General features: G+C 38.6%; 2 protein-coding genes across 2 annotated transcripts; both read left to right on the top strand.

Annotated features, from left to right (window-relative positions):
* The first annotated feature begins 32,946 nt into the window (after window positions 1–32,946).
* On the top strand, window positions 32,947–33,831 carry LOC145790394 (uncharacterized). The gene has a single exon (XM_082868124.1). It carries the CDS (start codon window positions 32,947–32,949, stop codon window positions 33,829–33,831), a length of 885 nt encoding a protein of 294 aa, XP_082724250.1.
* Window positions 33,832–41,427: 7,596 nt separating this feature from the next.
* Window positions 41,428–67,642, top strand: LOC114267344 (SEC7-like guanine nucleotide exchange family protein). The gene is made up of 11 exons (XM_028208386.2): window positions 41,428–42,881; window positions 51,353–51,670; window positions 57,045–57,378; window positions 57,625–58,047; window positions 58,233–58,522; window positions 59,320–59,593; window positions 60,034–60,536; window positions 60,707–61,028; window positions 64,130–64,490; window positions 65,007–65,689; window positions 66,780–67,642. Exons 1-11 carry the CDS (start codon window positions 41,824–41,826, stop codon window positions 67,392–67,394), a joined length of 5,181 nt encoding a protein of 1,726 aa, XP_028064187.2. The 5' UTR covers window positions 41,428–41,823; the 3' UTR covers window positions 67,395–67,642.
* The last annotated feature ends 4,447 nt before the right edge of the window (window positions 67,643–72,089 follow it).

The following is a 72,089-nucleotide window of genomic DNA, read 5'->3' as shown; positions in this document are numbered from 1 at the left end:
TGTGATGTAAATTGAAATACACTAGACAGTGCGATATACGTTGAAATGCACTAGACAGTGCGATGTAAATTGAAATGCACTAGACAGTGCGATATAAGTTGAAATGCACTAGACAGTGCGATGTACGTTGAAATGCACTAGACAGTGCGATGTACGTTGAAATGCACTAGACAATGTGATTGAGTTAAAATGCACTAAACAGTGCGATTGAGTTGAAATGCACTAGACAATGCGAAATTGGGTTAAAATGCACTAGACAGTACGACACAAGTTAAAATGCACTAGATAGTGCAATATGAGTGAAATGCACTAGACAGTGCGATTGAGTTGAAATGCACTAGACAGTGTGAATGAGTTTGAAATGCACTAGACAGTGTGATGCACTAGACAGTGTGAATTGGGTTGAAATGCACTAGTCAGTGCGATGCACTAGACAGTGAAAATTGGGTTGAAATGCACTAGACGGTGTGATTAAGTTTGAAATTGTGCAGTATGCACGCAGTGATTTGTGCGATGATGCATAGAATGATTGATTGTGCAATAGATGCATGAAGTGAGATTATTGCACGATAGATGCACAGAATGATCAAATAAACAAGATTTACAAATCAATACAGTGACAACGCATGTTCCATGCAAGATAGACAACCGATTGTAGTCACCCCATTTTTGACCTACCTTAAGACTCAGACGTCATCGATTGAGCAGTCGATGATCTCACATGTTTGTGCTCGTTTCGAGTTTTCGGAGTTTTCGGCTGAGTACCTTGCCTCCGGGCCTCTGAACTCTTTATGTTTTGGCTCAGTTTATGGACCAAGCCTTGTTGACCTTCCCTGGAGGGAGGGAGAGGTCTGTAGACCACTTTTCCCTCTTATAGGCTAGTTTTCGATTTCCGGAGTCTTCGGCCGCGCGCCTTGTCTCGGGACCGCTTAACGTTCTCCTCTTGGCCTAGTTTTCGGACCATGCCTTGTTGCCTTGGTCTAGAGGGACACAGAGGTCTTGTAGACCACTTTCCCTCCCGTAGACCACCTTTGGTGCCCGTAGACTAGTTTTCGAGGCTTCCGGCTGCGCGTCTTGACCCCCGGACTCTTGTCTTGCATCCTTTTTGATATGTTTTTGACACAAACCTTGTTTTCCTTGCTTGGAGGGTGGAATAGGGGTTGTAGACCAATTTCTCTCCCTGAAACTACTTTTGTTCCCCGCCAGCTAGTTTTCTGGTCGGCCAACTGGTCTTGGTGGTCTTTGGACCACCAAAAGTGGTCGACAGCCATGCCACCACCTTGCTTTCTTAGTGCAGACCACTTCTCCTTCCCTGCCAACCACTTTTTATTCTTGCAGACCAGTTGTGCTGGTTGGCCAACTAGTGCAAGTAGCTGGCCGACCACTTCAACTGGTCAGCAGCTTTCCTGCAGTTTCCTGCAGATATTTTCTTGCCAGCTGTGACAGCTGGTGAGCACAGAAACCATCCTCCATACACGTGTATGGAGGATTGCATCTAGCTTCAAGCTTGTTCAACAAGCTTGAGGCTTGGTCTTCTATAAAAGGGAGGCCCTCTCTCCCTCCTCCAGGTTCAGAAAAAAGTTGCTTGAGCTATACATATCATCTATCTCTGCATTTCTTCATTTCGCTTCATATTTGTGCTCAAAAATGCCTATTCTTCACACTTTTGCGCACAAACACATAGTGAAACACCATACTCTTGTTGCTGAGGCACTTTGAAGTTGGTCTTGGTGTTTTTGGACTGGTTTTTATCCAAAAAAGCTGCTAGAGTTGTTGCTCTAAAGTTGTTCTACAAGGGTGAGCTTCTAACCTCTTAAACCCTTGTTTTTTATCAAGCTTTTGGCCCTATTTGCATGTTGTTTTAGGCCTAACTTTCTACTGCAAAAGTTCTAATTTTTAGTGCTTAATATGTTTGTTTAAGGCTTCTTTGGTGTTGGGGGTGATCTACCCCCTGTGCATGCCTTGTTTGGCTTTATTTTGCACCATCACTTTAGGCGCTTGAGATCACTTTCTCTTGGCCTTTTAACCATTGAAATCCAGTGGATTTTCAGTGGTAAAACTTGTGTTTTGAGGTCTTAAATAGGAGAGGGTCATCCCCTCTCCTTGTGTCTTGTATGCTTGCCTTGTATGCCTCTTGTTTGAGCATGTTTGTTAAGCTCGTGTTGGCTTGTTCTCAGCATATTTTTGGCCTTATTTCAGTATGGCATACCACTGTTTTGGCTTGGTTCGGCCATCCTTTGCACGCTTTATGCACTTGTAGTGTAATTCTTACAAACTAGCCGTGTATGTCTTATGAAGTAGCATGTCTTTCTAGCATGTTTTGGCTTCATCTCAGCTTATTTTTGGTGTTTTTTTAACATGCCATAACTCTGTTTTGGGTTGGTTTGATAGCCCCTTGCATGCTCCTTGCGCTTGTAGTGCATTTCCATTCACTAGCCTAATGTGTATCAAGCTTTAGACCATCATTCTAGGATATTTTGGCTTAACTCCAAGAATCTTTTGGCCATGTTTTACCATGCTTAAGGTCTGATTTGTGTTTTTTTGGTCATGCATGCATTGCTTTGTATAGCCATGGTTTAATCTAGCTCACTAGTTTTGAGTTTCCAAGCCACTAGCATGCATTGCTTGGACTATTTTCATGATTGGCATCATTTCATATGTCATTTCAGTGCATGTAGTGTAGTTATACACTCACATCTGTCACTGTTTCAATGCATTGGAGAGTTTGTGCTTTATGCCTTAAACATGAGCCATTGTGTATGCCTTCTTGCCTAAGCTTGCGAGCTATCATTTCAGTGTGTTTTTTGGGTTATTTTTCCATGATATAACTCTGATTTTTGTTGGTGAAGCCATCTCATGCTTGGATTTGGTAAGTGTAGTGTAATCCTCCCTTTTGGCCTTGCATATTCCACATCTCATGCCCTTCATGTTAGCTTGTTTTGGCAATACGCTATGCATGTTTTTGTGTCATTTTGGCATGCTCTAGGACTATTTTTGGTTGTATTGGCTATATGCTTTATGTATTGCATAGCTATAGTGTAAGTGCCTATGCTAGTTTCAAGCTTTGAGCCTCCTAGCATGCTTCATTAGTGACATGTACAGGATTGGGCATCATTTACCATGACATTTCAGAGCATATAGACTTGCTATGTTCCCACATTTCTCACCCCTTGAGTGCCTTCAAGGGTTATGCATTGTTGCCTTGTCTGTGGTCTAGCTCGTATGCACGCATGCCTAGACCTTTGAACTTCCATTTCAGCATGTTGTGGTCTTTGTTTTGACCTATTTGAGCTCTGCTTGTGGCTGATTCATCCATTTGCGTCATGCATTGCATGCCTCTTGTGTAGTCTCATTCACTAGCTTTCATGTTTAAGGGCTCTTGCATGCCATACTTGTGTTGTTTGAGTGGTTTGGCACCATTTCATACCTGATTTTAGTGCTTATAGTGTTGTCACACTTTCACATTTGTCACTCCTTAAGCACTTTTGAGAGTTATGCTTTTATGCTTAGATTGGTGGACTAGAGCATGTGCATGCTTTGTTTTGCATTTCATGCCATCATTTCAGCATTTTGGCCACTGTTTTGGGCATGACTGAGGTCTGTCCATATTCGGTTTAAGTCCATTGAGTATTGTGTTGCATGGCCTTGTGAGGTGCCCTTTACTAGCTTTGATGCCTTGGCTTCTAAGATTGTCATACATGCATTGTTTGCATGATAAAATTTTGTGCATGCCCTTCTAGCATTGGTTGCATTGTTTTGTTATTTGCATGCTTATGTTGCATAGCATTGTGTTTGCATGCTATTAGCATTGCTAGGTTGAGCATTAGTTGCATTACATTGTGTTTACATGCTTGTTGCATTGCCTCATGTTTGCATGCTTGTTTCATTGCATTGTTGTTTGCTTGCATACATTGCATTGTATTTCCATGTGTATACATTGCATTGTGTTTGGATAGGGTGTTAGTCCAAACACGAAAAACGAGGGACGTTTCATACTTGAAGTAATGAAACGTGCCTCATTTCTCGGTCGCCGACCCTCTTGATCATGCATGATAGAGGTTAAGGCTTTATGTGTTATTTACATTGAATTGTGCAATCTTGACATCTCGGCCATCGTGCATTGCGTTGCTCGGTTAGTGGCCCGAGAGTCAAGAACTACACTCCTTTGAGATCATGAAATGATAGAGAGAGTGGTTGTGCACACATATCTTGCAAATACATTGCCATGCCCCTTCTTGTTCTCTATTGCAGCAAATCGGAGTTTGGCAGCAAAAACTGGTTGGCAGACCAGTAAAAGTGGCTGGCCGACCACTTTTTCTGGTCTGCAGCAAAAGCAAATGGTCGGCAAGTGGTTGGCAACACCAACAAGTGGTTGGCCATGCTCCTGGAGGTCTCCATGGTGGAGCAAGAGATGTTTGGAGCTTTGTACAGTGTTCTAAGAACAATTGAACACAGACGCAAGTTGGGGCATCGCGATGGATTTCCAAACGAGGCGACTAAGCATGCATGCGCTTCTCGCCCTGAGGACTTCTTCTTACTTCTTTGCTTAGTTGCTTAGCTTAGATTAGCTATTTAGTTCGGTACTTAATTACTTAATGCGCTTAACTATTCAATTTGTGCTGTAATAACTAGTTAGTTAACTTGTTATTTAATTAGCTTCGTTTTGTAATAATTAGTTAACTAGGATTAGTTAATTAGCTTCGTTTTGTAATAATTAGTTTAATTAGCTTAGATTAGCTAGTTAGCTTATTATTCTGACCGCCCGTCGAGAGGGCACAACTGTTGTAATAAGTGTGCGTGTGTGTGATGCATGTCTTCCAACCCCCATTTCTTTCTTCCTTTTACTTATCAGCTTTCGATGGTTAGTTTAGGGCATGTTTCAATTAGCATACTTATGCTTCACATGCATGCATCATTCATCTGTTTTGCATGCACCGGGCTCGGCACATCATACAAACCGTATTGTACTTTAATACACTTTCTTGAATACATGTTTCAAAGCATGTTATCAAGTGTTGCATTCACATGACATCTTTGAATAGCTGAGCCTATCTTAGTTGCATTTTGCATGTGTTGCTTTAGGCATCTTAACATAGTTAGCAGCATGGATGGTTTTCTAACTAGTTTTCTTTCTTTGGCTCGGAGTACACTGTAAGTGTTTATGCTTTAGCATCCTTGCATGTGTGTAAGTGACTGCCATGATAGCATGCTTGCCATGAGGCTATTTGCTTAACTGATATAACTGTATGAATGCCTGTGGATGAAGGCTTCATTGCTTGAATTGGAACAATTCATCAAAATGTGAGTTTTAAGCCCACTTGAGAGTGGCAAATCATGTTTTCTAAGCCCACTTGAGGGTGGCAAAATCCGCATCTTAGCCTACATACGAGTAGCACTTTCAAACCATTTTCAAATAAACAAACATGAGATGTTTTTGTTCCAACTTGAGTGATTTAGTCTATACTTATATGTTGTGCGCATCACGTAGTAAATTAGATTAATAATCGGAATAAGAACGCATGTGTTTTCAAAAACAACATATCATGTTAGTAGAGGCCGATCCTTTGATCGGGTGAGCGGGGGTGCTCATTTCAGGACCTTCTCCTCTCGTACCCAAGTCCCCGAGCCGAGGCAACTTTGGTGATGATGGACACGTGGCCTTAGGCACGGGTCAGAGTTTCCTAAATTTCCCCAAAACAAAATATTTAGGTGGCGACTCTGAAATCTGGCAAAGCAGTCCATGTTTGGTGCTTTTTAATTAAAATTGATTTTCCAAAACGATTTGTCGGATTTGGACTCTTTGGTGATTTATCAGTCTTACATTGCACTTTGTGAGATTAGATTCAGAGTCGTGACAGGAGTCCAAACTGTAGTAGCTAGAACTACAATTCGCGCCCTCGCGCGCGGAGCGGAGTTCGGGCGGTCTACACCGATGCATGATGTTAATTGAAAGCATGTTCTATGCAAGAGACATGAGTATATTCTATGCAAAATTGAAAGCATGTTTTATGCAAGAGACAAGAGCATATTCTATGCAAAATTGAAAGCATGTTCTATGCAATAGACAAGAATGATGCAGGACACGCGTGCAATATAAGTGTATATGAAAGTGCACATTCTATGCAATAAAAGAGAATCAAATATGTACTTTTGGTGTCTCTGATTTACCTCTCGGAAGATTTTGCAACATGCTCAAAAAGGATACTCCTTATTCATATTGGCAAGGGGTAACATCTGCCTGCGCACACTACTGTTGTTGTTTTGATCATCATTCTGACTTTGAAGCAGGCTTGAACTCAGGGTCAAGGTACACTCATATTCCAAAGAAATGGCGAGGCCTGAGAAAGTGCACTTGGAATGCAGTCTCGGAATTTGCTGAAGTTGAAACACACTAACATGCACCAAATTTTTTCTCTTTTCTTTTGCTTTGCAGTCTAGAACCCATGTAGCTTCAGATAGGTCTTGGTTTGGTTGCTCTCACTTTTGATCGAGTTTGAACCCTGCGGTTTATAAAAGAAAGAATCCTGTTTCGTACACCATGTTGAGAATGGCATAGCACTTTGAGCACAAAACAATTTATTTTTGAAATTGAAATTGAGAATGAGTTCTTGACCGGGTACTGAGCCTACGACTGACCACAATCAAAACGACTCAACAAAGGAAAAGCAAAGTAAAAACAACCTAACACAACTATTTACACTCAAAACGACTCAAAACAAGAGCAACGAATACAACACTTAGACGTTTGCTTTCCATCGGCGGAAACTCCCTCAGTTCACGGAGAGCCCACTACTTCTCCAGGTATTGTTTCCCATCCTTTCTTATTTGTGGTTCTCACATCATTTTGGCACTTAATCTTTTTTTTTCTCTGAAAAGCTCTTTCCTCACTTTTTCTCTCAGCACACATCTCTCTATTCTTTAATCTCTCTTATTTTTTTTATCACTTCCATGGGTGGTTGATGGATAAGCAGGAAGTTATGGGCTCTTGCCCCTCGTATTCTACTAGATTCTCCTTCTTTCACTCACAACTAGTGAGCTTTCCTATAGAGGGGTTGTGATGCGACTGGATATGCAGCAAATCTGCAACTGACATTGGTTGGCGATGCCCTTAGCTTAACTTGACCAAGATAAGTTACGGCATGTGTCACGCCCCGAAAATAAACCCACATAGCTATAACATCAACCCACTCCCAAAATGAGATATTAACTAGTTTCATTTACATAATTCTGAATGTTTACTAAAGTATTCCCACATGCCAATATATATGTACTTACAAACTAGTACATGAATCTAGAGCAAGTAAAGGAAATCATTGAATCACAACAAATAAGGCCCTCAAGGGCTTACAAGTTCCAAGGCAATAGCCCGGTTACACATAATGGTCTCTCGGACCCAAACACATTAGCCCTTGGCTTACAACAAATATCACAAAAGAAATAAAAGTCAAACTACTCTTCTTCAACAACTCCACGCCCTTAGCTTGGCGGGGTCACCACATCTTTACCTGCACCAATTCCCATAAGGATGAGCATAAAGCCCAGTAAAGATTCCTCACAAAGTAAATACAATTATGCCAATACCATCAACGTTAAAATGCATATGTAATGCCATGCAAGTGCCAATAGTGAAGGAAATCTTATTTCAATGCACCATTTCAAAATCATCATGTTTTCAATAATATTTAATGCACTATTTTAAATCCACCATGTTCTCAATAATATTATGCAATCTCATCAATTTCAAACTTTCAACATTTAAATCAACAGGGGCGGCAAATACGACACTGGTAATCCTTAGGCTGGTGTTTGCAAGTAGTCTCTACGAGCACTACCAAATTGTCATTTTTACCGGTGCTAAAAGGAAGGCTCGACACTTATCCGCGACTTTCGGGTCTTTCACCCTGGACACTCAGGCCAATTTATCAAATTCATCTACACCCCCTATCCGGACTTACCAACGTATTTACCCCATATACATTTCCATTAGTTCTCATCACAATAACATCTTTCTCAAGTAAACATGATGAGAATGCAGCAATGGTAATAATTCACTTCATGCACATTGATGATATTAAATCAAATGGAAATGAGATGCAATAATTAATATCTCATAACATTTCTCTATTTTCAAAATGTCTTAACAACAATAATAAACAAGTACCTTTCTCACTGTCACAAATACATTTCTCATTTCACAAAATAATCATGTGTCTTCAACACATCACCACAATTCCTCAACACTAACTCATCATGACAAAGCCTTTCAATATGCCCAACATGTCATCTTTCATTTCATTTCCCATCACATTAAAATTAAACATTTTTACATCATCTACGGCACTCTACAACGTGCCACCTTACAACTCTACACAAATATATTTATCAATGGACTTTAAAGGTGGACCTCCATTTTTACACATACATAAAGAAGTTGTTATTTGCAACTACATCACAAAATCAATGCTTATTCACCTTTCAATCACAAGAAAAGAAAAAAAAAACTTCAATAGGCCTTTCTACATTTTAAGAAAATCCCCAATTTCTAAGGTTTTGTCAAAAACTCAACATTTCTTCACTTCATGGTGAGAACCCAATCAAATCATGTTTTCCATAAATTTTGTAAAAGAACATCTTTATGGATAGGAAAGTGATGAAGATCAAACCCATTTCCTTCAAACTTCTTCAACATTTGGAGTAAAACCCAAAATCAACACAACTAGTTCTAGAAGACTTTTAAATCATCATTAATCTTACACAACATGTATATATAACTCAATAAATCCCTACCTCAAGGTGTTGATGATGGAGGGAAGATGGAACCCTAGCTTTTGATGGAAGAATCCTTCAACCTCTACCACACCATGAGAGATCCTAGCTCTAGATCTTCAAGATTTAGAGGAAGATGTTGATGACCTTGACTCAAGATTTGCACAATCAAAGTGTTTTGGTGTTTTGGAGAAGTTTTCTAGAGAAAATGGGGAGAGAAATAGGGTTTAGAGTGAGAGAGGAGTGTGTATAATGGATGAAATATTCGGACCAAAATGTTATATAAAAACAGAGCTCGAATTGCCCGTTTGGCCGCTCGTGCGGCCACCTTGACTGCTCATGCGGCCCACTTCTCCGCTCGAGCACCTAGACAGTATGCAAAATTCTGGGTCCAAGCCTCCACCGCTCGAGCGGCCTAGCCCCGCACGTGCGGCCTAGGGCCTCGCACGTGCGGCCCAAGCCCAGCCACCCAAAATTTTGTTTCGCTCCCGGCACTTCAGACTCACCCGCACACCCTCCGGAACAATTGAAATACAACACCGAAAAAAAATAAACACCAAGAAACCAATTCCGTACATTTCAATCCAACGAAAATAAAAAGAGGACGAAGCGAGAAAGAGAAGAAAAGGAAAAAGAAGGCCGGTCATCACAACCCACCGGCCAGGTATACAATTGATTGGTCTCACACATTGCGTTTTCTACGTCCCCATTCCGGGTCAGACACCAATTTGGGTGTGATCAAACCTGTCTAGATGACGGGGTCGAATATCCAGCTCCATTTTTAGTTGGCTTGATACCTCGTTGCTTGGAGGATGAAAGAGCTTTCAGTCCTTGCAGCTAACTTCAATTGTGCCCTTTCTGGAAAGTACGTTGATAATGGGAAAAAGATAGAAAACCTGACTCGACTATGCCCCTAGTTCATCATTTTGACTATTTTTTGTTTTTGGCTTTCTACTAAAACAATTTTGACCAACATGAGAGTTAGATTAACATGCTTATTCGACTTTCTGGTTTGAAATCATGCAAGTCAGGTTGTGAGCACTGAAAATTTTCCTTTTTTGGGTCCAAAAAATGGTCTAGTTTTGAAAAAATGAAATATTTTTCGAGAAAATTAATCAATTTCATTAAGAATCCTCAAAATTTGTTTTTGCAAATGGCCACTACCTGACCAACGTAGAATTAACTCTTTACATGCACAACCTTAGATCTAAACTTGAATTGTCTTGTAGCTAAATCTTCCAATGGAATAGGACAACCCATTTTAAATGAAGATGAGCCAATTGGACATGGATAGGATAGCCGAGTTAAACAAGGATCAGCCAATCAACATGGATGAGACCAGTAAGCTGAAAATGGTTGGGGCCAAACTTCAAGATGAAGCTGCCTACGTATCCCAAAGACTGGAATCAGGCCTGGCGTAGTTCTGGGGTAAAGGTACACTCGGGTATTAACACTCTCCTTTTACGCTCTAACTTTTGCCAAAGTCGCCCTTCCGGGTTTTCAACCTGGCAAGCTATTTTTCCTTTTCATTTTTCTTTCTTCTTCTTTTCTTTTCTCTTTTGTTCTTTGTTTCCATTTTTTCATTTTTGTTCTTTTTTCTTTTTTTTTGTTTTGCTCTAACTTTTGCCTAGGTCGCCTTTCCAGGTTTTTGGGCCCAACGACCCTTTTAAGGATAGAAAAGTTTAACTTGTCCATGTTGATCAGTCGTAAGATCTCTAAGCCATCTGAATCTAGGAGAATGGTTGCTGTTCGTTGATGATGTAGGAGATCATCCAATCAAGTCTGAATTTACCCCTAGTGTCATGGATAGGAACTTGATTGTCCTTCAACAAAAATTTTCTTCTCTCAGATTTTGGGATTTGGCTTTCTTGTCGATCTCTATTAGCTTGGGAAATGGCCCAATTTTGACTCTTCGAGCATCTAACCTTTTTGCCCCTAGTTCAAGGGCTACTTCTAATCTAGCTATGCAAGTTTCCTTTGATCACATTTGACCTTCTTGCCTCTAGTTCAAGGGTTACGTCTAATCCGACCATGCAAGTCTCATATTTTGGTTTATCATTGAACATTCTGAATCAAGGTTCAAGGTTTGAAAGCAAAGGGGTAGAGTCTTGAGGCCGAGAGTGATCCTATGTTGTACAATCTCAAGATCAATTCCAGGCATATCTTCGTGGGACCATGCAAAAATATTTTTGAAATCTTTTAATAAAGCGACTAGTCGCTCGCGCTCTTTTGAAGACAATGCAGAACCAATTTGGATCAAGCTAGGATCCTTCTCAGTACTCACATTAACAGACATGATCTCATTCATTAAGGGCTTAGCACGCCTCTCTTCTTCTCAATCGATCAATTTTTTGCAAATCCCAAGGAATTCCTTCCTCTTTGTTTTCAAAGTTTTGAAAAAATTTAGGTCAATGCAATGACTTAAAGGCACAGAAAAAGTAGGTAAAAAATACTGCTGTTTCATTCAGATCTTTTAGCTCAACTGGTTCAATGGCAAAAATAGACGCAAAAAGAAAGAGTGTAAAAGACAAACACAAAACAAGAAAGTGATGTCCGAGTTAACACCCCCGAAATCACCAACCTCTGACACAACAAGACTGACTCAATACAACAAAGATTGACTCAATACAAAAGAATGACTCAATACCCAAGACTGAAAGTAAAATAAACAACATTTGTAAATTGCTCAAAACAGTGCGTGCCATTCGCGCATATCTGGAGTAAAATGAGCGCCATCAGCAGGTGGTTCCTCCCCGATCACATAGTCACATTATTTCTCCAAGTTCATCGATCCAGTGCAGATAGACTTTGTAGGACCTGGTGGAGTGATGACCTTATTGTCAATCAGATCTTGAACTTCATGGCGAAGACGAAAACAACCGTCAGTGTCATGGATGGTTTGTTTTTGGAAGGCACAGTACTTGGCAGCATTATACCTAGACAGAAGGGGATCAAGGAGAGGCCGAGGGTCAAGGGGTTTGAGATGGCCTTGTCCTACGAGGATTTGGAGAGCTTTGGACAAGGTTATGTAAAGGGGATTGAAAGTGCAGTTACCAATCCTGACAGGATTAACAGAGGGGTTGGCAGGTGTTGACTAGGTTTGATGACCTCTTATGGGTGTAAGATTGGAGCTGAAAGGGATGTTTCTGGTACGATAGGCCTTTTCATGGTTTATTCCTGGATTCAAAATGCCCCTAACCTTAGTGACAAAAGTGTCATCCACAGTTTTTGCAACAACTACAAACTTGCTGCTTGTTTAACTCTTTGCCTTTCAAAGCCTCAATAGCCCACTGAAGATGTTTATAGGGATCAATGCCTACCTCGGCCTTGTTCTTGCCCCTTGCCTCCACTTTGCCAAAGGATTGGATCGCTATATCGGAGCAAAGCCCAGTTGTTGTTGACATGCCATCACCCAGACTTGAGATAGCTTCAGGTTGGCCATTTTCAATTGCAGCTTGCCCCAAGATTAGGGAGCCTTTTGGCGTGAAATTTCGGCCATGTGATGTGGTTGATGATGGAGCCAAAATCTCAAAGGCTAAATCTTCCATTGTTCTCTAAAGATTATCAATCATGCTCATTAGCTTAGAAGTAGTGGGTTTATAAGTTTGAGATGATTGAGGTTTAAGTGCATCCATCACACACAAGTTCATGCTTTCGGGAATGAACACCTTAGGCTTGGGTAAATGGATCCGGGTGATGTATATGCTGGGGTTAAAGGTAGGAAGTAATGTATAGATGAGGTTAAGGTAGGAAGGAGATACTTGGGGTTAAGGTTAAGGTGGGAAGGGGTTGGTAGTAACATTAGGGTCTTGGGGTGGAGCTATCATTTGATTGTCAATGAGATTCTGAACCTTATAACGAATGCGGTAGCAACAATCGATGTCATGGTTGCGCTGCTGATGATACACGCAATATTTGGTGGGGTTCTGTCTGGCAGGGAGTGGGTCAGGAAGAGGTTAGGGATTAAGGGCTTTGAGATACCCTTTTTCCAACAAGACTTTTAGTGCGTTGGTTAGGCTTATATAGATAGGGGTGAAAGTTCTACCTTGAGCTCGGGTTGGGCCGACTGTTTGTGGGTTTCTATTGGCAAAAGGGTCGGCAGTTTTTGGATTAGTGATAATGATATTTATTTCTGAGCATTTCGGAGCTGTGCTACCAATGGAACTACAAACAACATTTCTCCTCATAGATTCATTACCCTCCACAATGATCCCTTGCCTGATGGCATCCTCGATTTGAACCCCAATTTCATAGAGGTCCTTAAAGTTGAATAACGGGAGGACTATAATTTTCTATAATAACCTTTCATGCAAATTTCTAACAATGATACGGACATGCTCTTTCTCTGGAGACCTGTTTGCCATCATAGCCGCCTTTGCCCTCCATCGAATAAAAAACTCTAAAAAGCCCTCATTCAGTTCCTGACGCGTTGCCTCAAGATCACGAGTTGTGACCTCGATCTGCGTGTTGTAGGAATATTGGGCAACGAAGGATTCGGCCAACTCCTGCCAGCTCTGTTTCACTAAGTCCTCCAATTTAGAATACTATATGACAGTTATTCCAGACATGGTTCGACTAAATAGTGACAACTTCTGTATTCAGGTCAAACATATTGGTCATAGGATATTAGAAAACAGACGCAAATGCACCATTAGATCTCCAGAACCATCGAAGCAGTCAATATGTGGCATCTTGAACCGCTCCGGTAAGGTAACTACCGATTCAGTGTGCCCATCCTTTATGTCTGGAATAGAGTTGACCCCCTGTGCCTTTTTGAATAGCTTTTCCAACTTGTTGACTTTGAGCGCAATTGGATCAACCTTGAATTCGAACGGTGCCTCGGTTTAATACACCGAGGCTTTGGAAGTTTGTGCTGGGATGGGTTCTGCTTAGATTAGGAAAATCGAAACACCCTCGGTTTGTGGATCTTGAGCAATGGTAGCATTAGTATGGTACTGAGCACAGGGATAGCTGCGGTGGGTACATGTGATGCAAAGGTCGTTGCTCACTGCGGTTGCTGTCGCTGTAGGCTAGTTATAACCTCGGCCTGACGGGCCGTAACCTCAGCCTGACAAGTCACGTCATGCTGGAGGGAGTCAACTGCGTACTGCAAATGGAGTAATAATCCCTCCAAATTTATCGGAGGTTGAGTCATGATAGGGGTAGATACCCGAAATGAGCTGAACGAAGGTAATTGAACTAGTGAATGTCGGAACAGTGGAACTAGTGAACCATGTATGGCCCTTCTTCATCTTGCCACTAGTGAAGTTGCCCTTGAACTAAATCTCCAACATGACAAAGTTTATCAACACAAGTCCAGAGTACCCGGGAGATATCGAAGCCTTCTAAAGTTATGGTTCCAAGACTACCTAGCAAAAGAGAAAACATACAACACCTTAGCCCAATTTCACTATAATAGATATGATCACAGCTGAATGAATGTACTCCCCACTACATTCTACCCCAAAATGGATACCAACTTTGCAATTGATATGCACATTTCTATACAGTTTCACTGTAAAGCACATACCGATTAAAGAGAGCCAAAGCACCCCTATGAGGGGGTAGGGTTACCCTATCCTAATTTCGTCAGGAATTAGGGTTCACTATTCAAACAAAGTGGTTTCACGTAATCCTGCATTCGGGTGAGCATCCTATCCTAATTTGGAACAGTCTCTACGGCTCTCGATATGGGACTAAGCCAAATGGTCAAAAAGGGTACCGCAGCAAAACTACCTAATATACCTCTCACACCTAACACTGAAAAGTGAAAGGAAGATCAAACGATACAGTGGTAGTCCAGATCCAAGGGTTGTGTTCCCATCGTGGTAGAGCCCGTGATCGGTCAGCCTTTTGGTAATCTTTTCAAGCAAGCCTTTAGCAAATTGTCCTGGAATAGCAGATGGCAAACACAGTGACTTAAGCACACCAATGCAAATACAATGCAAAGAAACATACAAGTGTAAATAAAATTTCATATCATGAATTTCGAGTCAAGATCTCTAATTTCCCCAGCAGAGTTGCCAGAAACTGTAGCTTGACTTTTTCGCTCCCCCTTTCGGAAGTTTGAAAATAAGCCTTACAGTTCGGACTCCCGCAGTTCTGAATCTAATCTCACAAGTGCAATATGAAATTGATAAACACCAAATAGTCCAAATCCGACAAATCTTTTTGAAAAATTGATTTTGAATCAAAAATGTCAAAATTAGACTGTTTTGCCAGATACAGAGTCGCCACCTAAATATTTTTGAGAAATTTAAGAAACTCGTGACTCGTGCCAAAGGCTACGTATCCGTCATCACCAAGATTGTCTTGGCTCGGGAACTTAGATACGAGAAAGAAAGCTCATAAATTGAGCACCCCCGCTCGCCCGATCAAAGATCAGCCTCCACTAATCATGATATGATTTTTATCAACATTATATGCTCTTGTACCGATTTATTAGGCTAGCATTTACTATGTGATGTGCGCACACAAGGTATAGACTAGCTTGCCCGAATTGGAACAATTCAATTTCATGTTTGTTGTTCAAAAAGGGTTTCATTTTGCCACTTAAGAAAGTGGGCTTAAAGTTTGTGAATTTGCCACTTGACAAAGTGAGCTTAAACGTACATTCATTGAATCATTCCAATTCAAGCAACAAGCCTTCATCCACAGGCACTCGAACAGTTTAACAAGTAAACACTTAGCCTCATGGCAAGTATGCTAGTCATAGCAGTCACTCACACTCATGCAATCCAAGCTAAGATGAAACAAAAGAGTTAGAAAAATATGCATGATACCTAACTATGTCAAATGACTAATATAACGCATGCAATAATGCAACTAAAATAGGCTCGGCTACTTTACATGTTATTTGCAACAATTTCATAGCATGCGTTTAAACATGTATTCAACGAAGTAATAAACGACAATGTAGTTAAAATGATGAACCAAGCCTCAATGTATGCAAGATAAATGAATGAATGCAAACATGCGATAGGCTAATTAAAACATGATGCCCCTAATCTAACATCAAAATCGGATAAATAAAAAGGAGAAAGACGTGAGGTTAGAAGACATACATATTATTACAATATCGCGCAGGAGGATCCGAATGAATAAACTAGCTAAGCTAAACTACTTAACTAATTATTATAACACAAATGAATAATTAACTACCCTAAGCTAATTAATTAAGCAAAATAATTAAATAATTTAACTAGGCTAAGCTAATTAAATATTTACGACACAAACTAATTTAATTAATCGATCTAAACTAATTAAGTACAAAACAAACTAATTAGCTACAACTAATTAATTACAACATGGATTAATTAACTAAGTACAACACTTTGCCAATTAGCTACAACTAATTAAGTACAACAAATAAATGACTAATTGCTAATTAAACTAATTAACTAGTCCCGGAAAGCGAGGAAAGCCCATGCATGCTCGGTTTCCACCCGAAGAACGTCCACTGTTTGCTCCTGAAAGCCTCTATTAATTGCACTGGTTTTTCCTCTTCCAAATCAACTTTGCTCTACTTCATAAACATTCTGCTCAAAATTCACTGGTGGCCGGCAAGCCAGAAGTGATGGCCGGCCTGCCACTAGTAGGGGGTTACCGTCCAACACTGATGGCCTATTGGCTAGAAATAGTGGTCGGCCAGCCGGCCACTGATGATGCACTATTCCTTGCTGCAACAAAGAGCAAACAGGGCAAAAATAAGGTATTCTCACAGATTATTTGTACTGTGTATCCCTCCTTATCATCAAAACATCTCAAAGAAGTGATACACTTAGTTCTCAAACCATCAATTCAAACAATTTCATTGCATGATGGTTCAGGAACCAAGATGTACAAGTTTAATAAATGCACAAATAAGACCAAAAACTATCACCCTATCATGCATGATCAAGGGCAACGGAGACCTTAGAAAAATTGGTACATTCATCACTTTGAGTATGAAATACCCCAATTTTCCTTGTGTTCAATTAATGTCCGATTGAACACACCAAAACACAACCAAATTCTTATCTTTGCACAATTTAGTTTCAACTTTTAGTTACTCATTTTAATTACTAACCATACTTTAACCAATTAAGTCTATTGGTGAGAAGTCCTCTAAAGAGAAGGAAGTGTCAAACAAGGGGTAGTTTAAGGCAAGAGAGAGGTGTCATGCCATTGATAATGAACCCCCAAAAGAGGGTTAAATCATTAAGCATGAACTTCAATCTCAAGCTTAAACTATCATGAGGTTGAAACAAACCTCAAAGCAAATAAATAAATACAAAAAAAAAAAACCAAGAAATGAGGAAGGTTGCAGAGATTAATGAGTGCTGAAATTAAGTGAGAAAAGCACTAAAATATGCAATCAACTCAAACAAGTGGTGTCTAAGGACCTAATACACCAAGCTTGTAAGGACACTTACACTAGAAGCATGCAAAACAATACTCAAATGCAACAATCACCCAAAAACAGAGGCAAAACAGCCTAAAATACAGTCTAAAACATGCTGGAATTAAGCTACAAAAGGCTAAAAAAATTAGTTAACACATAGAGCTAACTAGGGTAGCAAACAAGGTACAAGGAAGGGAGGCTAACCCCTCTAATTTGGACCTCAAACACATGATTTTAGCCACTGAAAAAGTTTTGAAATTCAGTGATAAAAGGCCCAAAAAGAGATGGTTTGAAAGTGGGAAATACAAGTGGAAAGGCCTTGTAAACAAGGAATAAAGAAGGGTAAACCACCCCCTAACCTTAAATGGCCTAAAACCACAAATTTCAGCCCATAAAAACTGAGGTTTAGACAATCCAAAAAAAGCCCAAAAACAGTACAAAAATGTGTTGGACTGAAGACAAAAGTAACTAAAATAACAAACTAAAATATTGAGCAATTAAGCTAGGAAACAAGCACAAGGAGGAGAGACTAACCCCCTCAATTTTTGAGACTTCAAAACATGATTTTTAACCACTAGAAAACTCTGAGAACCAGTGATAAAAAGCTCAAAAAAATTTGATGAAGAGATGGGAAACACAAGTGGAAAGGCTTAGAGAATAAGGTTCAAAGAAGGGTGATTAACCCCTCTACCTTTAATAGTCTTAAATCACAAGCTTCAGCTCATAAAAACAGTCGAAAAACACTTCAAAATCAGTCAGAAAAGATAGAAAAGAAGTAGTGCAAAGATGTTCAAAATTATACCTCTTGAAGAGGAATAACACTTTTGTTCACAAACCACAAGTCTTTCACTCTCAAAAGGCTGAAATTCGAACTCAAGAATCTCAACAAGGAGAGCTCCAATATTGGTTTAGAAAGTGTAGAGAGAGGGTATATAGCTTGCAAGATAGAGATAAAGAGAGAATTCCAAGTTTTGGAACTTTTAGAAATTTTTGTAACTTTAAACCATGAAGGAAGACTTGGTATATATAGAAAAACAGCCCCTCAAGTCAAAAATATCAAGCTTGGAACAGCTAGAGCCTTTAGGGGATAGCTGGCACAAAATATCTAAGTTTTTCACTAGTGGCCGACAGGCCAGAAGTACCGGCCTACCGTCCACCAATAATGGCCCGACTTTAAACGGGTATATCTCCTTCATCCAGGCTCCGTTTCAGGTCATTCTTAAGTCTAAATTGAAGCCCTGGAAGTCTAGTTTCCAATGGTAATAGCCTCACATCTAAATTCTAAGTGTGCAAAGAGATATTCCTATTTTAGTGAAGGTTTCTTATTTCTAGCTTAAACGGATGGATGCCTAACTTCAAATAGCCATATCTCTCTCATCGAGACTCGGCTTTAAGAGATTCTTGAATGTAAAATGAAGCCCCAGAAGTCCAATTTCCAATGGTGGTGGCCTTACAACTAAATTCTAAGTGTACAAAGAGATAAGCCTGATTTAGTGAAGGCTACTCAGTTCTCTGTTAACGGTTTCAAGCCCAACTTCTTCCCCAACTAGTTTTCTTCCTTCTCCTCCAATTTTCTTCAACTCCAAACCTATAAATAAGAGGTATAAAAAAAAATTTCAAATAGTTCACCTCTCTTTCATTTATTTCCACTTTGTCCATGCTCGGTTTACTGAAAAGTGTAATTTTTAACGAAAATGCGAGCCTCGGAACATCGTAGAAACATTTTCAAAAATATTTTGAAAGAGAGGGTTTTAAGGTCTAAAATAGTTTTGGTCCAAAATAGAATGTAAGGTTGGGATTTAGAAGCTCTTCTTACTGAAGAAATTGAACGTTTGTACAGCATAACTCTCATTATCGAGCGATCAACCTAAGACGCCTAAATCTTAAGGGCGGTCAAAAATGGGGTGTCTACAGTACCCATTATAGTTGATCTCAAAAATCATTTTTTATACCTCACTACACAAAATAAGAAAAGTTCACAATACTACATTAAAAAACTTAAAGTCATTGGGACCACATATCACAAATCATAATCCTTGGACCACACTATTTAATTAATATTTGATTATTAATTCCATTCCTCAATATTTAATCTAAATCCCCTTGGGGCAACAACAATGTCACGCCCCAAATTTTAATCGCTCGAAAACATTACCAAAGCCATTAAATTAGGTCCATTTTTTTTTATTTATATATGTACAAATATCTATTACACTCAAGTAATAGAAATACAATAACACATGTTCCTTCTTCTCTTAATGAATACAACAATAACATTGATACATGTCAATCTCCTACTGAGAAGTTATAAATAAATGAATACAAATATCAATATGCAACAATTACTTTCTTCACACCCATAACGAGATTACACAAACAGACTTTCGACTTCTTAACTCTTCAACTATGAATCCAAATTTTCTTCCTATAAAAAATAGAACAACAATGGGGTAAGCACAAATGCCCAGTAGGAATCTCATAGTTCCAAATCAATAACTAGCACACAGATAAAAATGATCATGCATGCAGGGTGATACCATATAGTAGAGTGATGTTTTATAATTTCAAATATCATAAGTAAAGTACCTTTTTCTCAAAAACTTTTAAAATGCTTTTAAGAAAAATCTTCAGCCATTAACAATTATCCCTTAACCTTAGGAAACCATAGATCCTTACGAAATAACATATTTAAGAAACTACATCACTTAAAAATTATTAACCAATTCCCAAAATATTTCTCATTTAATTTCCATTTTTAATATTTCTCTTTTTCTGTCATTCTTCCTTTCTACTCATTATATTTATTTAGAACTCCATAACTTCAAGTTCAAGTTTCCTTTTCTTTTTTTTTCTTTTTTTTTTTTTTGATTCACTAACAATTCTCTTATACTCAATTTACACCGTTATTTACACTCTCAAATTTCATTTCAAGGTAACACAAGATTAACAAACCCCTTTCAATTTAGTCTCTTATTTAATTACAGAACAATACTCATAATTTACCTTTATTGTCACAACTAATTCATTAAGTTCACCATCACCAATCCATAATACAATTACCACCTCAATTTCCATTCTTTCAATTAATTTCATATCAAATACCGGATCCAATCATGAGTCATCTCCATGAGTCACACGCTTTACCGGTCACCAGCCGGAAGGAATGCAGAACCTCACGCTTTACCGGTCACAAGTCGGAAAGAACGCGGAACATCACGCTTTACCGGTCACAAGCCGGAAGGAACGCGGAACCTCAACATACCACACGCTTTACCGGGCGCTACTCCGGAAGGAAGGCGGAACCTATCTCAAGCGCCATGCTTTGCCAGCTCAAAATACAGCAGGAAACGGACCCCAAGATAACATCACAATCCATCATTACAATTAGTGGACAACGCCCATACATCTTCCATTATTTCCATAACACATTAGTTCAATACACATCCACCATATATTAAAATTCCATTTACATAACAAGTACAAATATGTTCCATGATCTTCTTCATTATCCATTAAATCATTTATTATTTTGTCACACAAAAATATAACAACACATCCATAGAGGCAAAGATTCATCTTTAAAGTGTTCACAATTCTTGGGTCCAAACTATTTCTTTACTTTTCCATGTTATTACAAAGTCCTCAAAATTCAATTTTTACAACAACTTGATTATCAATTACTACCCAATGTTATAAATTAAATCTCCAACATTTAATTTCATTGATATAACTCCTTCATATAACACCGTCATATTTCACAATCTCTCATTTATCATTATTCCCACTTATCTTAACCCAACATAACTCAACACCCCCAACACAACTTAACTCAACACAATTCAACATGATTCAAAGACAATTCATCATAGTTCAACACCATTCAATTCAACATTATCCAATACAACATAATTCAACAAAAGTCAACATCACTTAGTTCAACAACAGTATTTGCAATTCAACATAATTCAAGATAAATTCTTGAATCCCATTTCAACATTCCATAACCAAGTTTGTGTCATCCATGTCATTAATAAATCATTTCCCCAATTTTCCTTTCACATTATAGCATGATTTTCAATGTCCATAATAAGAGTTCAATCACTAATTTTTAACATAATTTGAAAACATCCCCAAAATCCAATTAAACTTGTACATATATAATTCAACCTATCCATTTCATGATGCTACTTTCAATTTGGGTAAAATCATTATTTATAATCTTGAATCAACCTAGGGTTTCAAGAAAATCAAGAATTTCAATAAAATTTCAAACTTCTCAAGCCATTACTTTTTATTCCAATTTTTTCATTAATTTCATACCTAAGGTTCATATTCCATCATCTTAACCCAACAATTGCGCCCCCAACATTTCAAACCCTAAACCCCCAAATCTCATGTTGAACACTATATGCTCAAAAATATAGATTTTGTATTTATCTAGTCAAAATACCACAAATCCATCCATTAATGCAAGTGTTTAAAGGGAACTAGGACCCTTACCTCAAGAATCAAGCAAAAGAATGAAGCTCCAAGAACAATCCTTCGCCAATCCGAAATCCAATCGGTTGAAAAGTGAGTTCTTCAAGCCTTCTTCACTTTTTGGTGGAAGATCTTGATCAATCCAAAGGGAAATGGGAGGCATTTGAGGTCAAAGACCTAGGGTTTTCGAACCTAGGTGAGAGGGATGAAGAGAGGAGATGAAAAGTGTGAAGAATGATCTAGAAAAGTCCCTTTAAACTTGCTGAATTCGCGCGCTCCGCTCGAGCGTCGCTTTTCTCGCTCGAGCGTACCTTTTCTCGCTCGAGCGTACTTACTTTCAATACAGATTCCAAAATTTCGAACAGGTATAACTCTCTCATCTGGACTTCGTTTTAGGTCGTTCTTGTGTCCAAATCGAAGCCTCAGAAATATGCTTTTCAATGGTTCTAGTCTCACATCCAAATTCAAAATGTGGAAAAATAAAAGGGCAAAAGAGTGACGATTGTTCGTAGAAAAAATTATCCGAATTAAATTCTTTGGTCCAATCCTACTTTACCATCATGTTACCACCTCAATCAATACCCCAAAATAAAATAAGGAGATTCCAAATACACTAATAAAAATGTCAAGGGCAATCATACTTTCCACGCTCGAGCGTCGCTTCCCACGCTCGAGCGCACGCAAGCCAACAAAGCTGTCCGTTCGAGCGACCACTCCCATGCTCGAACGGGAATTCACAACTCATAGAATCTCGGGCCGTCTGCAAAAATGCTAGAAGCCTCACAAGTCTGCTCGAGCGAAGGGAAAAATTTTAGATCCTTACAAACAAAATATACCCTACCTTCACCAAACTTCTAAAAAATTAAACCAAAACAAGTACGGCATGCATGAAAATTTACAAAATATCTGTATTAAAAGATAACATCATAAAAAAATATGAATACAGCTCTAAACCCCACTCCACTTTAACCAAAATCTCAAGAAAATGTACCAATAAAATGCATGAATACAAACACTAAAAAATCCAAAGTTAACATCATAAAAAAATACCTGTTGTTTATGAAGTTCTATACCCCACTTCACCTTACTTTAACCAACATTCCAAAAAATTAAAGTAATAAAAGGCATGAATACAGAAAACTAAAATATACAAAAACAAATATGTGAATAAAAAATATCCAAAGTTAACATCATAACAAATATTACCCATTATTCATGAAGCTCTATACCCCACTCCACCCCTGTGAGGCCCCTGACTTTTTTTGTAAACCTTACTAGGTCCCTAAATTTTGAATTATTATAATAAAGCCCTTAGTTCGTCGATTAATCGCAAATTAAGCCCTAGGACTGAAAACGCATCACGGGCGAATCCATACAAACCCTAATCGATCCTGGAAGCTTAGAAATCACTTCTAACACTCTAATATTAACTACTTAACTCTCAAATTTTAGATTAATCGCTCTAAACCTTAACTTTCAATTTTTACAGTCATCGTTCTGTTATTTACCTTTAAATTCAAAGCAAGATAATACAAACTGAATTATTTTACACTTGGAATAGATACTTTAATTGAACCCAAGCCCGCACATTTTTATTAAATCACAAATTGACCCCAAACAAGTACTATTATATATTTATATACACTTTTACCCAAAAATCTCTTTTAATAATATATTTTACAATTTCCAAGATTTGTACAAAATATATATATATATATATAACATGTCCATCAATTCACCATCACATGGCTAGCCATCATACCCCCCCTAGACTATAATCATTGTACTTTAAAATCTCTTGAAATCTTGGAGCAATAATGACTTTGGTACCTATAAAGATTTGCTATATATATGTGTGTACTTCTAACTAGAAGATATTTACATTAGTCCTAGACCTAACTAGATCATAATTAAATACATCATTAAGGTTCTAATCCTCCTCATTTCATTACATTTAATGTGAAGCCCCGGAAAAATGTATTTTCTTTATAAAAAAAAATAATAAAAAAAAAAAAACCCTTGCATTTGAATTATTTCCTTAAAGCCCCTCAGTTTCTTAAACTATTTCGAATCTTGCCAGATAGCATTTTTAATTTTTATCGGAACAGGAATTACACTAGCTGGATTAGGTTCCCTAACCTAATTTAATTTAATTCTACATAAGTAAGGTTCCAATACATGAGTTTAATTCCAAGCACTCACTTCTTTATTTAAATTCTAAATTTACTTCAAATTAGTACTTGTACCTTGTACCTTGATATACCATCAATCTTGCAATATATATATATATATATATATACATAGGTATATATACACCTTGAGGGATGTGCCTAGGACCAAAATTAATTAAAATAACAACCCATCACACTTCCCCAAGACTATGATTAAGATATTCTAGGAAATCCAAACCTAGTGACCTAGACCTAGGCTGCAAATCTCAAAACTAGTTACCTTTCAACTAAAGATCAACTAATTGATGCCAAAACCTATGATTTAGCACCTTAGTTACTCCTATCCCATTTGACACCAACCAAAATCCTAGCTTTCCCATCCATTTTCAACTAAAGGGCTTTTATGTCCTTTTACACCAAAATTGCCTATATATATATACCACACCCCCTAGCTTACAAACTCACACAACACACTCACTCACACACACATTTTGGTTAGAGAGAGAGAGAAGAGCAAGGAAGAGGAGTCTAGAGGAGGAGAGGGAAGAAGAAGAGATTTTCTTGTGCAAAGCTAGAAGGTAAGCCACCAACACAACCTTCTCTTCATTTTCTTTTCTAATGCATGTCCTTTTAAAGATTTTAAGTGATGTTTCAGATCTGTTATTATCATGTTCTTATGTTAAAAAATACCAAGATTTGAGTATTGTTTCCATTTCTCTTGTATTTTCCTCACTTTGGTACAAACCATCTTCTTTTTGTACAAATCTCTCAACTTTTCAAGGGTACTCTTTCAAACAAAATTTCTGAGTTAAACATGTGATAGTTAGCATATTTTCTTCACAAAAGAAATGAAACTTTCCCATGGTGGAACTCCTTTTTTTTAAATTTCCTTGTTTTGGGCATTCCACCTTAAAACCTGTTTTTTTCAGTCAACTTTCAAACATTTCAGAAAAATGTACAAAAATATTCTGAACCTCTATTTTATGTCAAAACCTTCCTTAAGGAGTTAGCTTTCAGCTAAAATTGGTTTCATCGAAAAACATTGAGTGGTTTGCAAGAAAATCAAGTTTTCATAACAGTCGACAGATCTGGGCAGATTCTGGAACAGTGCTGGACTATTTTCTAAATAACTTAAAATCGGGAAAAGCAATCCCATTTCCGAAAAATGTTCTAGGAACTAGATCAAATTCTCTACGAACCATAGGAAAACCGAGTCCGGTGGATGAACCTAAGTAGTCTTTCCATATTAACCTTCATGTGACGTTAAATCTGGAAATTTGTTATGTTTGGATGTTTTATACCCTTGTATTCGTGAAAATGTTTAATGGCTTATTATCATGTCTTGGCATAATGTTGTATGGGTATGTTATGTTATTTATCTTCTTATCTTGAGGAGGCATGCTTATGTGAATTTTATTTTATCGTTTAGTTGAACTAACCTTGACTTAAAACACCTAATTCAACGGGAAACTTAATTGGGTGGGTATTGGGTTTTCGAACACTTGAGTAATGAAAAGATGAGAAAATGTGATATATGGACTGTTGGGATGCGTTCCCTATTCGAAAGTTAAAGTCTTGCGCAAGTGGTTTTCGAAACCCTTGAACGGAGCGGTTGTATTCGGACCCTAGGTATTTGGTGTGAGGAGAGATTTGGGCAAGGCCCTATTTTACCATCTCTTTTGAGGCCCTGCGGTTGGCGCTACGCGGTATATAACCGTTGGTAGGCATCCGAGGTTAGTTTTACAACAAAGCAGCAAAAGAGGAGGCATACCGAATAATCCGCGTCCGATTCTTGTGGTTGGGAGGACGAAATCTCTTTGGGGGATTTCTAGTTGCTAACACCTAACCTAACCCTTTATTTATTTATTGAAGTATCATGCTTTACTATTTGACGTTATAATTGTGATTGTGTATTGGACTGGGAAAAAGGGGTGGGGTGTGTGTATGTGTTTACTGCGCATTCAAAGCTCACGGCGTATCATGCCAAGTGACGAAGCGGAATTTATAGCTGGAGACGACGAGCCCGAAACCTTCGAAGACTTTTGGCTATCTTAGGAAAGCTAGAAATTTCCTTTTGTTATTTTGAAAGAACGCATGTGAAGTTTTAAAGCTTCTTTTGGGATGTAATGTAATAGAACAAGCTTTTGAAATTAAAGATATTCGTGGTTATTATGCACTTATACTTTAATATTTATATGTATGAACCTTATCGTTGCTTATGAGACCTTGTGTCAATACCTTTTAAGATCTATCAAAAGGGTAGTGCGCTGCCTAAGAAAGTTGGACTTAGAAGGGAGGCTAATCTGACTCCTCCGGCGATTTGGGATCTTACTGGTTATTGACCATAGGACTCATTACTGACTCTCCCTTGACTGCAACCAATGGTGTAGAACCGGGGCGTCACAACCCCACCCCACCCCACCCCACCCCACCCCACCCTACTTTAACCACGATCTCCAAAAATTAAAACAATACGGGGGCATACCATGCATAAAACATTACAAATTTTGTAAATCGAAGTCAATACACACTAAGTTATGAATAAAAATTAGGAAAAATCAACATCTAACAATCAAAATAAATTAGGGTAAACAATACATACCTAAACTAGTGATGGCATTCGTAGTATGATGGTTTGATCGATGATGAAACCTTACTTCAATCCAATCAACCACAGTGAGAGAGAAGACAGAGATACAAATACTGTATTAGTCAAATGAAAGGAAACGACTTGAGGATGTAAAATATCTAGGGACATTTATGACTTTTTACAACTTCTGTTACGTACGTTCGCCGCAATTTGCACTTTGGTATGAAGTATAAGGGGTTTAAGTATTACAAATGAAACTATATGGGGGTTCTGTGTTTTTTAGGCAAACCACAGGAGGTTAAAGTATAATTTACCTATCATTGACATACAAGGTTGATAGACTAAATATGGAAATACACAATATTTTCTTATTTTTATTTTTATTTTGTTTTATAACTTAGGCTTGACCATTCTCATGGTCGTGATAAGAAAAAGATCTCCTCATGTCTCATCTGGTGTTGTGGATGGAAAAATTAAACGGCCTGAATATGAGATTAGTATGTTTTTGCTCTACAAAGTTGCAACATCTAATGTTGGGCTGTTGAAACGAGGTTTGTGACATTGGATGAAAGATTCAAAATGATGAGGGAAATTGAATAAGAACCGTTTAACAAGGATCAACCATTTTTGGAGTCGATGTATATGTTCGTGGTATTTTCCATTTTTATTATGCTGAATTTGACAACATGCCTTCAATTCAGAGTTTGAGGCTGCCTATACTCAAATTATGAACTCAAGTGGTCTTCAATCCTAATTGCAAGGTGTGAATTTTGCAACCAAATACATAATTAGGTATGTTTGTATGACATGAGATGATTTTGCTACAAGTGCCTTCCAGAATCTTGGGCAATTTGTGGCGGATTTGGGATGCCTGCTATACTGGGAGCACAACAAATACTGTTATGTTGCCTTATGAGCTCATTTTAGGACCCATTTTGATAATCTGAACAGTTCATGTTTTAGAATGATATTGTAATTTAAAATATTAAAATGAATACAAATTTGAGTGAATGAAAAGGTTAACGATATCCGATTAACTTGATTTTTTCCAGATATGTTTTACTTGATGTACTCTAAAATGTGAACGGTTTGAATTATCAAAATGGGTCCTAAAATGAACTCATAAGGCAATACAGCACAATAGACACTCCAAATCCATTTGTGACACTTTAATATCATATTAATTGCTAATAAGATCCAAGTTGAGTTACATGTGATGTTTGGTTCGGTTGGGCTCATGGCAATATCTATGTATTTAATAGATTTGTGGTTTGACAAATATTTGGTATTTTGTTCAAAGTGGAAACACTCATCTAGTAGACTAATACGTGTTTGATTTGACTAAAATACTAGAGATTTAGGAACCATAAATACAAGGTGCTGCTGGGAACAATCCTTGATATGTTCATTCGGTTTTTTTACAGAAATTACTCTGTTTTGGTTTTTAGTTTTTAAAAATAATTTTTTGAATTTTGAATTTATATTTTTAATAATTTTTAAAAATATTTAAACCAATTTTTTTAAAAAAAATTAGATTTACTTCATCTTAATATACTTAAAAAGTAAAAAAAATGCACAAAAATCTTTTAAAAAATTCATTGAATACAATAAAATATGAAAATATATTAATTTTTCATGTTTCTTTTTGTATTTTTTGTATTTGGTGAATTTTTAAAAAAAATTTCACAAATATTATACCTTTTAAAGTGTATTTAGATTAGCTGTATCTAATTTTTTTTTACATAAAATATTAAAAAAATTACTCAAAAAAATAAAAAAACTCAATTTTATAAAAAATTGACTCAATTTTTTATTTTTTTTTTTTTTTTTTTGATTCATAAGAAAGTTAAGAACAGAATTCAGGGATACAAACAAAAACAAAAACAGGGAGGGCAAAAAAAGCTAGGCTCCCATCAAATTTGCAGACAGTCTGCTACAAGAATACGTGACACTTACGTGTAATTGGGCTTCAAGAGAAGAATGAAAAGCTAGTTAAAGAATTTACCCGGAAAGGAGACGAGAGCACTCAAAATAGCAAAATAATGAGAAAAAATAAATAATTCGACGGCCCAGGCATAATCAGTTTGTTTGATTTTAGTTTTTAGAAAATATTTTCTAAAAAGTTTTACTTTTTTATTTTCATATTTTTATATTTTTAATGAATTTTTAAAATATTTTAAGCAATTTTTTTAATTTTTAGACAATCCTAGCATAAATACATTTAAAAAGTATAATATTTGTGAAAAAAAACTTTTAAAAATTCACTAAATATCAAAAATACCAAAAAAAAAATACCAAAATTCAACACATTTTTTATATTTTTTGTATTTATTAATTTTTAAAAATATATTTTTACAAATATTTACTATTTAGATACTGACATAAGTGGGCCCATAAAGGTCATGGCCCACCACTTAATGCCCAGTCCATGATTCAAATATTAAACCCCAACATTCTTGAAACCCAACGTTACACCAAGCACCAATGACATCTAAACACTTGGCAAGTGAAGAACCAGCCACATCAGCAGACAAAGATCCTGTAGAGTTATTGCACCACACATCAGCCATTAATGAGTTTCCCTGCAACATTTATTACGATAACCCTTCACATCGGAATAGAACAACCTCACCATGAACAAGGCAAGCTAGAACATAGACTTTTGGCCAACATGACATCTCGGAGTGGACAAGGAAATGATGAAAAAATGATATAAGCAGGCTTCGACGATAAGGAGAAGGTTAAGTTTTTCTATCTCCATCCTCTCTCTATATCTCTACATTCCATCATCCTCTTACTTCTCTAACTTGATCGTCGGAGGGTTCGTTGGAGGATTCCCCGTTCCCCGTTGAACTCTTGTGCAAGTCTCTCTGCGAGCTCGACGCTCGGGCAACGGTTTGAAAAGCGTGGATCAATCCTACCCGTTCCATTTGGAGCACTCAGTATCATCAGTTGGCACCATCTGTAGGAATCATTTTGCTCTGTGTGGCAACTGTGCTCATTGTCGCCGGAGATCCATTCCCGATAATCCCTACCTGCCACCCACCCAGGTGGATGGTCACAACTAGATCCATGGCCTTTCAACACAACGTTGCCGACCCCCAAGCCGACCCTCCTAACCCAAACAACCCACCGCCGTATTTCACAGAACTCACCAACAGTATTAACCGCTTAGCCAAGCAAAACCAAGCCCTGATCAATGCTTTGCTTCAAAGAGACCTCCCCATACCTCCACTACCACCTCAAGATATACCATCCAACCGAGAACGAGCCCCAAGCCACCCCATCAAATAATCCCAACCATCCAACTTGAAGGGCTTGCGACCCCCTCCTCCAGAAATGAACCCGCCACTTCGGGCCCCACACCCATCGTTTCAAGCGTCTGCCCCCGAGGGAGAGTCCAGTAGTGTCCAGTATCCATCGCATTCTGGCGGTGATAACGTTCCCTTTTGGGATGCCGAACTTTGAGCCATGAAACTCCAGCTTCAAGGAGTCATACAGAACATACAGAATAAACCCTCCACCACAGCCAACTCACCATTGTTGCCTCAATTAGGGACAAACCCCTACCTCCTAAGCTCAAAATGCCCTCGATCAACTCTTTCGATGGAACAACGGACCCAGTCGACCACTTGGAGACTTACAGGACTCTCATGGTCCTCCATGCATTCCCTGATGAGGTCATATGTCGGGCTTTTCTCGTAGCACTTAAGGGGTCGGCCCGACTCTGGTTTAGTCAGCTGTTGACAGACTCTATCTCTACTTTTCAGCACCTAAGTGACTTTTTTCTCAGCCACTTCATTGGTGCCCAATGCCAGCAGCGTCCAGTAACCCAACTCCTCAACATTCGTCAAATAGAGGGGGAGTCCCTGTGCAGCTTCGTCACCCGCTTCAACACTGAAGCCTTGCAGGTTGCAGAAAACGATGATAAGGTCAGTTTCAGGGCTTTCATGGCCGGTCTACGATCATCCGATTTCCTTTTCTCCCTCTCCAAAAACCCTCCAACCTTTATGGCAACTCTCCTCTCCAAAGCCCAAAAATACATGAACGCCGAAGATTCCCTAGCCGCCCGACAAGATTCTACGACCAAAAACCCGACCCCCAGAGAGAAGAGAAAGGACCCTGAAACCAGAAGCACCCAGTACACACAGCAAACACCTCGGTATACCGACCGACCTGCTCGAGCCGACCGGTCGGCTCCTATCCGACCGCCCCGCCGGTTCGAACGATACACACCTCTTAATTCCCCCATGGAACAAGTCTTGAACCAGACCCAACAAGATTATCCCTTGAAATGGCCTTAACCGTCGCGGTCTCATTCCAACCGTCGAGACCAGTTCAAATACTACCGTTTCCATCATGACCACAGTCACAATATCGAGGAGTGTATTAACCTTAAAGACCAAGTTGAGGGCTTGATACGCCAAGGGCGTCTCAGTCGGTTCACGGCAACCCGCCCTCAATAACGGCCAAGGATCGAACCTACCAGAAACAATCACCGGCGCACCCCTCCTCAACAACCCGCACAACCTAACCAAGGCCATGATCGGCCCCCACAGCAACCCTGGGCACAAGGCAACCCTGCCCTCCCTGTTGGAGAGATCAGAGTTAAGGCAGGGCTCAGATAAAGAAGTTGCAACATTGGACCGCCCTTTCAAACACTCCAAGCAGTGGATGGAGCCCATCACCTGTACGAAGCCCAATTGCACAGACATCCGTTACCCCCATGACGACCCCCTCGTCATCTCTGCTCTCTTCTCCAATTACAAAGTCAGACGGGTGCTTGTCGACAACGGTAGCTCCTCAGACATCATCTTCCTAAACGCCTATCGCCAGCTCAAGGTCGGGGAAGAAAGTTTGTCCCATCTCCAAACCCCACTAGTTGGCTTCACTGGAGACCGGGTGACCTCCATAGACCCCATCGATCTTCCCATCACCATTGGAGAATATTCGCGGCAGACTACTAAGTTGCTCACTTTTTTTGTCGTCGACTGTCCCTCTGCTTATAACATCATCATCGGCCGCACCGCCCTTAATGCTTTTCAAGCTATCACATCCTCGTACCATCTGGCCATGAAATTTCTTACCGACCTCGGAGTCGACACCGTGAGAGGACAACAGACTATAGCCAGAGAATGCTACGTTACTTCACTCAAAGAGGTCAAGCTGAAGGAGACCATGATCATCGAAGGACTCGATGTTAGAGATGAAGACGAGTTAGTCAGAGGGGAGCCAGTGGAAGAACTTGTTGAAGTCGCCATCGACCCCACCAACCCAACAAAAACAGCCAAGATCGGCAGCCAACTATCCCCCCAAGCCAAGGCCGATCTTATAACCCTCTGACCGAGCACAATGATGTGTTTGCCTGGACTTATTCCGACATACCGGGTATCGATCCCTCCTTCATCATTATTTGTTTGAGCATCGAGCCCCATTTTCGACCCTTCCGCTAGAAACAGCGCATCTTTCACCCGGAACGCAATGCTCTTATTGCTTATAAGGTAGATAAGCTACAATAACACAATTTGTCAAGAACGTGGACTACCCCAGATGGCTGTCAAATGTGGTCTTGATCCGCAAAAACAACGGCAAATGCCGACCTTGTGTCGATTACTCCGACCTTAATTGAACTTGCCCCAAAGACAGTTATCCCCTTCCTCACATAGATCTGCTTGTCGACGTTACGGCCGGACATCAAATGCTCAGTTTCATGGACGCCTTCTCTGGTTACAATCAAATTCTGATGTACCCGTCTGACCAAGAACATACATCCTTCATCACTGACAGGGGAACTTACCATTATCGTGTCATGCCATTTGGGTTGAAAAATACCGGAGCAACTTACCAATGGCTAGTCAATGCCGTCTTTCATCACCAGATAGGTCGGAACATGGAAGTATACGTCGATGACATGCTAGTCAAGAGCAAACTCTCCTCTGATCATCTGGCAGACCTGCAGGAGACCTTCAGCACCCTACGTAAGTATCAAATGAAGCTCAATCCGAAGAAATGCGCCTTCGGCGTAGGATCTGGGAAGTTCTTGGGTTTCATGGTCAGTCAGCGAGGTATCGAGGCCAACCTGGAAAAGATCAAGGCCCTGATAGAAATGCAGCCACCCATAACGGTTAAGGAGGTTCAAAGGCTTACTGGCAAAGTCGCCGCCCTCAACCGCTTCATTTCTCGTGCAACGGACAAGTGCCTCCTCTTTTAAAGATCTTTGGCAGGCTTTTGAGTGGACGACCGAATCCGAGGAGGCTTTCCAATAATTGAAGCAGTGCATGGCCAACCCCCCCTTACTCTCTCAGGTGCTCACGGGTGAGCCCATTTTTCTCTACTTAGCCGTATCAAGCACCGCCATCAGTGTGGCCCTCATCAGGGAGGACGACTCAATACAGCGTCCGGTTTATTACATTAGCTGGGCTCTCAAAGGAGTAGAACAGAACTACCCATTGCTGGAAAAAATGGCCATGGCCTTGGTCATAGCCTCAAGACAACTCCGACCATACTTCCAAGCTCACTCCATAGTGGTCCTCACTGACCAACCTTTGAAAAAGATAATGCAACAACTAGAGTTGTCTGGCAGACTTATGCAATGGTCAGTCGAGCTCAGCCAATTTGAAATCTCCTACCGACCTCGAACAGTGATCAAAGGACAGGCTGTCGCCGATTTTATTTTGGAATTGACTAATCCTGCTCCAACCACGGCCCCCCCGCACAAGCAATTCAACTCTGAGGCAAAGGATCCCTACTCTTGGACCCTCAATATCGACGAATTTTCCCGCAAAGAAGGAAGTGGGGCTGGTCTCATCCTCACCACCCTTGACGGTGTTTATTTCAAGTGTGCTCTCTACTTCCTGTTTGACGCAAGCAATAATGAGGCCGAGTATGAGGCCCTGATAGTAGGTCTTCTCCTAGCTAGAGACATTGGTGTGAGCCATATCCGAGTGTTCAGTGATTCCCAATTGATCGTCGGACAAATCATGGGCGAATTCGACGCCAAGGACGACACAATGCGAGCTTATAGGGATATTGCACTCCTCCTTGTTTGCCTCTTCAACACTTACCACATAAAACACATCCCTCGGTCAGAAAACTCCAAGACAGATGAAATGGCCCAATTAGCCTCAGTTGACCAATCGGACCTTAGCCACGGAGTTCGTCTTGAATACCTAGCCTACCCGGCTACTTCAGCTACCCAGCTAGAGGTCCACTTCCTCCAAAATGAACCTATCCCATGGGCGACGGACATCCTTCTATTTTTGACAAGTGGAGAGTTACCAGACGACAAACAGCAAGTTGCTAAAGTTAGGGCTTGGTCATCCAATTACATCCTCATCGGCGGCCTCCTGTACAAACGAGGATTTTCGCGCCCCATACCTCAGGTGCCTCAGCCCTTCCCAAACGACCTATGTGATGAAGGAAGTCCACGAGGGCATATGTAGTAATCATTCGGGCGCCAGGTCGGTGGCCCATAAAATACTCTGCACCGGCTACTTCTGACCTACTCTCCACTACGATGCCACTGAGTTCGTGCTCAAGTGTAACAAATGCCAGCGCTTTGCCAACATCCCCTATGCTCCGCCGACAGAACTGATTATGCTCAGTAGTCCCTACCCCTTTGCCAACTGGGGCATAGACTTAGTCGATCGATTGCCCACTGGAAGGGGCCAAACCAAGTTCACTGTGGTCGCCATTGATTACTTCAACAAATGGGTAGAGGCAGAACCCCTCGCCATAATCACTGAACGAAACACAACCAAATTTATCTGGCAGTCGATTGTATGCCTATTTGGAATCTTCCAAGCCATTGTCTCAGACAACGGCAAGCAATTCGACAATGCCAAGTTCAGGAAATTTTGTGTAGAGCTCCACATTCAGCCGTGCTTCTCTTCCCCAGGCCATTCCCAAGCCAACGGGCAAGTCGAGGTCACTAACCGTTCTCTCTTGGAGATCATCAAAACCAAGTTGGAAGCCGCTAAGGGACTCTGGGCTGAGGAACTGCCAAACGTACTATGGGCCTATCGCACTACCGCCCGAACCGCTACTAGGAAGACCCCATTTCGCTTAACATACGGCACTGAGGCGGTCATCCCAGTTGAAATTGGTTTGCCAACCCCGAGGGTTCTGCACCCAGACCCAGAACTCACCGAAGACTTATGTCGAGCTGACTTAGACCTAATTGAAGAGCTCCAAGAGACAACTACTGTCAGATGAGCCTCGTATCAACAAAAAATGAGAACACACTACAATCACAAAGTTCAGCTAAGGGAGTTCGCAGTTGGGGACCTAGTCTTGCGCGAGGCGATTCTCGCCACCAAAAATCTCGCTGAGGGCAAGCTCGTCGCCAAATGGGAAGGGCCTTACGTCTTTAAAGCTAGACCTCGCCCAGGCACCTACCGACTCTAAGACATGGAAGGCAGAGACCTTCCCCATCCGTGGAACGCCGAGCACTTGTAGCATTATTTCCAGTAAAATGGCGCCTTCTACTTTTGTATTGCTCAATTATTGTATGTTCTTTTTGACGAACTACATGCTTGTCCGTTTTTGTCCTTTCTATACGTGGTGTAAACTTTTGATCAGTAAGTTACTCCGTAAATGCAAATGACTTTATGTCTCCATTACCTGCATAGTGACTTGTTAATCAATGCACGAAGAACTCAGCCAGACGGAGTTAACTAAAGGCTCAGCCAGACTGAGCACGAAGAACTCAGCTAGACTAAGTTAACTAAAGCCTCAGCCAGACTGAGCACGAAGAGCTCAGCCAGACTGAGTTAATTAAAGACTCAGCCAGACTGAGCACGATAAGCTCAGCCAGACTGAGTCAACTAAAGCTTTACCATGGTAGATCTTTCCAAGTTTTAGCCAAAACTCCAGTAGAACTTTCACACGGTTAGCATACTTAGTCAACATCCAAATCCATGTTACAACATTTCTTAACTCATTTTTTACATACTAACCAAACTCTCATTTTTAACATTTTCATGTCTGCCCATCCTTAACATTTTTACTTAATACTTTTACCACAAGTTAACTCAGTTAGCCATTTTTAAACTTTTTTACATCACAATTTCCCAGCTATTTTCATTATTCCAAAACGTCTTACTTTCACACCCACTTTTCATTGAATTCTGCTCTGCTATTTTCATTATTCCAAACTTACAACTCAAAACAAATAAGGACAACAATGATACAAAAGAAAACTCATTTTATTTACAAAACTTACGATTACATACAACTTGCTGCAGAAATTACATATAAAAAAACAAAAAAAACAAAAGCAAAATTTTTACATAGATCATTCCTCCTCACTAGAGGCCAGATCTTACTCCTCAACCCCCTCGTCCAGGGGGGTGTGGGCGACGTTGTCTTCTCTTATCTTTACGAGGCTGAAGTCGATGTTCGGAAACAGCTCTTGCGCCTTGTGCATGAAGGTTTTCCAACCGCTGTCCCAGAACTCACTCATTTCGTGCTTATAGAAGTCTGACCGCTGGAAGCTTTAGATCACCTCCTCTTCACTCCTTCCTCTAGCGGCCGCCCCCGATGGCCCAGCCCTCCCTCACCCTCCTTTGACAAGCTACTGGTGATAGCGGCATCAATGGCCATCTAGAAGTTAGCGGACCCCTTGAACTGCTCTACAGCTACCATACACAGGTCGGGATACGCCACCCTCTCAGACGCCAACTTGGCCCTCTCTGCTGCCAAGGCCTTCTCCAGCTCTGCCCTCTCAGACGCCGACTTGGCCCTCTCATCTGCTAGGGCCTTCTCCAACTCTACATTCTCAAATGTCGATTTGGCCCCTTCCTCCGCCAGGGCCTTCTCCAACTCTACAATCCGACCGTCGGCCTCTTCCTTCTCTTTGACCGCCTAGTCGCGCAGCACTTCACTGTTGTTCATAGCCTCTTTCCACCTCTCGTTAGCAGTGGTGCAAGCCTGTTTGGCCAGCTCTAGTTGCTTCCTATCGCTCGCCAACTGGAACTCCAGCGATAACACCTTGCGGCGTTCCACTTCCAACTCCGATCTGGCGCGAGGAGCTCAGCACCAACACGATCTGCTGCATGGCCCTGCACCACCGCCAACACTTCCATTTTCTTCGCTTTTTGCGCAAGTTCCAGTGCCTTCGTGCACGCGCTCTGAGTGGCTTTCTTCCAGCCCGCTATCTCCTCTAATAATTTTTGGAATTGCCCCTCCACCCCCTCTAGTTGAACCCTTAGTGGCTCTGTTTCAATTTTTACATGAGCTGCTTTATTCAACAGAGCAGCCGCCAAGGTCGCTGCCTCTATTTGGGCCAAGCACAACCCTCTCAGGAGGTTGGTGACCCCCAACCGGGCCATTGACCGCACGTCAGCGTCCTATAACACTCTAACTAGGCGGTCAGCAACCACCCTTGCCCTCCCCCCTTCGTTTGCCGAGCGACCGCCAGCACGCCCGCATGGTACAACGCAGTCGTCAGCGCAGCACTCGTACCAGGAGTGCTGGTCCCAGTCTTCTCTTCGCGGGGACTGGGGGTTACTTTTGGTACAGGAAGCACCGCCACCTTTTGGCCATTTGGGCTCAAGTTTTCTTTCAGCACTTGAGTGCCTGGGCCCTCGTCTTCCTTCGCCACCTGGGCGACCTCCAAGTGTTCTTTCAACACTTGGGCGGTCTCCCCCTCTTGAGCAGCCTCCACCCTCCCCTCCTTCATCTTCTCCTCCACAGGGGTGTCCTCGCTCCCTACCTTCATCTTTTTCAAGGCAGGGGCGTTTTCTCCTCCCTTTATCGTCAGTACTCTTATCTTCTTCTTTGCCTTCTTCAACACTGCCTCCACCTCCTGCTTGCCCCTCTTCTTCAATGGGTCTACTAGGGGCGGCAGTGGGGCGAAGCCAGTCAAGTCTTTGTCGCCCAGCGGCTTGGGACGCGGTCGGACCCACTCTTTCATCACCAACTTAGGGGCAGGCCCCAACTGTGTCTCCTTAAACTTTTCTGCCCTCGAATGGGTCCTCCGCTCTTCCGCCTTCTCCGCCTTTCGGCTTGCCTCCAACTCCTCCGCTGTAGGGTTTTCTCCCACCGGCTGCGGTCCTAACCCTGAGGCGTGTAAAGATAGAGGACGGATTAGGTCGTCCCACCTAACACCTTTATTTTCCCTCAACTCCTTCACCTTTTTGACCCTACCCTCAGCTTCCTCCCCCAACTTCAGCTCCGCCGACTTCGTAGGGACTTTTCATGTCATGCATATCCCCTCCCCCCCATTCGCTGATACGAAGAACCACCTAGGTCTCCAACCCTTTACAGACGATGGCAACCCGGCCACTAACCCCTTACCTGCCACCGCCTGCAAATTTACCTACATCTCTTGCTGACCGGACGCTTTGTAACAAGAAAAAAATTCTTCAACTGTCATCGCCGCTCCCCGGTTGCCCGTAGCCATGTGATCGCGCAGGCCATTATAATTTTCCATGCATTGGGCATCAGCTGCCCCAGCGCCGCTTCTAGTCGGTTCAGTATATCTACCACTACTGGGGGGATGGGCAACCTCAGCCCTGCCCGCAATGCTTCTTCGTACAACGAGAACTTGCAGGCCGCGCATCTGACGCCTTCTCCTTAGATGTGGGCACATCAACTCTATCTCTGTCGGAATTTGGTACTTCATTTGTACCTCCTCCAACTTCTCCACCATAAATGTGGACCTGTCGGCCTTGGTGTGCTAGTGGTTCGGCTTCACTTGGCTAATTGGCCTAGCGACGACGATCATCGTCGTCGGACGGGCCCACACCACTTCCTCCACTCCTCTTTCCTCCCTTCGCTCCGCCCGAAACTGTTCTGCTAGCTCCACTGCATCGTCGTCCCCCAAAGAGTCTAGTCTCGTGGTTGGCACTTCGTCTCGAGCCATCTCTCCTATGTGTCTACGTATAGCTTTAGACGCTGGCACGAAGAAGTTCGCAAAGTGTTACAGAGGTGTATCACTGGAAACAAATGAGCTTATTTATGGGACGTTTTGGTTTTTTGCAAAAAGGTAAGTAAAGCGAACAACCCCAAATGCCCACAGTTTGTCTATATTCCAAGGGTCAAGCTTAAATTTCACCAGTTTGAAAATTTTCAAAAATTTTTCCAAACCCCCCTTTTCAAATATTACCGTATCCCTTCATTTCTTGTTAAACGCATTGCCTCCCCCACCATGGGATTCCGCTACGTGTACGACCACGATCCACTGCCCTGTCTATTCCACTTCACATCATCACGTGCCCCGCCGCTCCTCGAGCCTCGCGCACCGCTACTCCATCTTCTCACTCGATCACCCTTCGCGGTCGGCCCTCATTTCAGTCGGCCTTCTCACTCGGTTACCCTACGTGGTCAGCCCTTCTCTCAGTCGGCCTTCTCACTCGGTCACCCTTCGCGGTCGGCCCTTCTCTCAGTCGGCCTTCTCATTCGGTCACCCTTCGCGGTCGGGCCTCTTCTCAGTCGGCCTTCTCACTTGGTCACCCTTTGTGGTCGGCCCTCTTCTCAGTTGGCCTTCTCACTAGGTCACTCTTCGCGGTGGCCCTTCCTCGGCCAGTCGCCTCACTCGGTCAACCTTCGCGTTCGGTCCACCTCCCGATCGGTCTTCTCTCTGTCAACCTTCCACAACTCTCTGACCTCTCGCGCCCTAGTAGGATATTGTTCGCTTTGTTGGGGTGGGCGCAGGACCCTGTCGGCCTCACGACTTTCAAACGTGTCCTCTTCTTTATATTCCCTTCGTTGGAGTGAAGCTGCACTTGGGAATGGGGGACTACTTACATAGATGGGCCCATAAAGGACATGGCCCACCACTTAAGGTCCAGTCCATGATTCAAATATTAAAACCCAACATTCCTGAAGCCCAACGTTACACCAAGCACCAATGACATCTAAACACTTGGTAAGGGAAGAACCAGCCACATCAGAAGACAAAAATTTTGCAGAGTTATTGCACCACACATCAGCCATTAATGAGTTTCCCTGCAATATTTATTACGATAACCCTTCACGTCGGAACAGAACAACCTCACCATGAACAAGGCAAGCTAGAACATAGACTTTCGGCTAACATGACATCTCGGAGTGGACAAGGAAATGATGAAAAAATGATATAAGAAGGCTTCGACGACAAGGAGAAGGTTAAGTTTTTCTATCTCCATCCTCTCTCTATATCTCTACATTCCATCATCCTCTCTCTTCTCTAACTTGATCGTCGGAGGGTTCGCTGGGGGACTCCTCGTTCCCTGTTGAACTCTTGTGCAGGTCTCTATGCAAGCTTGACGCTCGGGCAACGGTTTGAGAAGCGTGGATCAATCCGACCTATTCCATCTAGAGCACTTAGTAGCATCAGATACAGTTAAGTAAGGTTATCTAAAAAAGTAAAAAAAAGTGTTAAAATTTTAAAAAAATTCACTAAAAATAAAATAAATAAAAAAACAAAAAATTTAATTTAAAAAAAACTGAACCAAACACATTAAATAGTCCTAATGAATAATAGTACCATCATGCCGTGTGAAGTTATGTAATATATATAAAATCATCATGCTATAAAACATTAAAAAAATATTTATTAATTTGAACAACTTTGAAAATAAGATTTCACTTTTTTCTTTTTTTTTTTGGGAAATTGTCATAGAAGTTCTTTGAAAAAGCTCATATATACTTTTACGTTGTGTTTGGGTGGAAAATTTAGGAAGAGATTTGAAAATAAAAAAAGAAAAAGTAATTAAAATATGAATAAAATATATCTACATTTTATATAGTTTTACACATTTTTTTTTTCCTTTTCTAAATTTTTTTTTAAATTCTCTAACTAAACACAGTGTTAAGTATGAGGAATTATGTAACACACTCTTAGCATATATGTATAGATTAGTGCTATATGTATATTTTAAAGTGTTTTGACATATTGAAGTAATTGAATGGATGAAATGTAAAAAAAATAAAATAAAATAACACGAGACAAAATAAATAAATAAAATCTTAGGTTAATTTGATGAATGAGAAATAAAAAAAAATTAACTATAAATTAGTGAAACTTGATGAAAGTAATGTTTTCCTATTGCTTTCGATTCCATCTAAATTGAATGGATAAGATTTCTACTATTTTACATGGATTTTGATATTTACTTAATTATTTTTATATTTATTGATAAACTTTAAAGCAAGATAGAATAATGAAAAAAAGAGTAGTGTAACAATGTTTTAAAAATCGGACTGGTGAGCGAACCAGAAAAGAGATTGAGGTGGACGGATTGCTGGTTCAACCGGAATCGAATTGTGACGTAATAAATATATTAAAATTATATTTAAATAAAAATATAAGTATAAAATTATAAATTAAAAAAATTAAATTATCTTAAATGTTTCTCTTAATATTTTTTTACTAAAAAATATAATAATACATTTTAAAATATTATTACTTTTAATTTTTGAAGAAGAAATCAAATATTCAATATTCTCTTCTTATGGTTTTAATTCAAATAATTTGATTGGAAGAACAACAAAATTTTTGAAGAGATATCAAAATTTCAAGTTTCCCTTCAATAAATTTGATTGAATCCCACGTGGATTTCGTGAGTTTTATTAGAAGAATTATTTTTCTTATAAATTAGTAGAAACTTTCACAATAATTTCAAACTCTTAATGAAATTTCTTACAAGAAGAGATCCTTGAAAAAGAGTTTTCCATTAAAATTTTCTTATATAAATATATATATTAAGAAATAAATAAAAATATAAAAGGTTTAAAATTTTTAATTTCATCGACATGGCAAACCGTCCTCGAGTCGACTAGTCCGGTAGTTTAATCGTTGATTTTCTTGATTGTCTTTAAATATTTTGACTTTTGGTTTCGAACGATTTAGAGGATATATTCGAACCGAAACCCCGGCCAGTCAACAGTTCAACTGGTCGAACCGATTGATCCGGTCCGGTTTCCATGTAGTGTAAAATTAAGAATTATTTTGAAAAATTAGTTAAAAATTAACTTATTATTTTTTTTAATTTAAAAAAAAATAAAAAATAAATAAAAAAATACTCACCCAAAATAAGTCAAGTTCGCAGATTAGTTCAGATCATCAACGATAGAAACTGATCACCAAATGTAAAAAAGGGGAAAGGATGACACTACTGCATACGCATTCGGCCTGAATAGAGGAAGAATCGACAACCACCGATCACGCATCTGTCGCCTCAGGCGAGCAATTGCCCTACCTCCGACGCCGGAAAGTAGCCCCCTCTTTCTGTCTCTCTCTCTCTCGATTCTGTTCTGTCTGCAAATTAATATTACATTCTTATTTTTCGCCAACAACTTAGATATCTGAATGTATTGTTGTTTGTTCCCCATGCTTTCAACTAGAGCTAGATCTGAAAATCCAAGCATTATTATCACTATTGTGAGCCTGAGCCTGAGCCTGAGCCTCCAACAGTGGTGGTAATAAAGAAAAAGCGAGAGAGAGAGAGATGTCAGGGGGTTCGCAAACCCTAGGGGGTCCTTCAAGGTGTGGGTGGGTTCTGGGGCCATCACTGGACAAGATCATAAAGAACGTAGCATGGAGAAAGCACACCCAGCTGGTTGCTGCCTGCAAATCAGCACTCGACAAGCTCGACACCCTCTCCGACTCCTCCTCAGATCCAGCCTCCTGCTCCCCCTTGTACGGCTTCTCCAACTCCTCCGATGCCGATTTCGTCATTCAACCTCTCATCCTCGCCCTTGATTCTGCCTCCCCCAAGGTTGTCGAGCCCGCCCTCGACTGCGTTTTCAGATTGTTCTCCTTCGGCCTCATTCGCTGCGAAATCGACCGCCTCTCCTCCTCCTCCTCCTCTTCCTCTGATGCTTCTTCTCTTATTTCCCGCCTCGTCGATTCTGTCTGCAAGTGCAGCGGTCTTGGAGAGGAGCCTATCGAGCTCGGCGTCCTCAAAGTGCTGCTCTCTGCCGTCCGATCTTCCTCTGTCCTTATCAGGGGCGATTGCCTCGTCCACATTGTTAGGACCTGTTATAATGTCTATCTTGGTGGCTTAAACGGGACCAATCAGATCTGTGCCAAGTCGGTTCTTGCGCAGATGATGGTTATTGTTTTCACCAGGGTTGAGGAGGACTCCATACTGGTTAAATTCCGAACCGTTTCTGTTGCGGAGCTCTTGGAGTTTACTGATAGGAACTTGAATGAAGGGAGTTCAGTGCAATTTGCTCAGAACTTGGTTAATGAGGTCGTGGAAGTAAGTGAAGGGATTTCAGATTCAAATCCATCACCACGAAATGGGAATCTGCCCGAGTCAAGAGCGGATGGAAAAGGTGAATTGGGAAATGGGGAGCCAAATGATGGAGCCGGTTCCAATGGTGGCTCAGAGATTAGGGAGGATGGATTTATGCTTTTCAAAAATCTGTGTAAATTATCAATGAAGTTCTCATCACAGGAGCACCCTGATGATCATATCCTTCTGAGGGGAAAAATATTGTCTCTTGAGCTGCTAAAGGTAATCATGGATAATGCGGGTCCAATTTGGCGCACAAATGAGAGGTAAATGGTTTAGAAATACTTATCAAAATTTCTCAAACTTTAGAGATTACTTTGATGTTAAGTTGTTGCTATACTGGACTTTATTTTATTCAACTTATTTATTTATTCTTTCTGCATCTGTTGCTGCTTTATTACTGGTATTGTAGTTTTGTCACTGGGCTTATTGTAATGTTGTGGCTACGGGAATACAAAACATTATGGCTGGAGAAAGAAGCTGTGAATCAGCTGAAGAACATAAACTTGGGATGCCAAGTAAAATTTCTTGCAAAGATCAAGATCCTGTACCGGGGTGTTTGATCTTATTGCCACCATTTGATATTTCGTTTTCATTTTTTGGAGTGTTTGTTTATTGTGTATATATATTTACTTTGATAAATAAACACTTTATTAGAGAGCAGCATCAGGCTGATACAAAAGAATACAACGAAAGGATTCCATGAAGGAAAACAGAACCGAATTAATCAAATTATCCAAAAAAGCTACAAAAGCAAAAACATCCGGATCCGGAGCCGAATCTGGATCCACACTTCCTATAATCCAATTGTACAAAACTGTCAATAACCTATTCTCCAACGGCGGAACGGGATGAGTGGCAGCCTGAAAAGCATATCGGTTCCGCTCTAACAAAATCATTCACATTGAGCATGGGGGAGCAAGTGACCAAGCCTTTCGGCACCGCTTTCCAACTCGACATGCAACCCAACTTCGAAGAACATCTAGCACATTCCTTGGTTGAACCCAAACCACACCAAAGATGGAAAAAATAAACCCCCATAGCCAGTAGGCAACAGGACAATGAATGAGCAAGTAGTCAACAGACTTTGCATCTCCTTGACACATACAACACTAATTTAGTAGAATGTGACGACGACGAACTAGATTATCAATGGTTAGAATTCTATCTAAGGCTGTTGTCCACATTAAAAAAGCCACTGTAGACAGAATACCTGCAATTCAAATACTCTGCAAAGAAAACACCCCACCCACACCATCAATCAAAGCTTGGTAAAACGAAGAGATCGAAAAAACACCCTTTCGCTCTTGGCCAAGACCACGCCGCACAATCCTTCCCTACCAGCCTAATTTGCAGATTATATAGAAGATCCATCAACTGTCCAACCTTCTAATCTTGGACTTGCCAACGCAATCTAATGCCCTAAACTGCCAAATCCCCATTCCTACCGAAATAGGACACCACCTAAGAAGCACGAACACTTCTAAGAAGGTGATGTATCCATGTCATGTTCGTGTAGGACACCGACACTCTTTTGACACTTCTTGGACACGTGTCTAACACTCTTCAAAACGTGTCATATTTTTTAATTTTTTTTTAAAGACCTTGATACTCTTTGGACATTAGAGGACACATGTGTCTATCGATTAGACATAGGTGAAACTAATTATAAATTTGAACAAAACAATTTAAGATACAATAATAAAATAAAAATTATATAAATTTATAAGAATTAATATCATATTGCATTTTTTATTATTTTTGAATGATGTATTTATATATATAAAAAATATAATAAATATATAAAATTATATATTTCATACGTGTCCCTCACGTGTCGTATCATGCATTTTTTAAAAATTGGAGTGTGGCTGTGTTTGTGTCGTCGCGTGTTTGTGTCCATACTTCTTAGGCGTCATACAGAAAATCAATGGGAACGAAAACTCTGAAGGTTCCTCATCACACCACTTGTCTTGCCAAAACTTCATTTTCCAATTTTAATCCTATTGGTGACACCCTCTTTGTTTTGGCACTCATTGCATTTATGAACTTAGATAAGGAAATGTTGCACTGGACTATCTCTGGGTTGTCCTTTTTATTGTTTTCTCAGCATTTTTATGGTTCTACCATTCAAGTACTTTATTTTTTTATATCTGTTGTGCTTATCATTATTGAACCCTTGGTTTCTAAATAATTGTTGTGTAATTGTATTATACCAACTTAGAAATATTGCTATTATAGTTTCTGTAAATACCAACTTAGAAAGTATTGGTATTCTAGTTTCTGTAAAAAAAAAATGCATGATCAACTACCGAGACATGCATAATATTTACAAGCAAGAAAATCCCAAAACCCCAAGAAATGCGAAGATGCTTATATGAAAATAGATTTCAACTTGATAACCAAAGTTATTTGTCTATGAAATTTAAACTGAGTAGTACTTTTTTAATAAAGGCAATACATTCTTCAAAGCAATAAAGTTAAACCCAAATTGTTTTTTTAATGCAATTTTAAAAGAATGCAGATATTTTTTATGTGGAAGGACCAACACTAAAACATATGAGACATCGGATTCAATATCCTCAACTTTAAACTTCAATGGTCTGAACAAAAATTCACCTCTATTAGTGAGTGCTTTCCTAATTCACATTGCCTAAAAAAGTTTCATCAGCAGAAAAGGCACTTGTATTCTACTAACCTCCTTTTGGTATGTTGATAAAATTCTGGTTAACAAAAAGAATCTCAAAGATCCCAGAAAACCTGCCAAAGAAGTCTCTGGGAAGCATTTCGAATCCTACTACTTTTTTCCTCTGAAAAATCTCTAAAGCAACCCAATGTTATCAGGGAGAGTGAGATATGGGTGGTGTTTGGGAACTTGGGTTTGGGATTTTTTTTTTATTTTTTTCACTAAAAGACAAACTTTTTGCAAAATCAAAAAAAACACATCCAAACAAAATATCACATCTAATCCCATAATTATTTTACTTTTTCTCTCACAAACATCACATCCAACCACAAAAAAACCCAACTATCTTCCCAAACACTAAAATTTTTTTATCCAATAATATCGTACAACCAAAAAAACCAACATAAAAACCCACTTCCCAAACACCCACATGTTTAACTAAGAGAAAAAACACCCTCTATGTTTTTCACTGAAATTTTTTATTATAAGTAATGGTTATAGTATAATATAAAAAAAGGGGATGTTATTCACCCAAAAAAAAAAAGGGGATGTAGAGTTGAATCCTGTACACTAAAAGAAGAAAAAATTGGAAGCTATACATCAACAGGCTTGTACAGTCTCCTAAAAACATAACAAAAGATGAAATAGAGAAATGAAAATCTTCTCTCAATCAAGACAATAAATAAAGGAGTAGTGAATATTTGAAACTGCACAAAGGTAACTCAATGTTCTTAAAGGACATCCTATTGCGTTCTTGCTCAACTGTCCATAAAACATTTAACATTGTTACTTGCTAATTCTTCTTATTCGATTCCCCTGGGCAACCAAAACCACAATAAGCTAATAGCTCTCACACTGAGAACTACATAGCACATGTAACACAAAAACCATGACAAACCAGATTTTGTAGATCTATAGCCACTGGTTAATGAAGGAGGAGATGGTTAAGATTTTCACTCGTTTGTCGGCACATGCAACAGCAGTCGATCACCACCTCATGTCTCATCCTAAGATTGTCAATGGTCCAAGATAGCCTTATGAGATGCTGTTCATGTAAAGAAAACAACCTCAGGAGGGGTTGGAAAGATTTATCCTGTCCAATTCAGGAAAAAAAGATAAAACTGAAAAAAATTATTTCTTAGAAGCACTCCAAAGTGTACAAATTATGACATTTGGGTTGCATTGTTGGATGTCGATGCCGTAAAGCAAGCCAAAGAATGCCTCTATAGACTAGACTTTTCAATCCGCAACAGCTTCCACACCATCCCATTGTCACTCAAGAGAAGATAAGGGGTCTGTTTGGTTTGTTTTTGTTTTCATTTTTGTTTTTGTTTTTGTTTTTTTTTATCTGTTGTGATTTTTGTGTTTTCGAAAACAAAACAATTAATAGTTCAAAAACAACCATTGTTTTCATGTCATTTTATCGTTGTGCAGAAACAGTTCTCGAAAATTGGAAAATAATTTTTTGATGTTTCCTAAAAGTTGGTTTTTTGCAAAAATACCATCAAAAATAGTTTTTGGTTTTTGGAATATTTATAAAAAAAAAAAAAGAAGTTTTTGGAATCAGTTCACCATAAGAGGTCTATGCCACATCATGGATCCAGCCAAAACCTCACCCTCCCCCCAAACAAAATTCTTTTGGCCAAAATCATCCCACACTCTTGTGATGCCTTTCCATAGTGTGCTTCATAAGGCTCGACCACAGTACTTGTAGATCAATTGTCTTAACCACTCTCGTACTTATTTTCCTTCACTTTCCTCCACAAACTCTCATCCTCTATAGCAAATCTCCAAAGCCATTTACTTAATAAAGCTTTATTAAACGCTTCCAACTTGCAATACCCCAAGCAACCCCTTTGAATAGGAAAGCACATTGTGTTACAATCTATATTACTTGGAACGTGGATTGTTCTGGTACGTGAAACAAGAACAAGAACGGGAATAGGAACGTGAACGTGAAAATGGTACACCACATGCACTAAAATGTGGTATGATAGGGGTAGACTTGTATATATTACATTAAGAATTTGAGGTACTTCTAAAGTAATAAAATGTATTTTTTTTTTTCTTTTTTCATTTTTGATATTTTTGTCTTGTCAAAACTTAACTCATCTTAGATTTTAGTTTATTATATTTGATTTTTTCCCCTCTGAAGGTAGCATTTAAGGAATATGTTGAAAAAAACTTTTGAGATTGTTTCAGATCACTAAATTTACTGTTTTGGAATGGAAGTGTATCATATTTTGGAACGTGCGCACTAATACGTAATTTGCTAGGGTATTAGTGTTTTTTGGTAACTTAGGTCACAATATTATACTTAAGATCCTCCCCTAAACCTCCCTGTGAGAAGTCGCTTCACACTTTCTGCAGTCTCTTTGCTACAAAACAAGGGATAGTGAAGGTGAAAATCAAGTAGGCGAGAAGAGTAGAAAGAGCACACTTAATTGAAGTCAATATGCCCCCCTTAGGATAAATATTGTCTCTTCAAAGTAGTGATCCTCGGCTCAAATCTCTCCACCACCCCATCCCACACAACTATGGCTTTGAAAGAAGAGAATGTACTTCCCCAAAAAGGACGAGGTCAAGGAATCAACATGGCACCTCAAAGTCCCAACAAGTTTTTTCAGGTTACTTTTGAGGCCAACTGCTTCAAAATGAATATGGATCCTTAAATATACTAGTGATACTTCCCATTTCATCCACAAAAGTTCCTCTTGGCATCCACACAAGCAAATGAGAGAGATCCATTCACATTGCTCTCTTTTTTTGGAAAGCCTTCAAACAAGCTTATGTTGTAGGCTTTTGGAATCAATCTGATGATAAATAGTGAAGGAGATGATGAATCTTCAAACTGCCTCCACAAACAATAACTATAGTTGAAAACGTAGCAAGAGGCGAAAGTGCTCCACTTCTCAAGAAAATGTGTCTGCACATGTAATAAACAAGGAATCAATCTTATAAAGTATTGCTTCTCTACTTCAATCATTCATTGCGATGATAACCAGATATAAATCTCTTATGCCTGAAGTAATTCAAATTAGCTGTGATGGTATTCCAGAATGCAATTTGATAAGATAGTGAAATAATGTAATGGTAAATTTTGTTATTCTTGTTATACATTTATTTTGAGGAAAAGGATTTTAGAAAGTAGTTAGATACAAAGAGTTTGAGTAAAAAGTAGGTGGTTGAATTTACATAAAAAAAGACTAGGAATTTGTATATTTTCAACTTTAGTTGAATGTGAATATGATTCATGCAGTGTAGCTATGCCTGTAGGACGAGATGGTGGGACTTAAAAGGGGATAAATTAGAAATATTTAAGAATCGAATGGATAAGGAAGGTATTTGGGACTTGGATGGTGATGCTAACACTATGTGGAATTCGATGGCCAATTGTATGAGGAGAATCTCAAGGGAAGTGCTTGAAGAGTCGAAAGGAACGGGACCCGGCTCTAGGGAAACTTGGTGGTGGAGGGAAGAGGTCAAAGCGGTAGTTAAGGCAAAAAAAGAGTGCTTTAAAAAGTGGCAGAAGGATAGAACTGAGGAAAACCTTAAGAGCTATAGATTGGCTAATAAGGAGGTCAAGAAAGTAGTGAGAGAGACTAAGTTGAAAGTTTATGATGACCTATACACTAGACTAGATAGTAAGGAGGGAGAGAAGAGGGTATACAAACTTGCTAAGATACGGGAGAGGAAAACAAGAGATTTTAATCAAGTAAAGTGCATCAAGAGTGAGGATTCTAAGGTATTGGTGAAGGATGATGAGATTAAGGAAAGATGGAAGAATTATTTTGAAAAACTGTTAAATGAGGAACATAGAAGTACGACAATAGGGGAAGAAATAATCAGTAATACGATAAACCAAGACTATAGGTTCTATCGCAGGATTAGGAATTTTGAAGTGGAGATTGCACTTAAGAAGATGAAATCAAACAAGGCTTTAGGATCTGATGATATCCCTATTGAAACTTGGAAGTGTTTGGGTAAAAAGGGAGTTGCTTGGTTGACTAGGTTATTTAGCAAAATTTTGTTGACTATGAACATGCCAGATGAGTGGAGGAAGAGTATTTTAGTGCCAATCTATAAGAATAAATGTGATGTCCAGAATTGTAACAACGATAGAGGAATTAAGCTAATGTGTCATATAATGAAAATGTGGGAGAGGGTGATGGAACGCCGATTGCGAGACATAACAGAGGTGTCAGAGAATCAATTTGGATTTATGCCTGGTAGGTCAATAATGGAAGCGATCTATCTTTTGAGGAGAGTAATAGAAAAGTATAAAGACAAGAAAAGAGACATTCATATGGTGTTTATCGACCTTGAGAAAGCATATGACAGAGTACCCCGAGATATAATATGGTGGGCGTTAGAGAAGAAAGGGGTGACAAAAGGCTACATTGACGTGATTAGGGACATGTATGAAGGGGTGGTGACCACTATTAGATCGCCAGCTGGCGAAACAAATGAATTTCCTATCACTGTAGGGTTACACCAAGGATCTACCTTAAGTCCTTATCTTTTTGCTTTAGTTATGGACGAGTTGACGATAAATATTCAGGATGACGTGCCATGGTGTATGCTTTTTGCAGACGATATTGTGTTAGTGGATGAGACTAGAGAAGGAGTTAACACAAAGTTGGAGATTTGGAGAAAAACTCTTGAATCTAAAGGATTTCGGATAAGCAGAACTAAGACAGAGTACATGGAGTGTAAATTTAGTAACAGTAACAATGAAAGCAGAGCAGAAGTGAAGATTGAGAACCAAGAGCTGTCTAAGAGTGAACATTTTCGTTATTTAGGGTCGATTATCACAACAGCGGGAGAGATTGATGCAGATGTGGCCCATAGGATTAAGGCGGAATGGTGTAAGTGGAGAAATGCGTCTAGGGTATTGTGCGATAAACGAATACCCACTAGACTAAAAGGTAAGTTTTATAGAACGGCTATTAGACCAGCTATGTTGTATGGGACGGAGTGTTGGGCAACCAAGAAACAACATGTAAATAAGATGAGTGTGGCTGAGATGAGGATGCTAAGGTGGATGTGGGGTAAGACTAGACAGGACATGATTAGGAATGAGTGTATTCGGGAATGGGTAGGAGTAGCATCGATAGAAGATAAGTTGAGAGAGAATCGTTTGAGATGGTTTGGTCATATTCAACGGAGACCAACAGAGGCAGTAGTGAAGAGATGCGATGCTGTAACGGTAGATGGAAGTGTTAGGGGACAGGGTAGGCCTAGATTAACGTTGACTAGCATTATAAATAGAGATATGAATTTACTTAAATTGACTAATGAAATGGCCTTTGATAGGGCCGTGTGAAGAAGAAGGATTCATGTAACCGATCCCATTTGATGGGACTTTAGGCTTGGCTTGGTTTGGTTTGGTTTAGTATAGCTATGCCTGTGATTGTGAGGTCTATCTAGAAATGGAATGTGTAATATGTGGTCTCTTGGGTAATTAATATTTTTTAGTTTTTAATTCTAGAAAAATGAGTCACCTATGAGGAACCTCAGCGTAGGTTGCATTTCTCTAATAAAGAGGCTGAAGTTTTGAGTCTCCTTAAATTACCCATAATAGAAGTATCAGCTACCAGGAAAAGCATTATGGCTTGAAAAGAAATCCATGTGCATCCTCAAATGTTGATCTGCCTGCTAAACGCAATAGTTCCAGCTATTAATTTGTTATCTAGTTAACATATATATGACTCCTCTTTAATGTCAAGTGCTTTATCCATTTGTAAGGTTGAAGGTGGCATCTTCATTTATTTGAACAAGAGGAAGAGAAAAAAGAAGAAAATATTTGGGGTACTTTTGACCATAAATCATGTTCTTTGATCTTTGATTCTTTTATATTAAATGCTTGCTTTGCAAAGTGTATGGGGTGTTTCTAGCTTGTTTTATTTACTTGTTTGGGGACCTGTTAATTTTCTCTTATTGTCAATGTACCACGGTGTTTTTATTCCCTGTTTTTAAGCGATCGCGTGAATAGTCACATTTCTCTCATTGCAATTACGTAGTCTAATGTTTCTTTTATTCTTGGTTCAGGTTTCTCAATGTTATCAGGCAGTATCTCTGCTTATCATTGTTAAAAAACAGTGCACTGTCAGTTATGACTATTTTCCAACTTCTTTGTTCTATTTTCAAGAGCTTATTGTCAAAATTCAGATCAGCGTTGAAAGCAGAAATTGGAATTTTCTTCCCCATGCTCATTTTGCGTGTGCTCGAGAATGTGCTTCAGCCTAGTTTCTTGCAGAAGATGACTGTTCTCAATTTGCTGGAGAAGATCTCTCAGGATTCACAGATTGTCGTTGACATTTTTGTCAATTATGACTGTGATGTGGATGCTCCAAACATCTTTGAAAGGTAATGAGGCAGTCTATCATATTGCTATTCTCGTATCAAATGTAATTTAGGTAGACATCTATCACAAGGTTGTGGATTATGATCTCCCTCCCTCTCCCACCTTCCTTTTTTCTTTATGTTCCTTTATATCACATTGATGCATGTTGAACACCATCTACTAGCTAAACCACAATCAAGTGCAGTGTTTGGCTATCGTAATTTCCTAACTATCTAATTACTTGTATTTGGTGGAGCTGGTAGCCCAGTCCTGTGACACTGAATAGTTATTTTATTAGATTTATGCTTAGATTATAATTATCCTTCTTTTGCGTGAGTTAGTGATGGGGATATAGTAAGTCCAATATGGGGTGATGTCTTTCTATTACAACACCACTATGGAAGGATACTGTGTCTCCTTCGGTTTTGCATCTAATGGCTGTTAAGGAGGCAATTTATTGACTCTCTCTTTTGGGAGTTGTTGAACTCACTACCACTCTGGTGTACCCTATTTTTCTAAATGTTGGGTGAATCAAGAAGAGCAGCTACTTGTATGCATTAAGTCTTGTCATCTAATAAGATATTCATAATTCACGTAACAAAACTTTTGTGTTACTGCCGTACTGCCTTGTAACTTCCCTTCTGTAAGAGTGCCTGCCAATGTAGTATCTAATATATAAATCCATACCCGTATGTACTTTGCCTACAAAATCAATTAAAATAATCTTGCTCACTGTATACAAAAGATGTCAACTTAATATATTTAAATGCAAAAAGTAAGATCAAAATATTTGATTTGATATGGCTCATGTGAGCAATGTTACTACCATACTGCCTTGTAACTTCCCTTCTTTAAGAGTGTCTACCGATCTGTGATTACGTTTTTGAGGCATTATGCAATGAAGGGTTCATATACTCTCTTGATATCTTTATTCTTTTATGATATATTATTGCATGTGGAATTCTAAGAATTGCAAACACAACGAATTTAGTATCTACCAATATACCAAACCAAACCAACCATTAAGTCCCATTAAATGGGGTCGACTACATGAATCCTTCTTCTCCACTCGGCCCTATCAAATGCCATTTCATTAGTCAAATTAAGTAGATCTATATCTCTATTTACAACGCTAGCCAGCGTTAATCTAGACCTACCCCATCCCCTAACACTTCCATCTACCGTTACGGCATCGCATCTCTTCACTACTGCCTCTGTTGGTCTCCGTTGAATATGACCAAACCATCTCAATCGATTCTTTCTCAACTTATCTTCTATCGGTGGAGTGCCAAATTGCTATTCTGTTGTGGCATGCCTTTTGGCCTTCCATATGTGAAGATATATTTGCAAGGTTCATTTGGAATGAATTTAATGGTTTCTTTTATTATTAGGTTCTTGCATTTTCCCGCCATCTTCTTAGCATATACTTTTTGAGTCAAAAGTTTTTCTGATTTTCTGACAAGAGAAAATAAATATATATGCTGGAGATTTGAATTTTCAACTTGTTTGACCTGCACTCGTGTTCCTTTTGTCAATAGAACCTCATTGAAAGCATTGTCCCGATAATAACAAGCATCAGAAAACCTTGGATGTTGTCAGACACGAGCATCTCTTCTGCATATGACCCTCACTTTCATCTTGCTGAACTGAATTTCCCTCTCATATGAGTAAATTTTTTTTGGCAAACTAGCAATCTCTCTCATGCTTTTTCTTTGTGGATTCATCCCTGGTAGGTCATCATTACCAAAAGTTGCCATCTTCTTCTACTGTTGTGTGGTAGAACTTCTTGTTGCTTGTTCTTTCGTGAAGTACGGTTTTATTCATTCCCTTCATCTGTAGGTGCCTGTGGAACCATTTTTTGTGTGGTAACTGGCAGGTGCTTTTTGGCAAGCACTTTTTGTTTCATTTGTTGGTGTCCTTGGACTTTGGTAGTTAGCTGTTGGTAGGGGTGGACAAAGACCGGGCTGGGCAAGGCTTGCACTACCTAGTAAGGGATTTTGTGTTTACCCAAACCCAGCCTGGCCCGCACATTGCGCCTATATGGTCAACCCAAGCCCAGCCCTGAAGAAAATTATACTTTCCAAACCTGTCCATCAGGTGTATATATATGAGTAAGTAAAAAAATGACTGCTCTTTTTATTTATTTATTTTAATAGATGGACAAGGGCTTAAAAGCCAAAAAGGGAGGCTGAATTCTGTGTGTGGTGGGGGCAGCTCCGTGGTTGTGTAGTAGAGGGTGAAACTTGAAAGGTCTCAATTAAAATTGAAAGAAACTTTAAACTAAAAATATATATATATTTTAATATACTATATAAATAAATAAAATAAAATAAATATATTTGCAGGTTGGGTCGGGTTGGGCTGGGCTACAAACCTTAATCCCAAGCCCAGCCCATTAATTTAACGGGCTTAAAATACTAGCCTGGCCCAGCCCTGTGGTCTAAAATAATATTCCCAAGCCCTAAAAAAGTTAGGCTGGGTGGGTTAGCGGGTTGATGTCCACCCCTAGCTGTTGGACCCCCTTTAGAAGATGTTTTTCAACACTAGATTGCCAGGGTTATGTCTCGAAATGTTAGAAGCATCTCAATAGCCTCATCTCTGTATCTTGCCATGGTGGTTGGTAGCTATTATTATTTTATTCATTTACTTATTTTTGTGGACAATGCATTTCTTATTTTATTCATTTACTTATCTTTCGGTGTTGATCTGTCAGATTTTGGGTCTCTGCTTTTTTTTCTTTTTTTTTTTTTCACCCAAAAAAAAAAGGCAGAGACCCAAAATCTGACAGATCAACACCAAAAAAGGTGGACCCAGTACATTGAAGGTATATAACAACTTTGGCAAATTTTTTTCTTAAAATCTGAGATGGAAAAGCGAGAAGTTCTTTGCAAAAAATAAAAAATTTCAAGTACTTTTGAAGAAGGATCTAAGAGATTTTCTCTTCAGCTTTGATCTGATTTCAACCGATCTATTGGGTTGGATTAGGCAATTGAAACGCCTTGTAAAATAAATGTGATAGTATCGAGAAATTGATATTGAGCTAGGATTACTTTTACTCTTGGTTGAAGGAGATCATAGACTTGTCCTCTTTTGGCACTTGCATTGGATAGATTCCATAGATCGAGTAATGGAGAAGCTGAATTCCTGGCCAATAGATAAGGAGTTACTTTAGAACCTTATAGCAGGTACTCTTTTATCCTCCTTGAGAGGTTTTATGGGTCATTCTTTGAGGGGTTCCCTATGTTTTATTTTTTATTTTGTTTTTCTATTTATGTCTGTCTTTCGTTTCTGATAAAATGGCTTGCTCTTGTCAGACCAACTCAACTCGACAAGGCTTCTTGACCCCAACCGTTTACATAGATCAGTGTTCTTCAGTTGGCTCCATCCAATGCCATATTTTTAGTTAGTCTAGGAAAGTAATGTCCTCTCCCGCTACCTCGACCCGTGTTTCTTGGTGTTCCTTTACTTTTCATTTGACCTTGATAATGTCTGTCCTCCTTACCAATGTGTTATGTGGTCTAGTTGCTCATGGCCATACCACGCCAATCTAGTTTTTTTCATTTTATCTTTGATTGGTATGACTTCTAACTTCTCACGATTGCATTTATTTCTTGATCTATTGTTTCTTGTAACATTATCAACTATCTCAACAGTCATATTTTGGTAATACTCAGGCCTTGTTTGGTTTGTTTCTTAGAAAAATTTTTGAGAAGAATTCTCTACAAACAAATTTTCAAGAGTAATCAAACCAAACAAATTTTTTTAAAAAAAATCTCAAAATTTTGTTTGATTACCTACTTTCCAAAATCACTCTCTCTCATACACATCAAATCATTCACCTTTTTTAAAACTCTCTCCCCAAAACAATTTTCCAAAACCATTTCTGAAAAAAAGCAAACCAAACAAGTTTACGTACTTTTTATCTCTAAAACTATTCTACAAACACAAACCATACACAACATCAATTTTTTAAACATCCACTTTGTTAGATGTAAAACTGGTTAAGAAACATTTCCATAAGTTGGAACCTCTGAATGAGAGAAAGAAAAAGAAACATATAACAAAGGGATGTCCTCCGCGCTCTCCAGCTCCACTCAATACTCAGAATTCAGAAGGGTGAATTGACTGAAACTAGCCAATCATGAACTTCCCAACCCTATCCAATAATTAAATATAAATCACTCACTAGTCACTCCATTTTTGGGATTATTCATTTTCTAGAAGAAATGGCCAAGTGGTTTAAAGTGTAGCATTGGAACTACTGTGGGCCTGTTTGGTGCTGCTTTTCTCAAGCTGAAAGTTGATAATTAGAAGGCAAAGGTTAAAATCCCATCCTTAGCTTCTAGATAATCAACTTTTTCCTGCTTTTAAAAACTATTTTTGCCTTGTAAGCTATAATCAGAAGTTGCACCAAACACTTTGGCACGGACTCCCAAAATAATAAATCAAAAACTATAAGCAGGCTTTATAATCTGCATCAAACAGTCTAGGCTTTTATTTACCGTTAGTTCAATTCCCATTCTTTCCCCAACTTCACCTGCTGTGATGTATTGTATCAAATAGCAATGGATATCACTATTCCAAAAGTTTGTCCTATCTGTGATGTACATTCTCTATTTCAAATTGTTGCACCATGGAAAATACTAAAACTGGAGTTGGTATATGAATAAATAAACAAGAAAGAAAAACTAGTCTTTTAGCGGAAACTTTCTGCAAGTTTCAGAAGAAGCTAGCTTGAATTCTCACTAAGAAAATCACATGTTTGCAGATTTGCTTCTAACTTGTTTGAAAGTTTGGTGATTGTAACATTTATATGGACTTGGCTGTTGCTGTTTATACTGTCCAAATGTATTTTATTATGAACATAGGTTCCGGTACTATTGAGGTTCCATGCAACTTGGGTGGGGAGTCCACTATATTTGGCGGGAAACAGTATGGTTATATTATATAACCCGAGTCAAAATAAAATAGAAGTGAACAAGATTTTGGATTGAGAATTCCTCAAAGGTAGAAGTTATTTTAGCTCCACTCTTGCCACAACAAACAAAAAGAAGACTGGATTTTTTTTTTGAATTGCTTGGCAAGATGAACCCAGCCCCCAGTCATTGTTCTTTCTGATTGCTCTAAAGTTCATTTTCTTTTCTCTCCTTATCTCTTCAATGATGTGGTGTTTCTAATTCCCAACCTCCCCCACCATGAGAGAGAAGATCAAGAGTGGTGCTGAACGGTTCATTTTCTTTTCGTGTTCATTTTGTAGATTTCATCTATCACTTTGGCCTCTCTCACATAAATAATAATCACCCAGTATAATTTTGTTGTATTAATTTTCATTTTGTTTTGGCATTGTGGTTTAGTCAATTGTATTAAAGCCCTTTTAATTCCATCAGATATTTGCAGGACTGTCAATGGCCTTCTGAAAACTGCTCTAGGTCCGCCTCCTGGTTCAACTACCACTTTGTCTCCAGCCCATGATATTACATTTCGGCTTGAATCAGTAAAGTGCTTGGTTAGAATCATCAAGTCAATGGGAACATGGATGGACCAACAATTGAGAATAGGAGATTTTTACCCGCCAAAAACCTCTGATAGTGACACTCCAACAGAAAATCATACGACCTTTAGTGGAGAAGAAGGAATCGTCCCCGACTATGAGATGCATCCAGAAGTAAATTCTGAATTCTCAGACGCTGCTACCCTTGAGCAACGTCGGGCTTACAAATTAGAGCTCCAGGTTAAGCAATGGTTTATTTGATGATTAGTACTGTGTCAGATTTTAATGCCTAGTCATTTATTTTGTACTTGTGCTGTACCCACCCACTGGAAGATGGTTGGCCAATGAGCACTCCAGAAATTGTTATCACTTGAGTTCTTAATGTGTTATCAAATTATCTCCTTTTCTTCAGTTTATACAGTTTTTTCTTAAATCAAGAAATCTGGGTAAACTGTGGTGACAACTTTGTTGATTGTTTATATGCAGAAAGGTGTCTCACTGTTCAACAGAAAACCTTCCAAGGGAATTGACTTTTTAGTAAGCACCAAAAAGATTGGCAGTTCTCCTGAAGCAGTGGCTTCTTTTCTGAAGAATGCTGCTGGCCTTAATGAAACCATGATCGGTGACTATTTGGGCGAAAGGGAGGAATTTTCTTTAAAAGTGATGCATGCTTATGTAGATTCCTTTAACTTTGAAGGAATAGATTTTGGTGAATCAATTAGGTTCTTCCTAAGGGGCTTTAGGTTACCAGGAGAGGCGCAGAAAATTGACCGCATCATGGAAAAATTTGCTGAACGCTATTGTAAATGCAATCCAAATTCATTTACAAGTGCAGACACTGCCTATGTTCTTGCTTACTCTGTGATAATGCTCAACACGGATGCCCATAATAACACGGTAAAGGATAAGGTGAGCTTGCTGAAATTGTGTGCATTTGTCTTCTACCCTTTTTTTTTTTTTGTTATTCATATGCATTATCTTTGGATTGATATTGCGAACTGGGAAGTTGATAATTTGTTTAGAGCGTATTGTCAAATGTATAATTCATTTTTCATTCTGTTCTGACTTCCACTCTGTTGCATTTGGCTGTTAAGATGACCAAGGCTGATTTCATCCGGAATAACCGAGGGATTGATGATGGCAAGGATTTACCTGAGGAATATTTGGGTGCTATCTATGATCAAATTGTAAAAAATGAGATTAAGATGAATGCTGATTCTTCTGCACCTCAGAGCAAGCAGGCAAACAGTCTCAATAAACTATTGGGCTTGGATGGTATACTCAATCTAGTTTGGAAACAGACAGAAGAAAAACCATTGGGTGCAAATGGGGTTCTTATTAGGCACATTCAAGAGCAATTTAAGGCACAATCAGGAAAATCAGAGTAAGATATAGAACTTCTGAATTTTACTTCTTGATTATTTGTAAAGATGCTCTATCTGTCACAATGCTTGTGCGGGGGTGGGGGTGGGGGTGCGGTGGGCAATATTGGGGGTGTTTGTTTCAGCTTTTCAGAGCCAACTTATGGCTTTTAGTTTTGAAAAAGTTATTTTAGATTGTTTGGTTAAACTTATTTCAAACAGCTTGTGATTCTAACAGCTTATTTTAACTCAAAAAAACTGATTCTGAGAAGCTGCTCACCCCTTGCTTCTGATTATCAGCTTCTGCTGTGGACATGTTAATTTATGGTTATACTCTTAAATTTTTTTTTTTTTAATTTTTTTAAAAGTAGAAAAAACTCAAATGGACTATAGATTATTATATTATTATTTTTTATGAGAAATGTAGACAAACAAAAAATAAAAATTAATTGAAAAAGCTATTTCACAGCTTATGTAACAAACACTACGCAACAACTTAAATCTATAATCCAACAACTACACCAAACAGATTAACAACTTCTGATTAAAGTCATAATCTATAATCTGTTAAGTTATAATCTATAAGCTGTTTTAACAGCTACACCAAACGGGGCCGTTGTGGCATATAATGGTTCTAGTTAGGAGGTCTTTTCTCATCAGTTTGTTAATCATGACTTTCTTTCCTTAAATTTCTTGCTGTGCTAAATGTCACGATAAGTTGCTTTTATCTTCCAGTATTTTCTTTTGTTCTCCCCACAGTTCTTGTGGAACCTCCTTCAATAGAAAAGGATATTAGAGCCAATCTCATGTGGTCTTGCAGGTCTGTTTATTATGCTGTTGCAGATGCGGCAATATTGAGGTTTATGATGGAGGTTTGCTGGGGTCCAATGCTTGCTGCATTCAGCATGACACTGGACCGGAGTGATGACAAGGCTGCTACTTCTCAATGCTTACAGGGCTTCCGACATGCTGTGCATGTTACTGCAGTGATGGGTATGCAGACCCAGAGAGATGCTTTTGTGACAACTGTTGCCAAGTTTACCTACCTCCACTGTGCTGCAGACATGAAGCAAAAAAATGTGGATGCTGTCAAGGTGGTTATCATTTTTTGTTTATAATTTGTTCTTTTTTTCTTTATGGATGATGGATGATTAGGCATTGTAAAATATCAACATCAAGAAAGAAATATGTTTTTCTATGTCCAGGAAAGAGGGTCGTCCTTTGCTGGAACATTTAGAAATGCTCATGGCAGAGTTTTCATGTGTAGTTGTCCTCCCCATTTACTGCAGTTGGAGCTTATTTGATCATTCTGCATCATATCTTAATGCTAGTTTTTATGATTATTGGCCATCTATTACTGTTCATATAGACAAGTGATAGCATCCTGGTTAGATTATCCAGTGGAGACCTTTCCTGGGGCCCATGGGGTGTATTGCACAGTAGTTTCTTATCATCAATTCATAGTTTCCTAAGCACGTTCTTTATGCTACATCTTGTTGCAACACTTACTGTCAATATGTTTCACATTTGGTAGGCAATAATAGCAATTGCCATTGAAGATGGGAATCATCTTCAGGAAGCCTGGGAGCATATTTTAACATGTCTTTCTCGATTTGAGCATCTACAACTACTAGGGGAGGGTGCACCATCTGATGCATCCTTTTTTACGGTATCTAATGCTGAGGCTGATGAAAAATCGCTGAAGGCCACTGGTTTTCCATCTTTAAAGAAAAAAGGAAGTCTCCAGAATCCAGCTGTGGCAGCTGTTGTGCGAGGGGGTTCTTATGACAGCACCTCTATTGGAGTCAATTCCTCAGGGCTGGTAACCCCAGAACAGATTAATAACTTCATTTCAAACTTGAATCTGCTTGAACAAATTGGGAATTTTGAGCTGAACCACATATTTGCTCATAGCCAAAGGTTGAACAGTGAGGCAATAGTAGCTTTTGTGAAGGCCCTTTGCAAAGTTTCCATGTCGGAATTGCAGTCTCCAACTGATCCTCGTGTGTTCAGCCTCACGAAAATAGTCGAAGTTGCGTAAGATTCTAGTCTCTATCTCTTGAGTTGTCTCCAATATCTCCAATTGCTGCAAAACAATCATGATGTTGTAAACTTCTTTAAGATTCACTCTGTTGCATTTTATACACGGAAAAGTCCAGGAGATATGGGATGAAACATACGATCACACCATGTTTTCTCTTTTGCAGGCATTACAACATGAACCGAATCAGATTGGTGTGGTCTCGTATATGGAGTGTTCTTTCAGATTTCTTTGTGTCAGTTGGCTTGTCAGAAAATCTCTCTGTTGCAATTTTTGTCATGGATTCATTGCGGCAACTTGCTGTGAAATTCTTAGAGCGAGAGGAGTTGGCTAATTACAATTTCCAAAATGAATTTTTGAGACCATTTGTCATTGTCATGCAGAAAAGCAACTCTGCCGAAATCAGGGAACTAATAGTTCGGTGTCTTTCACAGATGGTCCTCAGCCGTGTCAGTAATGTAAAATCTGGCTGGAAGAGTGTTTTTATGGTATGCAAACCTCTTCCATAATGTATTATGGTGTTATGCTTGTTTCAAAAGTTGAACTAACATTGCACAGATAGCTAGGTCTATATTCTTACTTGGTGCCTGACTGAAGTGGATATACATTTGAACAGAAATAATTTGGCCATTTTCCCTAAAATTTGGGCAAAAATAGTCTGTACACATCTTACTATTGTGTGTGGAGTAATTTCTGTGTGGTCTAATTTGGGTGAATTTTTTTGGCTAACGTGGAGTTGTTGGACCATTCAAATGAGTAGTAATTGACTGATTGCTAAAAAGCTGCTGAATGAAATTGAAATATCACCATCTCTTGATATTTGGGTCAAAATATAACCAGTTTGTCTTTCTGTTACTTGTGCAGTACTCTGTGTGGTCTTTCAGGTGATTTTTTTCTATGAAATTTTGAGTTGTTGGGCCATGCAATTGAATATTAGAAATTGACTGATTGCTGAAATTTGGCAGTTTTGGATAAATAGAGTTGGACCAAAAAAATCCTTACAGTCTTTGAAGTGAAACCATGCTATGCTATGCTATGCTATCATAATTCATAATTTATGAAGCTTGGTGTTGTGGAAGTTTAACCAAGACCCAAGAGCTTTGAAATAGTTACGAGACTCTACTTCTGTTTTTTTAATTCAATTGTTTTTGTTTGAGACTATTAGGATGGCCTTTCAACATTATATGTATGTGTTGCTGATTCTGCTGTTAGATTCTCACAATATTGCACCCACTAATTTTTAAAGTCATTTTCTTGCATGTAAAATGTTCTTGGAAAAATAATTGGACTCATCTACTACCCAGCTTTTTTATGATTCTAGTACCAATTCCATACCATTCGACATGATATTGAAATATTTTGTACATACATCGATTCAATATGGACATGGCAACATGTTATATTTTGATTCTGGAAGAATAGGAAATCAGACATGGCAACATGGTATATTTACATGTTTTTGCGTCTGCACGTGCATCCTCAGTTGTTGCATGCATGTATGCAGTACAGACCTATCTTGCTACTCATCTCCTCTGCCTCCTTTCTCCTCACCTATTGAAATCTTCATTGTGCCTCACTGTTTTCCCGTTTGAAAATGTCTAAAGTATTCTGAATGCTTATGGTGTTCTCCACTGCGCTGCACTTTTGTTTTGCACCCTGTAATGTGAGTACCTAGTATTTAGCAATTCTGATGTAAATACTGTCATTTTTACGCGAGTTTAAGAAGCTTAAGTTACATTTTCAAATTAAAAAATAAATTAATTTCTACTCTACATTATGGAGACGTTCATAAATGAACCAGACTAGTGTTGAAGTGTCCTGGCAATGTTGGTGTCCAACACAACACAGGTGCAACTTCTTTCAGAACTATTTTTGCTGTTTTGTGCTGATGCTGCTAGCTGTCATATGGCCTTGTTCCCTGTACAAGAGGTTGAGGCATTGGTCTATAGCTCTGTTATCTATGGTTCACAATTCATGCATATATCCATGCTAATTTATGGGTGAATCTATTTTTGGAATAGAGTTGATGGTGAATTGCATGATTCACATTTTACGACTCATGCAATTCTTGAAATATCAGGTCTGAAAAATTTCAACCTCTTTTTATCTATTTATTGGGGTGAATGTCAGAATGTTACTTCTAATAGTGTTTAGTATGAAATATAAACGGTATCTTTGCATAATGTGTTGTTAGTTTGGTGATCAAATGGTTTAATAGGATCCAATCAGATCCATTTAGACTCAACAAGGTTCTAACCTTTTTTCTCCCAATTTTTTCTCAGAAGAATGTCAAAATACATCTACTAATATGTTTAAGGCTAAATTAACTTGCACCCATGAATTATCTGTTATTTTGTTGAAATGGATATGCTTTGATATGACATGGGTCAGGTTAGACAACAGTTCTACACACACATATATATAGATTTTTGGAACAAGCATAAACGCCTTTTAAAGTGTTTTAGGTTTTAAAATAAAGCTTCCCACTTACTCTTTTGTTTTATTCTACTCTATTTTTGGTTGGTGATCCATATCTCTTGCTATGAAAGCAATGTCTTCCCATTTGTATGTTGTATTTATGTCCACGTGCCAAAATCAATATATATATATATAATATTTTTTCATATATACTATTGTTAAACATTCACTTGAATCTAGAGATTTTAGGATAAGTAGGATTAAGACAGAGTGTATGGAGTGTAATTTTAGTAATAATCACGACGGAAACAGAGGAGAAGTGAATATTAAGAACCAAGAACTACCGAAGAGTGAACATTTTCATTATTTAGGATTGATTATCTCAACGACTGGGGAGATTAGAGCAGATGTGGTCCACACAATTAAGATGGGGTGACTTAAGTGGAGGAGTGCATCTGGAGTATTGTGCGATAAATGAGTACCCATTAGACTAAAAGGAAAGTTCTATAGAATGGTTGTTAGACCAGTGATGTTGTATGAGACGAAATGTTGGGCAACTAAGAAACAACATGCAGATAAGATGAGTATTGCTGAGATGAGGATGCTGAGGTGGATGTGTAGTGAGACTAGAAAATACAGAGTTGGGATTGAGTATATTCGAGAATGGGTAGAAATACTACCGATAGACGATATGTTGAGAGAGAATAGATTGAGATGGTGTGGTCATATACAACGAAGACCAACCAAGGCAATAGTGAAGAAACGCAATTCAGTGACGGTAGATGGTATTGCTAGGGGAAGGGTTAGGGGTAGACTTAGATTGACGTGGACTAGTAAATAGATATATAAATCTCTTTAATTTGACTAACAAAATGGCCTTGGATAGAATCGAGTGAAGAAGAAGAGATTCATGTAGTTGATCCCATTTGATGGGACTTAAGGCTTAGTTTGGTTTGGTTTGGTTTGGTTCCTATGATTCTCGATCGATTCGATTCACGTTTCACAAAATTAGGATTTTCATTGAAAATATGATTCTCAATTTGACAACTATGGTCTATATGTTACTAGTTCATTTTATTCAAATCTGATTTTATCACATGGACGCTTGAGAAGTTTCTGAACTGGCCCCTGCAATTATCTTATCTTTCACATGTCACTTTTCTTTTGCCAGGTTTTCACAGCTGCAGCAGCTGATGAAAGGAAGAATATAGTCTTGTTGGCCTTTGAAACTATGGAAAAGATAGTACGAGAATATTTCCCTTATATAACGGAGACTGAAACTTTGACCTTCACTGATTGCGTTAGATGTCTCATTGCCTTCACAAATAGTCGATTTAACAGTGATGTTAGCCTCAATGCCATTGCTTTTCTGCGATACTGTGCTGTCAAACTTGCAGATGGGGGACTTGTTTGTAATGAGAAGAACAAGTTTGATGGTTCATCCATTCCAGTAGGAAATGAGGACGCTTCAGATGGACAGACATTCTCAGATAAAGATGATCATGTATCCTTTTGGGTTCCTTTGCTCACAGGTAACTTGCTTTCACCTTCAGGTTCCAGGAAAGACAGTTCTCTTGTAGAAAGATTAGAGGATTAGTAGTAGTTAATGTATTCAAAAAAGGCAACCTATTTTATTTGTAATCTTTTCCCTTTTCTTCAATTGTCTTACTATGGCCATAAAAGCGTGATTTTGTTCTTGTTTGGTCTAATTACAATGAAATACTTTAACAGCAACCTTAACTTTACCTCCTGCCGATTGGAAAAAAAGGGGAGGAAGTAAGGTTGATCCCTATCCCCTTTAACTATGTATGGCCAATGAACTCCTCACTTTAGTCCATTTTCAAGCCCACTTTAAACGGAGCCACTGAGCTACAAATCTTGATTAAGCTCATTACATGGATTTTGTGCTGTTTAGAATTCTTTGAGAGGAACCTTTGTGGCATAATTTACATTGCATCTTCTCTGCGGTATTATATTTTATGTGCTGATAAGTTGGATGTAAGCTTTGTTTCAAGCACCTTTACGTTGGTCTGTGAATGCTGTCCCAGGTTTATCAAGACTAACATCAGATCCAAGATCAGCTGTCAGAAAGGGTGCTTTGGAAGTGCTCTTCAATATTTTGAAGGATCATGGTCTTCTTTTTTCACGTCCATTTTGGAACAGTGTTTTCAACTCTGTAGTTTTCCCCATGTTCAATTTTGTGAATGAAAAGAAAGAAACACAATTCAATGATGACCAGTCTTCACCGTCTTCCAGATCTCCTCATCCTGAGGGAAGTATGTGGGATTCTGAAACTTCTACAGTGGCAGTTCAATGTCTAGTAGACCTATTTGTCAGGTTCTTCAATGTGCTGCAGTCTCAACTACCTGGAGTGGTATCAATACTGGCCGGTTTCATAAGAAGTCCTGGTCAAGGTCCTGCGAGCACAGGGGTAGCTGCATTAATGCGTCTGGCAGGTGACTTGGGAGGCAGACTTTCAGAACATGAATGGGCAGACATCTTTCTTGCTTTGAAAAAGGCAGTTTCTTCCTCGCTTCCAGGATTTTTGAAGCTTGTGAGAACTATGGATAGCATCGAGGTCCCAGACATTGCTCATTCTTATAATGATCCAGAACTGTATTCTAATCATGGAATGACCAATGATGATTCTGAAGATGACGACCTACAAACAGCGGCATATGTTGTTTCAAGAATGAAGAGTCATATATCTGCACAGCTTCTCATTATACAGGTTTCTCTCTCTCCATTCGTGTTTGTGTCTATTGATACCTGCACATATATGTATATACTAGCAGCCCGCACACGCAATGCGTGTGCAATTCAGAAAAAAGTAATAGTACAAAAATAACGACAAAGAGAAATGCACACATAACTTGTGTTGTTCAAGTGGTAAGTGCCTTCTCAATCAAACCCATGATCTCAGTTTCAAGTCCCATCCCCCTCTTAATATAACTTTAACATAAACACCAACTATAGGGGTATTTTGGAAAAACCTAAAATATGAGACAATTTGTGTCAACACCATCTCAAGGCTTTAACATATATAATAGTATAAAAAAATATTATTCATTACATGCATTGTAACAAAATGACACCACATATTATGAAATAAAAAGAAAGGGTATAACTTTGTTATCTTCATATATCTTTCATGGAGTAGGCTTCAGGAGGCCTCCATTTCCACTATGTAGATCCATGTATCCCACTGACCGAGAGAGTGGGGACATTATTCTAGGGGAAAAGGGGGAAATTCAGCGAGTATCATAAACTATTCTCACAACCTCCTTATTCCTATGTCATTCAAGCGTGAATAAATGATTGTATTGCTAATTGATATTGAAATACTGGAACTAGGAATCACAGCTTTCCTCTCTTTTGTCCTTCTCTCTCGCTCCTTTTTTTTTTTTTTCTTAAATTTTTTAAATTTTTTTATAATTCTTGGTTCTTTTTTAACTTCCTAGTTTTTAACTGTTTAGAAGATTTATGTCCCAGATAAAATTTGAGACAAAAAATGGGCAAAGATTTTGTACAAATGGTCATAGATCTTTTTGATATGGATTATGGTTTGTTGTAATATTCGGCAAATTGCTGTAAATCAACTATAGATTCAGATCTTTTACAGGATGTGTAAATTGAAAGACTTTTGCTTGGGATGGAAAATTTTGAGTAAAGAATATTCTTGTTTTCCAGAGTTGGCATTTTTGTTATTGGTTGGAGTTGACATTGGCAATACTCAATCAAGAAAGGCAAAATAGTGTTTGCCATTGTTTCCTTGCCTTAGTGATTCTGCTAAAATCTTATTTTCCATTTCTCTGGCACAGGTAATCACTGATTTGTTCAAGATGCATAATCAATCGTTGTCATTAGGCAACATCAAGATCCTTCTTGATATATTCTCAACTATTGCGTCTCATGCCCACCAATTGAATTCTGAGACAACCCTTCAGCTGAAGCTGCAGAGAGCATGCTCTATCCTGGAGATCTCTGATCCACCCATGGTTCACTTTGAAAATGAATCTTACCAGAATTACCTCAATTTCCTCCATGATTTACTTGTGAATAATCCATATGTGGCAGAGGGGATGGACATAGAAGCACTACTTGTGTCAGTTTGTGAAGAAGTTCTGCAGATATACCTGGACTGTTCTGGGTTGCGACCTGTCCAGAAGCAGAAACCAGTTGAGAAGCAGCAGGAGCTTCATTGGATTCTTCCCCTGAGTTCGGTGAAAAAGGAAGAGTTGGCTGCCAGGACTCCTCTTGTTGTGTTAGCATTACGGGTTTTCAGTGATTTTGAAAGCGATTCTTTTAAGAGGTATGTTCCGCAATTATTCCCCTTGTTGGTGGATCTTGTCCGGAGTGAGCATAGCTCAGGAGAAGTTCAGCGCGTTCTAAGCAACATGTTCCAATCATGTATAGGTCCAATAATATTGAAATAGTGATTTTATGATTTGAAAGACGTATAGTGCATGCGTGCATGCATTCATGCAAACTGTCAGGTGTCTGTTATAATTCATTTTCTTCCAACTGGCTGAGCAGTAGCCGTGATATTCCATTTTTGGTAGTAGTATTGCAAGAGGGGGGGGGGGGGGGGGGGCATTGGGAATTTTGTTTATGAATGTACATCTACTTATTATATGCTGATAACACTATATTTTTTGTATTGTAAAATTTTGCCATCTTCAAATGCTCTTTTGCTGGTTCATTCATATATATATATATATATATTTTAAAGCAACAAACTTCCATAGATAAAGATAATAGCATTAGTTGCTCCTAAGAGCAGCAGTAGCTGGCTGGTGAGCAGGATTAACAACTGACCTGCTTACCTTACATACCTTAACAAAACAAAATGATAATAACATAGATCGGATGTCTTCTAATGTACACGTGCATGTCCTAGTTGGTTAGCTGGAGCCAGGGAGGTTAGTAGGAGACAATCCGTAGCTGTAGTCACCACCTGAAGACTCCGTTGCTTGCACCATCTGAGGACCTCCCAACAAGCTCTGATTTCAGCCGCCATTGCCATTGATAACGTTGCCCAGAACTGAAAAGATATCGAACTTTAGATGTCCTCTCTATGCCCACACAAAATCAATGCACATAGTCATGCTGTGGTAAACAACTATCAAAAACACCCATTAAATCACGTGTACTATGTGCACTATTGTTACGTTTTTTTTGGTAAACGTTGAGTGACCAATGTTATGTATTTTGTGGTAGAGTTGTGACAATTTATGATTTTTGTAGATAGAAAATGTTTGGTTTGAATGTGATATTACCACAAAAATGCATATTTTGTGGTAATGTTGTACATATTGGTGGTGATATTACACTTTTTTTTTTTATTCAACTAGTTTTTAATTATAAAATGTGTAAACATTATCACAGAAAGGAGAAATTTTACTATACACACCATTTATTATATACACTCCTAAGTTATGTTATTTTCTTATTTAGTTATAATCTTATTTTAGTTATGATTCATAAGATCTTTGCGTATACCTCATGTGTTGTTTGATTATGATTTTTTTTTTTTTTAAGTAAGGATTCAGAAACTATGAAATTATATAGTTTTATTATTTAGTTATAAAATATGTAAAGTACACACTTTTTGAGAGATGTGTGCCATTGCCTTTCCTCAAAAAAATACATCACATCACTATAAAAAAAATGTCATATCACCACAAAAATACGTAATTTCATTTTTAAATCATAAAATATCTTAATTTTATTAAAAAATTATATAATATTACCATCAAAATATATAGCATCGTATATATAGTACATATCTTTTGAAGGATATACGTGAATGACTTTTTTTTTCCAACTAATTTTTGTAGAGTGGAAAGCTTTTGAAATCAGGCTCTCTTTGGTTTCAAATTGAAAATCAGTTTTTTATATTTATTAATAAAAATAAAAATAAACGTCAATATTCATTATTTTTATTTAAATTTTTATTTTTGTAGGGACAAAATAATTTAAAAAATTATAAAAATATCTTTTTGTTTTTATTATTTTTATTTTTTTTCATTTAATTGGTTTTTAATTTTTTTTTGAAATAATTTCATAAAACAGATTATAAAAACCAAATCAAATATTACCCACATTTCTTAAAATTAAGTTTTCTTGCTATTTTATTTTAAAGCCTATAAATGGCCAAAATGGGCAATGGTGAAATTTTTCTACAAGACTAGGTTTAAAGTTTTAGGATTAGACTGAACTTAGACAAATGCAAAGTTAAATCTCAACCATTCCTAAATAAATATTATTAAATTTTTTATACAATACTCACATAGATTGTGAGATGCATAGACTCATATTTATTTAAATATTGTGTACAATTTATGATAATTTTTATTGAAATCTCTAAACATTATTATTGAAATACAAATCCAACTATCGGACCCAAACCCGGCCCGATGCTCTTTCTATAGATAATATATTATGTGTAAATTATACTGACATTTCTTGAGATTTATTTTTAATACAAGTACATCTCTCACTTTTTGAAAATTATATCTCTCTCCATAAGGTTTAAACTTCCATTACAATTTAGTTCTTCCGTCAATCAACCATATGTCAACTAACAAAAAAAACTAATAGAAGAAATTAATTTTTTAAAATGCCTCTATCTAATATCTCTCTCACAAAAACAAATCAAACCCACCACAATTTTATACATAGGTAATATATAAAAAAACGTTTTAGAGAAATTATACACTAGTGGTATGTGAGAAAAAGTTTTACAAAGAAGTTATAAACTTTATAAATATTAATAATTAAAGTAATAAACTTTTTCATTATTTTGTAATAATTTTTCAAAACATATTTTTTTTCTTATCAGGATGTATGTATATATGTAATTGACAGACAATTTATTGTTTAGAAAAATTTTATATGTCCTAATCATGATTTTTGGTTATGACTTATTATAGTGTTAGTTATAACTATTGGTTATAATATTATTTTGATTGTGATTTAGAAGGTATTTATTTATATTTTATGTGATGTTTGATTATAACTAAAAATAATTTAATTATAATATTTATAATAATTAATATCATAAAAAGGCATGTATCATAACATTATCCAATTTTTTAATAATATTATAATATATGTATTAAATAGATATATATTTGTTTTATTTTTTGTAATTTTGACTACATTTTCCTTACCCATCAAGTGATTTATGTTTTAATATTTTGGTGTTATGTTGATCTCAATGGAAAATGGATGGCGGCGGCAGTGAAGATAGGGCAAGGGTAGGCCTGGTTTGTCATAATTCAAAAAGTTAAAAAGTCAAAAAATTATTATTTTGTTTAAGTCATATCATTTTATTTAAGTCACGTCACATATCTATCACATCACTTTAAATTCAATTCATATTTCATAAAAAGTCAAAAAGTACACTTATTTAGATCATCCCAAATCACCTTTTAATGATGACGGTGGGTTTGAATGTAGAGAGTTGGTGGTGGTAGAGGTTGTGGTGGATTTGGTAGTTGTCTGGAGTGTGTTATGTAAGTGTATTTTTTTTACTTTTTGGTTAAAAAAATATAGAAAAAATGTATGTTTGGAATAATTTATTGACTTTTTATGAAAAAATGTGTAATAAAATATTATGGTAAAATTAAAATGACCACAAGCTACCCTTCAATAATATAGACTTTTTAATTTTCCTTAAATAGTATAAACTTTTAATTTTTTTTTTATAATTTTTAAAATTTTTTGATTTTTTTAATTTATTGGTTTGTTTTTTGGGTTTTTTTTTTTTTTTAGGATCCTGATATTAAGACTTTATAGTATATAGGACATTTAATATTTTCATAATGTCTAAGGTCACTCAACATTAATCCAGAGAAATTTCAGTCCAGAGAAATTTTAGTATAGAGAAATTCTGGACTGCACAGAGAAAATCTCACATTTCTCTAGACTTTCCAGAGAAATTCACTTTAACCTAGAGAAATTTCCCTCTCTAACTCAGATAAATTCATTGAAAACCATAGAAATTCTCATCTCCAATCCATAGAAATTCACTTAACCCAGAGAAATTCTCCTTCTCCAACCCAAACCAGAGAAATTCTTCCTCTATAATCCAGAGAAATTCCAATTTCTGTGATTGAGATGCCAGAGATGGAGGCAAATTTCTCTGCTTTAACATCATGGGCAACTTTGTATACATCAAGAAGATAAATACAGAGGGGGAAAAATGCAATGAAGCCTATTACAGATTCAAAAACCCTAATCTGATCATAGAAGTACTTTTGTAGGCCAACAAGTGTAAACCCATCTCAAATCCTAAGAATGATGAACTGAAGAGCTAACCAGAACACGCTCATAGACAGATAACCAGAGAAATTCCCCAATCTAGAGAAATTCCCAGACAAACCTTTCTACAGAAATTCTATCAACCTAGAGAAATTCTCAAAAAATACAGAAAAGGCACACAGAGAGAAATTCTGAATGGTGCACCATATGAGGGTATATGCATGAGAAGTGTGAGTTTACTTGGCTTAGCACTATCTGCAAAGTGGAATTGTGAAATTGTTTTGGGGTTCACTGATGCGTAACTCCATTGCCGTATCCACAGTTGTAGAGCAATAAATCTGTATCTTGGTCTTCCTACTCGTGAGCTGCTTTTTATGCTGACAAGTTTGCAAAGCAGAAGTTGATTAGGTATGGTTTGTGCAGATCATAGTCGTCGCATGATCCAACAAAACCCCATTTCTGATCCTCGCCGCCAAGTAAATATTGACGGAGAAGACATCGGAGACCCAGGAATGAAGCGCGAGGGAAATGGGTTTTCGGTTATGGATCCAGAGCTTGTGGGCGACTCAGTGGGCTTGGAGAGCGAGGAAGCCTTGTAGTTGAGGAGGCAATGGGAGAATGAGAGGCAAGCCGGGTCACGGATCCGGGCGGCGCAGAGGTCTGCGACGGTGGCGGAGCGGAGGGAGGAATTAGAGGAGAAGGTGTTGAGGAAGAGGTCGTAGAGGAGGGTGGAGAGGAGGGTGGAGAGGAGGGTGGAGGAGCAGAGATTGTTGCGAAGGTGGACATTTCTCCATAACGTCAAGTAACTGATTTGAATGCCTTGGATCTAGAAGACAGTGGGTGAGAGGAGAAGAGAGAGAGAG

The sequence above is a fragment of the Camellia sinensis genome, chromosome 5 (genome assembly GCF_055761805.1).
Source record: "Camellia sinensis isolate YWXY chromosome 5, ASM5576180v1, whole genome shotgun sequence".
In the NCBI taxonomy this organism is placed as follows: domain Eukaryota; kingdom Viridiplantae; phylum Streptophyta; class Magnoliopsida; order Ericales; family Theaceae; genus Camellia; species Camellia sinensis.
This window is presented reverse-complemented; position numbering and strand designations above follow the sequence as displayed.

Bases quoted from the DNA above. Each gene is read 5' to 3' on its own strand.
- LOC145790394 (XM_082868124.1), top strand. From the start codon at position 32,947: ATGCAACAACTAGAGTTGTCTGGCAGACTTATGCAATGGTCAGTCGAG.
- LOC114267344 (XM_028208386.2), top strand. From the start codon at position 41,824: ATGTCAGGGGGTTCGCAAACCCTAGGGGGTCCTTCAAGGTGTGGGTGG. The intron at 42,882-51,352 runs GTAAATGGTTTA...TTCTTGGTTCAG, and splicing joins ATTTGGCGCACAAATGAGAG to GTTTCTCAATGTTATCAGGC. The intron at 64,491-65,006 runs GTAACTTGCTTT...ATGCTGTCCCAG, and splicing joins TTGGGTTCCTTTGCTCACAG to GTTTATCAAGACTAACATCA.